Consider the following 72,089-nt stretch of genomic DNA (forward strand, 5'->3'; position numbering starts at 1 on the left):
AGTTTCACCGCTTTTTGTTACTTACGTGTAGAGGGAACAGGAACCGCTAATCATCTATTTATGCATTGTCACTTTTCTAGGTGACAATGCATAAATAGATGATTTAGCGGGTTCGCTCGCTTTTAGAAATTATTGGCTAAGTGTTAAAAGTCAAATTTATAAGGAGCAATCTCCCTTGTTTAGTCGAAATCTTGTTGATTGTTAACTTGCATTATTTTTGGTAATTTATTTGCATGAAGGTGCACTAGGGTATGAATGATCTCCACATTTGTTGATGCATTAGTTGAGAGTATTAGGGAGGTAGGGTTGCTTGGTTAAAGGTTTATCTTTTGGTTTTAAAGTGGTTGTTAAGGTGGAAAGGTTGAGAGTAGGACATTTTGATTTTCCAGATTTGCACACTAGTTGTAGGTGAGTTTTGAATGGGTATTTCTTAGGCCTTAGTAGGCCTGACCTGCACAGAGTTGGGAATTGATATATATTTGAGTCCAGGGGCAATAGATTTAAGAAAACCTTCCATTTACTGAGGTACACAAGCGAAAATGCTAAATATGTCGGAACAGGGGACAGTTTAGGTTTAGTGTAGTTTGGATAGCTTGTTTTTACTCTAGTACTTTTTATTTTTATTCTCTTTTTCATATATTAATAATTTAGCCAAAAAAACATATTTTATGATAATACAATCAATTTTTAACTGTTCTACAACTACAAAGTGTATGTACATGATGTCACATTTGTTATCGGAAGATAGGTTTTATTTATGATAGTAAGATAAAGAAGAACGAAAAATTGTCATTGCTTTTCTTTTCTTGTGAATTTGTTGTAATTTCTATTGGGATAATATAGATATAATATTGGAAATGAATAATTTTTTGGAAGATAATTGAGTAGATTAATTACGAGTTGGAGGACTCGGATCCCAGCGTGTTATTTCTAATGAATAATTAAATCCATAGATTCTTTATTTAGTGTATGTTATGCACCGCGTTGTGCATCAAAGGATTCGTGGTGCATATGAATCTCACCCTTAAAGATGCAATAAAAAATTTTGTGTCCATATTGCAATTCATAGATAATATATACTACTCATTTACATTCTCTAAAGAATAACCTTTTGGTATCACCAATTTATTTTAGTATAGTTAATTACTTGAGAATTTTATCCACGTAATTTTTACATTTTACATAATCATCACACCGGTGGTTGCATCTATAGGGAAACTACAAGGAGGAACTTATCAAAAGATTCAACTACTTTTTGCCTTCTGTAATACAATATCTTCTTTACACTCTTAACGATGTATAGTGTCAGGGCTACAGGATTCCAGTTTTTCAAGAATATCAAGATACATATAGTGAAAAAAAGACTTAGTACTTTGATAATGAATATTTAAGTTTTTCACATAGTTATTCATGTAACCATGTGCAAGTAACATTAGGCAAAAAGTCCTATGTCCTTATTACATACTATTAATAGATGTCGCCGACTGAATTTTGTTGTTGTTAATTGTGATATAGACCTAATTACTGGACATAAGATGGGACCAACCAAAGACATAACCATTAAAATATAGGTGCATTTTGATCATTTCTCCAATCAAAGTTTTAGTTAATTTTGGACAGTTGAAAAATAAAGAGAACGACCTCCTGACCGACCTATCGGAGGTCCGTAGTTTGGTCGAGTTTGAACTTAACAGCCATGCTGAGCAAGATTGAAGCTGAAAGTCAACAATGTTGACTTGGGTTACTCGACATTGAATAAGTACTTGCAAATTATCTATATTCCGCTTCAATCTGTACAAAAAAAGGATTAGGTATATACACATATGGTTGTGATAATTGCAGTATTGAAGTCGTGAATAGAAGTGAATTTCATTAATATGTTCATGCATCAGAGTAATAAGGTTGAATATATTTGAAGTAGTTCTTAGGGTTATTTTGAAGATCTCAAAGGTTCAGATGAAGTTTATTGAATACTATAGAAGACGAAATAATGTATTATGAAGATTATAATACCAAGACCTGAGACCGTAATTGAACAATCAACTGAGATGCATTCTTTAATAATTTGAGCCTCAAATCATTTTTCTTAATTCTTTCACTACAAGAATTCTTACTTATACCAAGGGAAAATGGTAACGAAAACAAACCTGTTGGTAATTACCAACGGATTGTCAACGGAACTTAAAAACTTGAAAAACTAACCGTATACTAATTGATTAGTAACAGATTACTGACGAATATTTAGTAATGGATATTTCCGTTGGTAAAAAAGGCGCCAAAAAATCCCGCCACCCCATAACAACGGAAAGGTAATGACATGCCAACAAAAATTCAACCTTATTTTCCACATATATTCCGTTAATAATCCGTTTTTATACTAGATCGATTAAAAGAAATCGGTTACCATTCCGTTGAAATGTTAAGTGTTTTGTTACTATTCCGTTATTATTCCGTTGGTATATTAACTCCGTATATTTAATGCCAACTACCTGCTACCGTTCAGCTGATACATATTCAATCTCATCTTTAATTATATCCAACCTCTTCTCCATGTTATGATCAGACGTCACGATTCTTTAAAGACATCTTGCCTCAAGATAATTCATTTCTTGACAGTTTCTACAGTACGAAAATATATATGGAAGAATTGGGGCTTCCTTCTGAGCATATTGATTGTTGTGTTAATGGATGCATGATATATTGGGGTGAAGACATCAACATGGAGTCCTGTAAATTTCATTCACATGCAAGATACAAAACCAAGCTTAACAGATCCAAGAAGGAGAAAAAGAAAGTGTCTTTTACGAAGATGGTCTATTTTCCACTATCACCGAGATTGCAAAGGTTGTATGCTTCACCTACAACTGTAACCCATATAAGATGGTATGCCGAACAATATCAAGAAGAAGATGTGATGCGCCATTGTTCAGACTCAGAGGAGTGGAAATAATTTGATAAAGCACATCCCTCATTTTCCTCAGAGGTGAGAAATGTTAAACTTGGACTTTCTGCTGATGGGTTTCAACCATTTGGTGAAACAGGTAGAAAATATTCTTCTTGACCAATTATAGTGACTCCATATAATTTTCCTCCGTGGTTGTGTTCAAAAGAACAATACTTGTTTCTGTCTGTACTTGTTCCTGGGCCAAAAAATCCAAAACAAAAGATAGATGTTTTCCTTCAACCACTGATTGTGAGTTAAAAATGGTGTGGGAAGATGGCGTGGAAACTTGGGATAGTTCTTTGAAACAAAATTTTCGTATGCGAGTTGCGTTGATGTGGACTATTAGTGACTTCCCTGCTTATTCAATGTTATATGGATGGAAAACTGCTAGTCACTTAGCTTGTCCTCATTGTGCTCATGATCATGATGCTTATAATCTTAAAAATGGTGGAAAGACTACATGGTTTGATAATCATCGAAATTTTTTACCTTCCAATCATCCATTTCGAAAGAATAAAAATTGGTTTACCAAGGGAAAGACAGTGACTGAATCTGCCCCACCAGTGCGAATAGGTGAAGATGCATTTCAAGAAATTGAGGCACTTGGTTTGATGAAAGTTACTGAATTAGGAAGCGATGAACACAATGCTAGAATCATCAAGGCTTACAATTGTGGATGGAAGAAATGAAGCATCTTTTGGGATTTACCATATTGGAGGACATTATCAATTAGACACAATCTTGACGTTATGCATGTTGAGAAAAATATCTTTGAAAATATCTTCAACACAATAATGGCCATTGAAGGAAAAACAAAAGATAATTCCAAGACAAGAGATGATATTGCAATAATTTGTCGGAGACCCGAGTTAGCAATTGATGAATTGACACGGAAGTATCCCAAAGCATGTTATAGCTTGGACAAAAAACAAAGCAAAAAGTGTGTGAATGGCTAAAAGATCTAAAATTTCCAGATGGATATGTGTCCAATATGGGGAGGTGTATAAACATGAAGAAATATAAGTTATTTGGAATGAAAAGTCATGATTGTCACGTGTTTATACAACGTCTTCTTCCAATTGCTTTTCGGGAATTTCTTCCGAATAATGTTTGGGAGGCTGTGATAGAATTAAGTCTTTTCTTCAGGGATCTCACATCAACTACTTTGAGGATAAGTGATATGCGTAGACTTGAAGAACAACTTCCCGTTATACTTTGCAAGTTAGAGCGCATATTTCCACCATCATTGTTCGACTCCATGGAATATCTTTTAGTGCACTTGCCGTATGAAGCACGCATTGCAGGTCCTCTACAGTATCGATTGATGTATCCCTTCGAAAGTTTTTTACGTCATTTGAAGAATAATGTGAAAAATAAAGCTCGGGTTGAAGGATCAATATGCAATGCTTTTTTGGTTGAAGAAGCTTCCACTTTTTGCTCACACTACTTTAAACAACATGTTCAGACGAAACATAGAAAAGTTCCGAGGAACGATTCTAGTGGAGGTGGAGAGAGTTTTGATAATTAAAATTTTTAACTATATATGATGAAAAATAAAATAAATTATATATTTTATATTTTTTAAATAATGGTTCTCCACGATTCTCTACATAAGAGGGTACTTCATGGAGTGCTACCCTATATATATATATTATAAAAGACATTTTAATATATATTACAATATTGAAATATTAAGTTACAAAATGTTTTAAAATTATGTATTGATATGTATTGTAAATTACTATATATATCTTATATTGTAAACTACAAATTATTATATAAATCATATTTTGATTTTAAAAGTAAAAAATATAAATACAGGCATAAAGCGGGCTGGGTTTGGAGACACATGTTAATTAGGGTTTACTCCTCTCTGGAGGCAGCACCAAACTGAACTCCAAATTGAGCAGCGCAGGGACGAAGTTCACTGAATCTAAGATGAAAAAGCTAGCATCTCTTGTTAATGTCTATTCAAAGGTATATATATTTACCCTTTCCTGTCTCTGTATTCAAGAATTTTTCATTTCCCCCTTTTTTGTGTATTAGGGTTTATACTATAAGGTATATGAATGATGGTTCGTTTAACCAATTTAGGGTTTTTTTGTTTTAGTGTTGTTCTTATGTGGTTAAAAGCTTACCAGCAAGGAATTTAACCAATTAACAGTTTTCTAGATGGATTGCACTAGTATTTCTGGAGTTTTTCCATCAACATAGGACCTAATTATTTGTAATACGTCATCTTCATGTCTTCTTTTTCTATTTATGATTTATAGGCTTGTCTCAGGATTATCTTTGTTCTATTTGTGATTTATAGGCTTGTCTCAGGGTTATCTTTGTTCTATTTGTGATCATTTAGTTCTTGATGTGGACTGGCTTGTAAAGCCTGGGATATATTTTGGGTTACCTTGTGCTTGCAGCGACAGTCTTAAGATAATTTACAAGATTCTGTTTTTTCTTTTAAAATTTATTTTGATTGTTGTGGTCAGGTTGGAATGTGGGCGAGAATTTTTGTTAGTATTCTTTAATTTTTGTTCTTGTTATTGGATGGTTAATTAGAGCCCTTTATTTATTTACTCTATTTGCAGCCTATGACTCTTGATACAAGTCCCAGTGATGTGGGTATTCGTGACAAGGGTGTTGGCTTTGCTCCTTTTTCGAGTCCTAACAAAGGTAGTGGGGGCGCAAGTGTTGCTTATGATAGCTTTGCTAAGGTGAATAAAAAGAAGCGCTTCCGGAGTGCAAATGTTGGAAAAGAGGATGGCCCTGCTCTTCTCGCTGCAGGTGACAAAGAAGTGAGGCAATCAGGTTTGTCTCTTGTTCATCATACTAGTAGAAGCAGCCATGGACAAGATATAAATGACAGAGGTTTATCTGAGCGGCATAAGAGTCCAGAAGTTAATTATTTAGTAAAGAGAAAAGATGCAAAGGTAGACTTCATTATCAGTTTTTCTGCCACTGTTTTTCCTTTTAAGTGTAGATTAATTTCTCTTCAGGAAGTCATAGTTTGGAAGCAGTTATTTGTGCTAAGCACTGAATTTTCTTTCTCTTGTTTTAGTATTAATTTGAGTTTTATGTTCATGATCCTTGTTAACCTTGTACAAACAGGTTTTGTTAACATGTTTTTTATTTTTTTGTCAGAACATTATTAAATTGAAATCTTAAATAGCTTTATCATATACATGCTTTATGTAATTTATTCTATTATCTTCTGTATTACAGGCACCGATGAAGAGGTTTAAGAATGTTGTTGAAAAGACACCGTCTCAATCTGCAAATGTTGGAAAAAAGGATGATGTTGCTCTTCATAATCAAGTTACCAAAACATTCGTTGAGACATTGGATTACACGGACCAAGTAAGCTAAATCTTTAACTAATTCAGTTGAGTGTTGTGGGAAAATCAATTTTAAATGGACATTATATAGCCTTTAGATCTATCTTAAATGGTCATTAGTTATTATGTTCAACTTATAACTTTGTTTTATAAGGAATTTCGGATCAGTTCTAATCAGGGGATATGTTGTTGTGGGATAATTAAAATATGTGAGTTTTATATCCTTGCAATCAGGACATATGTTGTAGTTTTATATCCTTGCAATCAGGATAATTAATATATTTTTGTCATGAATAAATCCTTGACCATATACTTTAAAAAATTATAAATCCTTCCCCTTAAAGGACATTTTAGATAACGATGTTAAGAATTAACACTTTTTTAGCTCGTGAGACAATTGAAGTTGATTTAGGCTATGTAATGGACAAGTAAACCATGATGTTACACATTTTCTTTTTATGCATATTTGTGACATGTGTTATTTTTTAATTAAAAGCACTTAAATATAATTTCTTATAGGACTTATTGCCGTCACATAATTATTTATGATATATCTAGTTGTTGACTCATCAAAGATTTCAGTATTCATCCATATGTAATGGATTAGTAAACCAACCTGCTAGATTTTATCTGTACCTGTTTGTAAAGAGACGAGCTGAGTTTGTCGCTTAGTTTTCTTCTGTATTACAGGCACCTATGAGGATGTTTAGACACACTGTTGAAAAGGCACCATCTCAATCTGGACGGGGAGTACCAACTAAATCTGGACAACGCGTACAAACTCAACCTGGACAGCGTGCTCCTGCTCAGCTCAATCTGGACAGCGCGCTCCCTCTCAATTAGGACGGGTTCAAGCTCAATCTGGATGTTATGTTTGATCCGTTTTTAAGTATAGGGCTAGAGAGATGTTGTATCTCTTAGCCCCATTTTGAATTAGTTATCGGTATTTAAGGATTTCTATATCTGTTTGCTAGCAGTTACTATAATACAAAAAGACTTTTGTCTTTTGTTATTTTTATTTGTAAAATTGTCCAGGTTTTAAAAATCTTATATATAGAATATGTTATGCATCTGTTGGGAAAATAACATAATAACGGATTTTCTTTGAAAATTTGTCACCAAAATGAACAGATTTAGTGGGTATTTTGTTACTAAATAAAATTCAAATCAACAACGCATTTTCTGTTACGAATTGGTTACTAAAAATTAACCAGAGATTCTCTCTTGTTGCTAATAATACCAACGGATTTTTTGTTGATAATTTGTTATAAAATTTAACAACAAAAATTTCGTTTTCATTTGGTTGCTATAATATTAGCAACGGATTTGTTGTTGCAAATCTACCACTAAATTTAACAACGGATATTAGGTTGCCATAGGGTTGCTAATAATATCAACAGAATAATCCGTTGTTAAGTTGGTCGGGATGTTGTTGTGCACTAGAATAAAAATTCTGTTGTTAGTCCGCTGCTATTCCACTGTTAAATTTAGTAACAAAAATAAATCTGTTGGCAAAGACTTCCCCACAACGTTTCCTCCAATGGAATATTTTAGTTGTCATTCCGTTAGCAAGCAGTTTTACTAACGGATGTCCATAACATACCAACGGAGTTTTCTGTCGTTATAACTAAATATTCTTGTAGTGTTTCTCTCAACACTGCCTTTACTTCTCCAACACATTTAAGCTTGTACTTGAGGTACACATTTTCTTTTTTAACAGACTATTACACTAGGTGTTAGTGATTCATAAAAAAAACTGAATATTATCTCTAGGAAGATTGTTAAGTGAGGATTCACACCGAATTATTATTTCATATGAATTTCAAAGACTAGAAGATCTAAAAATTAGAAGAGGAAATGCATAAAATTAAGATTATAGAGATCAGGGTTAAAGTTTCAAGAACAAGAAGGCTTCAACGGATCACAATTACAAGAACATTTCTACTTTTTCTCGTTGGACCCAAGACGTAAAATCTCAAGTAAACTCTAGCTTATAGATGTGTATACCTCGGTCGCCATCAACTCAAGGAAGTCTAAATACCCAATCACTATAATCAGTTGTTCCCCGTCGCCTTTCTGGCTCCTCAAGTGGCTCTAGTCGACTTCTGGGAGGTTAAAAGCCACAATTCCTTCCAAGTAAAGTCCATCTCGACTTGTAGAGAGTAAAATGTTGAAATGTAGCTTTATTGGGACCCTTATGTCGACTTTTAGCCCTAAACAAATGAAAATTGCTACTCATGTGGCAAACTGCAACTAGTCGATATGAACCTTACATTGGTCGACATCTAGGCTCTAGCACTTATTTTGATTGACATCTAGGCTTCAAGCGAAATCTAGTATGGACATGTAGCTCCATATAAGAGCTAGTGTCGACTTATAGCCTTCCCAATACCATATTGACTTCAATAAAGGTGAGGAATATGGATTTTAATGAGAGATGTCGACATGTAGATTCTAGTGGTCGACTTCTGAGCATAAAATGGTTCGCTTAAGTTCAAATTAATCGATGAAAATCTGCCACCTTACCTATCCCCTTATCCTAACTACAATTCAGATTGGCTATATAATCAATCAAATCAGCAGCTACTTCTCAAACATTCTCCAACAGTTAAAGCAAAGTTGTGATTCAAAATTTTGTTGACTTTACACGAAGAAGTGCTATTCAATATTCTACACAACATTAAAGACTTACATAACTACACTCATATGTTATAGATCTATGTTTTGGTAGATTATTTGATAGGAAAATTTTAGCTTGTTAGAGTGATAAGAAGAAACTTATATAACACAACTGATTGTAATGGTTTCTTTTAGTATTTTTGTTTCGAATACTTAGTATTCGAAGATGTAAGCAAATTCTGAGGATTATTTTCTTAATAAATAAATGAGTAAATCGCACTTTGCACCCCTTTATAGATATTCACTTTTTCGGTTTGATCTTAAACTTTTAATTTTGGCAGAATGCATCCCTCAACTTTAAATTTCGTTTCATATCGCACCTCTTTTAACAATTTTCGAGGGTAAAATTGAAATAAATTTTTTATGTTTATATTATTACAATGTGCACCCCATATTTATAATATTGTAACAGATTACCCCCCATTTTAATTTCGACTCATTCCAAAAAATATATAAATTTGTATGATAATATTAGATAATATTTTTTCACTTAAAAATAATTAAAATATAAATAATCTCTATTAAATCTGAATATAAATCACATAAAGTCTTTTATCCAAATTAATTTAATTTAAATACTTTGTAGATAATTTTAAATTATACTTATTTTTAAATAATAATATCAAAAGATATTTATTTTATCAAATATGTGTATAGGGTGCATATCGTGAAAATATTAAAACTACGGGGTGCATATCGTGATTATATAAACTTTAAAAACAATTCTGACTTTACCCTTGACAATAACGGTTATTTTGTACGAAAATTATTAAAAGGGTGAAGTATGAAGTGAAATTTAAAATTATGGGATGCATTCTACCAAAATTAAAAGTTTGAGATCAAACTGAAAAAGTGAATATTTATAAGGGGTGGAAAGTGTCATTTACTCTAAATAAATTAAACCTCCAAATCTTGTGTTCAATCGTTTTGATTTTAATTCTGGTGTCACTACAAGGAAAAGGCCTAAATACAACATGTCCAAAATTAGTGGTATTTAGCTAAATACGACGGTTTTTGCTTGTATTTAACTAAATAAGACCGGTTTTTGGACCAGTTATGTTCGCTCGAGTTATATTTAGTAAAACGATTATATTTATTACAAAATACGACCAACTAAATACAACCTGTTAAATACAATTGACTAAATACAACCAGTTAAATACAACCGGTTCCATATAAATTATTAATGTGCACCATTATGCTTACAAATTATTAATGGAAAAAATATATTTATGCCCCGATAAATTTAAGAGTGAGTACAAAATAAATAACCAATGAAGATACCAGATAATTTTTTGATTAATTAGGACACGGTATTCTTAAAGTCGAAGTGGTGTGAATTAATATATATTTATAAGAAATGATTAAAGGTTTATTTTTAATATTTTTTAAAAACTTTTTTGATCAAGAAATTTTACCGATTACTATAAGAAGTTTAACACACTAAATTCAATTATTACTAGTGACACAAAATTCATAGAGCTTTTAATTAATTTTAAATGTGTAGACACATTCCTTGATTAAAAATCAAACTTTAGAATTTAGAAATCATATAGAAACATTTTTATTTTCTCATATTAGGTAGTAATTAAGGTCTAACACATTTTCTCATATTAGGTAGTAATTAAGGTCTAACATTTAAAAAAGAAAGGTTAAAAAACAATGTCAAATGGGCTTAAAAAGTTTAGGTATTGTAATTTTTAAATTTAATAACGTGATATGGACCTGGGCTTTATCCATTCTACATTGTGGTCCCCATAACTTAGTGAAAAGCAGCAGCTTTGCGGCAACAACTCCCATTTTGTTATCAGCAAATAGGATGGACGCAGATCAAATTGAACAGGAAGCCAAGGCCAAACATAAGATTTCATCTGCAAGTGGAGAAAATGAATTTTTCTCCACTTCACTGTGTTTTAACTAAATAAATTTACTAATTACTACATCCAATGCATGTAAATTTCTTAACTTTGAAACGATAATTGCATTGGTATTGCTTGTGGAAATATCACTGCTCTTTTCTAATAATGCTCTTAACTTAAAGATGTCAATTAAGTCGGGATTATTTGCCCCATTTATAAAAATTAAATCATTTTTTTGTTACTTTATATCAAATGTTAAATATGTGATTATGTATTTGTTTTGAAAAATTTCTTTTGTTAATGTAGTGTGACAGTGGACACGAACTTTGCACGAGCTGTGCCTGCAGCACTATAATATACAAGAACGCGTGCCATTCATGTCGAGCTATGGAGAAACTTATCGAATCAGTCAATGTTTGGTGCACAAACCAAGAATATGGTTGCAAAGAGATTATCAGTTTCAACTAGCAACAGGAGCATGAGTTCAGTTGTATCTATGAACAATGCTCATGTCCTCATGATGGTTGCGACTTTAAGGCTTCTGATAAGCTGTTGTACTAACATTACTTCAGCAAACATTCAAGCCTTTTGAGTTTCTTCATCTACAATTCAACCTATGATTTTCACATAAAGAAGGGTATGAAATACTTAGTTCTCCATGAAACTTTTGACAAAACAATCTTCCTTCTGAACTGCACTCAAAGTCTTGGAAACATGGTCAGTATTACTTGTATTGCACCAAGATCGATAAAGAGAGGTCTCGTATATCAAATTGTAGAAGAAAGTGAGAGAGAGCTGAAGCTCTTGTAAGAAAAAGGATGAAGCCTAGTGAGAGAAAATCAAGCTAGAGCTTGAAGTTATAAAAGTTATATGATTTGTAACTCTTCTGTGTGAAATAAAAGGGTGTGTCTTTATTATATATCCTGTTTAAGTTAAAATCATATAGTTAAAACTCATTGTATTCTTCCAAGTCCATGAATGTATTCTCACATAAATCACTTGCAGCATGGAAATTCAAGGGTTTCTGATGCTTAAGAAAATTGGGGTTTCCACCGGTAGAGCATGGTTATGATTTTATGATACTTTTGTTTGCTTTACCCATGGTAGATTATAGAAGCATTTATCCATAAAATTAATTCAATATGGCACCTGTATAACAAAATTTTATTCTTCTTGATCTTTATGGGTTTTAAAACCTAGGAATGAAAAAATAATTGGTTATTCAAATTCAGGCTCAAATTTGGATAATACTTGTATGATGAGGATGAACAATTATATTCATAGTTATGATGAAAATGTTATAAACACAAAAATTAAATTAGGAGAAACTTAACCTATGACTTTGGTGAGATTGCCGATTGTAGAACATTTTATGTTATTAGACTTCATTATTTACATTTTATATTATTTTTTGCATTTTCTAAGAAAAACAATAGCAATGGGCTAAAATGTTTTTGACATTTTGAATTAACTATTTGTTTCATGTATGTATTTCTATTGTATGGGAAAACAAGAAAAAATGTTATTTTACCAATCAATATATTAATATTTTCATATTGAACTATAAAATTCTCTTAGTAATTAAACTAAAGAATTGTTTGCAAATTTGTTACTCTATGTATACGAATATGAATAAATTTATTTATTTCTATGTACTCGTGGGTCTTGCATATATTATTTCATTAAAAAGTTGTAATTAAATATGAAATTATATTATAATATTACAATATAGGTAATAGTTAAACTTAATTAGAACAAACATAATTTTCTACATCAGCTCCTCATCTTTTTGCAGAAAAATTAGTTTAGCTCAATATTGATTCTTTGGAAAACTCAGTACTGTTGGTCATGAAACAAAAACAATGTAACGGCAGTCACATCCTAAACTTTACCCCTGCTGGGATTAATTTTAATCTAAACATATTTAGTTCTTTATTTTGTTTTGTTTATTTCATAATAATCAACATGCTTGTTTTGTGAACGTTGAAGCATAGACTTTGTCTGTGGTTGTTTGGTATGTTTAGGAGTATAGGTTAAACCAGAACATAGTCCCTTGTTTTTAGGTCGTTTAGTTGATAACAACTTATTAACTTTCTTTCTGTAGGCCTATCTAATTAATTCGATTGAGAAGATTTTCTTACAAGTGAATTATATTCTCTCCATTTCTTTATTTCACAATTCTCACTCTATATCTGGTATCAGAGCTATTAATCACCTAACAACTCTGTTTACGTTCACAAAGAATATAGGCAAGCAAGTCTAAGGAAGGGTCTATGGGGCTGAGCATTCCAATGCTTACAAAGTCAAACTATGCCTTTTGGGCCATTAAGATGAAAGTATTTATGCAGGCACACGTGGTGTGAGAAGAAATAGAGCTCAAGGACCCGAAAGCAAAATTTGAGGAGAAGACAGATAAGCGGGCAGTGGCCATGGTTTATCAAGGAATATCGGATGATATTTAACTGGAAGTTGCGAAAAAGAAAACATCCTAGGAGGACTTGGGATGCGATGAGAATAATTTTCCTAGATGCGGACAAGATAAAAAAAGCAAAGGCACAGACACTTAAAATAGAGTTTGAGTCATTGAAAATGAAAGACACATAGAAATTGGATGATTTTTGTATGAGACTGAATGGTTTGGTCACAAATATTAGGGCATTAGGAGAAGCAATCAAAGAGGAGTACGTTGTGAAAAAATTGTTGAGGGATGTCCCAACCAAGTTCTTACAAATAGCTTCTGCGATCGAGTAATTTGGGGACGTGGAATCGATGTTTGTGGAAGAAGTGATCGATTCTCTTCGGGCTCACGAAGAACGCTTAAAAGGTCCTGCAGAAAGTAGTAAGGAACAGCAACTGCTATTGACAGCAGATGAGTGGCAAAAGAAGGAGAACGCTGATGGCACGCTACTGCTTACTAGAGAAGAGTGGTTGAAAAGATCGGGCAAATATATCTCATCTAGTGGAGGAGATTATAGAACAAGGGACAATCGAATTATTCGAGATAGAAGCCAGATAAAATGTTACAATTGAGGTGGATACGGCCATTTCGCTGCTGAGTGTCGCAAACCAGGATGTAATAAACAAGAAAAGGGTGAAGCTAATTTGGCACAACTACATGACACTGAACCTGCGTTGTTAATGGTTTTTTGTGAGAACAGTGTGGATGACGAAATTACTTTCTCTGCGGACAGAAAAATAAGTAATGCCAAAGAGATTGAGGAGCACACCTGGTACGTTGATAATGGTGCTAGTAACTGTATGACAGGTTGACGAGACAAGTTTGAGAAATTGGATAGGACAATTAAGGGCGAGGTAAAGTTCGGAGATGGCTCGTTGGTAAAGATTGAAGGGAAAGGATCTATCAGAATTGCGTGCAAAAATGGAGACACCAGAGTGTTAGAAGATATTTACTTTATGCCCACCTTGCATAACAACATTATGAGTTTGGGGCAGCTTTCTGAGAAAGGAAACCGGGTAGTTTTAGACGGTGAGCACCTCTGGGTTTATAAAAGTTGTGGTTAATTGCTCATGAAGGTCTGGAGGTCGAACAATCGGTTGTATAAAATCTATATTTAAGAAGAACAACGAACATGCCTACTAGCAAAAGGCGAGGAGGAAGCCTGGTTGTGGCATCAACGCCTCGGTCACGTGAACTTCAAAGCGCTACACTTGATGTCAAAAAATCAGATGGCACATGGCTTTTCTTCTATCAACTAACCTGGTGAAATCTTCAGTGGATGTCTCATGTCCAAGCAAACACGTAAGCCATTTCCACCTAAAATAACTTTCGTTGCAAAAACTAAACTAGAATTAATTCATCTAGACCTTTGTGGACCTTTGTCTCCACCCACTCCCGCATGAAATTGTTATTTTATGTTGGTAGTGGATGATTATTCTCGTATGATGTGGGTTTATATGCTCAAAATGAAAGATGAGGCCTTAACATACTTTAAGATATTTAAATTACTTGTTGAGAATGGTGAAAAATAAGGTATACAGGTTTTGCGCACCTTTCGTGGTAGTGATTTTTGCTCCAAGTATTTTAAAGCCTTCTGCCAAGGCATTCTCAGACATTTTACAGCGCCATACACACCCTAACAAAACGGTGTAGTAGAGCGTCGTAATCGTACGGTGGATTCTATGGTGAGAAGCATGCTGAGTGAAAGGAAATGCTAGCAAAATATTGGGGGGAGGCTGTCCGTTATAATGTCTACATCCTCAATAAACTGCCAACTCGATCCCTTTCTGATATCACACCGTACGAGGCCTGGATCGAGTGAAAGCCAAGTGTAGATTACCTGAGAATATTTGGTTGTGTGGCCTATATTAAAGTACATGTTGCTCACACAAAGAAAATCGATGACAGAAGTAAAAAGTTAATTCATATTGGTCGAGAACTGGGGACAAAAGCATACAGGATGTTCGATCCAATTTCTGGCAGTGTCCACATAAGCCGGGACGTTTAATTTCGACGAAAGTAAAGGTTGGGACTTTCTACAAGCAACATGATAGAACTGTTTGCTACTCAAGAACACAGTTCTAAACCTGAACCAATATCTCCTACAACCCCTGTGAATACCATTATTTCTCTCAGGGGTGAAAACATCGATACCAATGCTACCAGCGATCACAGTGAACAACCCAGGCATTTCCGATCTCTTGTAGATATTTATGCTAATTCAACGGAGGTAGAACTCGAAGAAGAATTGTTTCTGATGGGGATTGATGAGCCTTTGTGTTTTGAACAAGCTATTACAACGAATGTGTGAAAAGATGCAATGAAAAAGGAGATGAGCTTCATTGAAAAAAACAAGACATGGATACGCACAACATTGTCAAAGGGACATAAAGCCATCGATCTCAAATGGGTTTTTAAAGAAAAGAAAGATCAGAATGGTGAGGTGACTAAGCACAAAGCGCGGCTTTTGGAAAAGGGATACGTACGACGCTAATATGTGGATTTTGACGATATTTTTGCTCCTGTGACGACGCTAGAAACAGTCCGATTGCTACTGACACTAGCAGCTAAAAAAATTTGGAGGTCCATCACCTCGACGTCAAATATGCGTTTCTAAATGGCATTCTCCTTGAAGAGGTTTATATACGACAACCAAAAGGCTTTGTAAAACCAGGGAAGGTAGGCAAAGTATACAGACTTCTTAAAGCATTGTACGGACTCTGTCAAGCCCCTCGGGCATGATACTCCTGTCTTAACTAGTACCTCTTGCAACTGGGTTTTGTCAAGTGTCCCTTCGAACACGTCGTCTACTTAAAGAAATCTATAGCTGATTCACTAGTTGTTGGAGTTTATGGCGATGATTTAATCGTCACTGGTACTAGCCTGCCAGATATTATCAAATTCAAGGGGGATATGAGTAGAGAATTTGATATGTCGAAACTCAGAAAATTGTCTTATTATCTAGGTTTGGAGGTGACTCAAAGTGATGGTTTCATTGAAGTAAAGCAATCAGGCTATGCTAAGAAAGTGCTCGAGAAGGCAGGTCTGGTCGAGTGCAATACAGTCAAGTTCCCCATGGATCCAAATTTACAGATTCATACTGATAAAACTGCAAAGCTGTGAATTCCACTCAATATAAAAGCATGGTTCGTGGGTTGCCATACCTGGTGCACACACGCCCAGACATCACATTTGCAGTTGGGATAGTTAGTCGGTACATGGAGAGACCAATCGAGCTGCACTTGAACGCAGTTAAGCGAATCTATCGCTACGTGAATAGAACGATACACGTGAATAGAACGATACACTACATCTGGGAGTATACAAAAGGACAGGAAAACTACATTTTAACGGGGTTCTAGGACAGTGATTTGGCAGGAAGTTTGGATGACAGGAAGAGTACAGGAGGGATGACATTTTATCTCAATAAAAACCTGGTTACTTGGGTTTCTCAGAAAAATAGCGTTGTGTCTCCTTATCATCGTGCGAGGCAGAGTTCATGGATGCTACCGCCATGATATTAGAATTCAAACCCTGATATGAACAAAAGTTGCACCTAGAAGGTGTAATATGGAAGGAAGAAAAGAAGCATGAAGCAGCTGTTTCCAGAAAATATTGAAAGTCAAAGATGGAGCCTAAGCATGAAGTGAAGCAAACTGAAGAAGTTTATAATAGTTACAGATTAAGTGAGTTTCTTGATTAAAGGTAGGGTATAGAGAATCAAGACACCAGCTGAAAATGAAGTCTTATAGTATTGAATATGTTGCAGTGTTTTTAGGTGGTAAATTTGAAGCCTATAAATGGCTAGCTACTGTGCAGGTAACAAGACACAATACACAAAATTGATAGCTCATACATAGAAACATAGAAGTGAAAATACTAGAATAAAGTGAGAGAGAGCTGAAGCTTTTGTAAGAAAAAGGCTAACGGATTAGGTATAGTATTTCATTAAAATGTTATAATTAAATGTGAAATTATATTATATTTATATTAGAACATTATAAATGTAGGTAGTGTTAAACTTAATTAGAACAAGCATAAATCTCTACACCACCTGGTTGTTAACCTAGCTAACAAATTTTAATGAACAAGACCATACATCCCTACCTCCATAATCTGAACCATAATCTAAGCTCCTCATCTTTTGGCAGAAAATTGGTTTAGCTCAATATTGGTTCTTCAATATTGGTTCTTTGGAGAACCCACTGTTGGTTATCAGGGGGCTTATGTTTTGTAGCCCTCTTTAATAATTAATGCTATCTTCTAGCCTCTTCTTTTTATTCTTTTAATTGAGCTGATTTAGGCTTATTTCTCACTCAAGCTTGGTTGCTTATATATATAAAGTTAGAGGACGGCAAAAAAGTATATTTAAGGGAACTCTTATGGAGTCAGAACATACAAAACAAATTAGAAAACACAAAGTTTGTTGATACTGTTGGGGTTAAACCCAATAGGTAGTATGGGTTTGGTAATATAAAATATAATTGGATTGGTTAATAATTGTATGGCTAGAAAATTATTATCATAATTGAGTTGGGTAATAATTGTATGTGTTGACAATTATTATTATAATGGGAATGGGTAATAATTGTATGGGTAGACAATTATTATTGTAATCAGATTATGTATTTCTTGTTGGCTAAGTTTGTGATGGCTATATATATATAGTCATGTTATTGTTTTGAAGTATGCTTAAGTATTGTTTCACTTAAGATCTCTTGAGTGAATACCGTTTGGTGAGATTGATTGTATAATTGATAATTATTTTAATTAATAATACAAGTTGGGACGTACATTTTTATGCGTCATATATTGAGTGTGTATTTTGCATTATTTATTTGGTTCTATACTTGTGTGTATTCCCCCTAAGAATTGGTATCATAGCCAAGGTTCATGATGGAGAAGGTTGGGGGATTTTAGATTGAACTGTTTAACGGAAGAAATAATTTTAACTTGTGGCAAAGCACGGTAAAAGATCTGTTAATTCAACGAGGGTTATATGCGACTCTCGGAGAGAAGAAGCCTACTAAAGTTGATGATACAAAGTAGGGATACATGAAGTTACGTGCGGCATCAACGATCCGGTTGGCCCTTGCACCGGAAATCAAGTATGATGTTCTTGAAGAGTAAAATCCCAAGAACTTGTGGGAGAAGTTAACGAAGACTTACCACTCAAAGTCCTTGGCCAACAAGCTGTTTCTCAAGAAAGATTTATTCGGGCTCAAGATGGAAGAAGACGGAGATTTAAGAGATCATCTTAATCATTTTCATGGCTTAATCAACCAGTTGAATAATTTGGATGAAAAATTAAAGGATGAGGACAAAGCTGTTGTACTACTAGTGTCTCTACCGAAGAAGTATAATATTGTGATGACTTCTTTATTGGTTGGGAAAACAAAGTTAGATTTGGATGAGACTATTGTTGTTCTTCTGAAAGACGAAACATTATTGAAACAAGAATCGAGTGACACATATGATGGAAGTGCATTCGTGGTACGTGCGCGTGACACAAAAAAGAAGTATGTTAAGAAATATAACCCTAATATCAGGTGTTTTTATTGTGAGAAATTGGGTCATATACAATTTATGTATCCAAAGGCAAGAGAAGACTTGAGAGAGTTGAAGAAATATTGAGGGGGTACTGTTTCGCTTGTAGAAACTGATGAAGTTGTTCTTTTGGTTCAAGAAGAGAAGGAATCAAAAGAAAAATGGGTGCTTGACTCAGGATGTTCTCATCACATATGTGGTAGGAGGGAGTGGTTCTCGTCCTACAAAAAGTGTGAGGGAAAGATGGTACTTTACGGAACGGTAAAATGGTAAAGGTTGTTGGCATTGGTGAGGTAACAATGAAACGTCACAACGTTCGTGTTCAGAAGTTAACTCAAGTAAGATACATACCGGAGTTAAATCGAAATCTAATTTCGTTAGGTAAATTAGTTGATTTGGGATATACTGTTATGATGAAGAATAATACATTGAAAGTCACTAAAGGAGATTTAGAGATAATCGAAGGTCAAAAAGATAAGAAAAATCTTTTTGTACTAGAAGAAGGGGTTATTGTTTGAGGGGAGGTATTGGTGGATAGACGTCGATGGCTTGATGGTGACCGTTAATTCGGTTGTGCATGAAATCATATTGGGTTGAAGGGGAGGATTGTTGGGGTTAAACCCAATAGGTAGTATGGGCTTGGTGATAGAAAACATAATTGGATTGGATGATAATTATATGGTAGACAATTATTATCATAATTGAGTTGGGTAATAATTGTATGTGTTAAAAATTATTTTTATAATGGGAATGGGTAATAATTATATGGGTAGACAATTATTATTGTAATCAGATTAGGTATGTCTTGCTGGCTAAGTTTGTGATGGCTATATATACATAGTCATGTTATTGTTTTGATGTATGTTTAAGTATTGTTTGATTTAAGTATCGCTTGAGTGAATACCGTTTGGTGAGATTGATTGTATTATTGATAATTGTTTTGATTAATAATACAAGTTGGGGCATGCGTTTTTCCGAGTCATATATTGAGTGTGTGTTTTGCATTGTTTATTTGGTTTTATACTTGTGTGTATTCCCCCTAACAGATACGTTTCAGAAAATTGTCTCCGGATATGGTTGGTGGATGTTTGTGGGAAAATGATCATTCACTAGGAAAAGTCAGTTATACTTCTAATTAAATAATTAATTTCATGTTTATGATTGAGTTGTATTGTTCACATGTATATATGCTTTTCTGATTCAAAATATACAACATGTCAATAACCAAAGGTAAAAAAAATTGGAAAAAATTAAACAAGTTCAAAATAAGTGTTTATAAATTTTATAATGGCATTTTAATCTTGCAAATTATGTTTTCATAGATAATTTTGTGTTATGTTAAGTAAATCTGCCGATAACAAACCATAATATACAAAATAACCATTAGAGATAGTGCAAACACAATACATTTTCCATCTAAAATGACACTAAAAAATAAACCTACATATATATTAACGGTTGAATGAACTAATCGATCGTTGTACAATTCTATGTTCTTTATTCAATATTATTCCCTCTCTATATAGAAGGAAAAGGTACACGCTAATAAAAAGAGATAAGCAAGTGCTTTCTACAAATTAGGAGCTACCTGATAAGATAATGTTAACAACCTTAGAGATAAACTAAATATCTCTAAATATTAAAAATGAAATTACTCCTAGATTATCTTCTCTTATAAAAGAGTTTTGAACTTATTTAAATAAATACTGGATGCTTTTTAAATCTAGTTCCCTCCTTTAGTCCTGTTATATTTCTTTCCAACAAAAACATCTATAACATTACTCCCTTCCTGCAGAATGAGCTTGTCCTCAAGCTCAAATTCAGGATAATCTTCCTGGAAAGCAGTTGCTACTTCCCATGTCGCGTCCACAGCAGCCTGGCCCTTCCAGTGCACTAAGAACGCCAGAATGCCTCGATTAAGTCTTGATCGGAAGATGGACAACGGTTGAGGAAGTATCTTCACATCAAGCATTAAAGGTAAACTGGGCGGAGAAACAGGAGGTTCCCCACGAAAAACTTTAAGCTGAGAAATGTGAAAAACATTATGAATTCTGCAATTTGGTGGAAGCTCCAAAGCATATGCAACTTGTCCCACTCGTTGCAAAATTTTGAATGGCCCGTAGAATTTGGGAGAGAGCTTACCACCTGCCTTTTTTCCCAATGTGCGGTGGCGATAGGGATGTAGTTTGAGCCATACAAACTGCTCTACTTCAAACCTTAAATCCCGATGAGTTGCATCATATGAGGCTTTCATATTCACCTGAGCTTGGAGTAAGCGTTGTCGTGTTGCTGACAAAATCTCATCTCTAGTTCGTAAAGCCTCATCAACAGCATCAACTTTAGTTATTCCTGGCTCATAAGTTAGGAGTGTAGGAGGTGCACGACCATAAACTAGATGAAATGGAGTGTTGCCCAGGGAGGTGTGGAAAGATGTATTATAACAGTATTCTGCCCATGGTAGCCACTCGACCCATTTACGAGGCTGATTCCCCACAAAACAACGCAGATACATTTCGATGGTACGATTAACAACCTCCGTTTGTCCGTCCGTCTGAGGGTGATAGGCAGAAGAAAATTTGAGTTTAGTAGCACATAAACGAAATAATTCACGCCAGAAAGTTCTTGTAAAAATAGGATCACGATCACTAACTATAGACTCTAGAAGGCCATGTAATCGATAGATGTTGGAGAAGAAAACTTGAGCTATAGAGACAGCGGTGAAAGGATGCACGAGTGGAATAAAATGTGCATATTTTGAAAGCCGGTCGACCACTACAAACATAGCAAATTTTCCACCTACTTTGGGCAATCCTTCAACAAAATCCATTGATATTTCAACCCAGATCTTTCCTGGAATTTGAAGTGGTTGTAAGAGCCCCGCGGGATGCAAGTTTTCCCATTTATGTTGTTGGCAGACTATACAATGGCGAACGAAATCCTCTATTGTGGCTTTCATGCCCTTCCAATAAAAATCAGCCTTCATACGATAGATAGTCTTTTGAATTCCTTCATGAGTTGAGTCATGTACGGACTGAATGATGGTTGGAATTAATGGCGATGTGGGCAATAAATAAGCACGACCTTTATTTAACAAAATACCTTTACTGGTAAACCAATCCTTACCTGCCTCGCCCGTAGAAATTTGGTGAATGATGCCTTGCAGAACATCACTATGAGAAATCTCTTCACGAATATCATCCATTAGACAAATTTGAGGCTGAGATATGGCACACAGGCTGTTACATTCAATGTCGCGACGTGACAAGGCATCAACAGCCTTGTTTAGTGCACCAGCTTTGTACTCTACCTTGAAATCAAACCCCAATAGTTTGCTGGCCCAATGCTCTTGTGGAGAGGTCGTCAATCGCTGCTCCAACAGAAATTTAAGACTGTAATGATCGATTTTAATTATAAACGGACGTCCCCAAATGTATGGACGCCAATGTTGGACAGCTTGAGCTAAACCAATTAGTTCACGCTCATAAGCAGGGAGTTTAAGATGTCGTTCAGTCAACTTACGACTAAAATAAGCAATTGGATGACCTTTTTGTTGTAATACTGCCCCTATACCAGCACCAGATGCATCACATTCAATCACAAAATTCTCATCAAAATTTGGTAATTGTAAAACTGGAGCAGAAGAGAGGGCTTGTTTCAAGGATTGAAAAGCTTGTTTAGCATCATTTGTCCACTGGAAAGGATTATTTTTTAATAAACTCGTGAGAGGTGCAGCTAAAATACCATATTCTTTCACAAATTTACGGTAGTAACCGGACAAACCTAGAAGTCCCCTTAAAGCCTTAGCTGATCCCGGTAAAGGCCATTCTGTAACAGTTGCAACTTTACTTACATCCGCTGAGACTCCTTTTTCATGAATAACATAGCCCAAGTATGTGACTTGAGTCTCACCAAATGAACATTTGGATCGTTTCAAACCTTGGGACCTATATTGTGGGATTTTTCATCATTAACAATGCAGTTAACTTTGCAAAAATAGCTTATTACTTGGCAGGGGAAATTGGTTGAAAAGGCAGCAACATATATGTCCTTCAAGGAGAGGTGACTCAACAATCTTCACTGGAAAAATTGTTGGCTGAATTTATAGACCTTTTTCAGGAACCTCAAGGACTTCCACCATCGCGGGGTTGTGATCATCGCATCACATTATTAACAGGCACCGAGCCAATTGTGGTGCGGCCTTATCGTTATCCATACCGACAAAAGGATGAGATTGAAAGGCAATGTTCAACCATGCTCTCTCAAGGTACTATTAGACCAAGTCGTTCACCATTTTCTTCTCCAGTGTTGTTAGTTCAAAAGCATGATGGATCATGGCGACTTTGTGTGGACTATCGTGAATTAAATGCACGAACGATCAAAGACAAATTTCCAATTCCAATGGTCGATGAGTTGTTGGATGAATTGCATGGAGCTCGTTTCTTTACAAAGTTGGATCTCTGGTCCGGATAACATCAAGTTCGCATGGATTCAGGAGATATTGAGAAAACCGCTTTCAAAACCCACCACGGGCACTTTGATTTCCTTGTTGTTCCATTTGGGCTTACAAATGGACCATCGACGTTTCAGTCACTTATGAATGAGGTATTCCAACCTTATTTAAGAAAATTTGTACTTGTCTTTTTCGATGATATACTAATATATAGCAGGACTTGGATTGAACACATTCAACACCTGCGATTAGTATTTGTTGTGCTAGTAAATAACAGGCCTTTTACGTCGGTTAAATATGTCATATACGTCGGCAAAATGACGACGTATAGAGGGGGGACGTATATAGGGACTAGTTGTTACGTCTGTTAAAAAGATGACGTATTATGTCAAATATACGTCACTTTTATCATCGACGAAGAAGAGAAAAAAACCGATGTATATTTTTATAAATTGCCGACGTATAAAAGCCAAAAAGTCGACGTATAAGGTCTAAAGCCGACGTATATTTTATGCAAAATTACGTCGGTTGTTTTACTAAGAAACGTATTTGTGCATTTTATACGCCGCTTGCATTTTTAAGAACCGACGTATTTTATCAATAAAAATAAAAATAGATGCTTGTTCATATATTAAATGGCGAAATTTTGCTATTGCAAGCCATAATATTAGTCTGATGTAAAAGAACTTGCACTCCTATGTTCTAAACAAAATGATTTAATAAATTAAAATAAGTGTTATCCTACAATTGAAAATCATCCACAATATTTATAAAATCTTAATACAATATTTAACCATATCATTTATTGCAGCATGTTTATTTCCAAATCATCCACTGGCTTTGTTTGCTTTTTTTGTGATCCAAAAACCCTCTGATTTTTGCTCTTCCTCCAACCCTTTTAACGCATCCGTGATGCTTTTTATTCCCAAGTGCACGAGTTAATACGTCATCGTGACCACATGGAGTCCATGAACCGATATTTTCCCTTAACACTCTCCCTGTGCACAACATAGAATAATTTATGAAAAGTGGATATTTACTACAAAGATCAGTGTAATATAAAGCACCGGATTATCAATGCTTACAAAAACAAGTAATTATAAGGAGTATGTAAAAATTAGAGTTATTCAGCAACAAATGTAATAACAATTTTACCATAAATGATTAAAAAATCACATGCCATGGAGAACCAGTAGTAGCAGAGATTGCACTTGACTATTCCCCCTTGTTTCACCGAAAAAATAAATTCAATTTGTTAAATCAACAAATCTATATAGGAAATATACAAGCTCAAAATAAATAAAAAAAGGTATCACAGCAAAATAAAAGAACATCAGCTTATTTGCAATTGATTTGACTGCATTAGTTATTTTAAATGTGATATATTTACAGTAATATATAATTTTTGGGATTAATAAATTATTAAGACATTGGAGCTTATAAGACCCAGGCTGGTAACATGTAGGATTCTAAGAGAACGGCTTTCCTTTGTTGTTGCATTCCAATTAGAATGCAATCCAATTACGATTCTTAGAGCACGGTTTTCCTTTAAGTAACCTACTCTTCTCCTGGTCCTAATCCAACTCGCCACTTTTTTACAGCAGCAGCAAACACTTGGTAAAACCTGAAAAGCGGATTCCCACATGTTATATCATGTTATATCTGGAGTCACATTGTTTTGGTCGTAATTTCTCTATATACTTACTCAAATTCATTTTCTCAAATACTCTAACCATAAAGATCTGCATCATATCCAAATTTTATAGATAGTCATGTAATCCATATTTCAAAATCAATTTCAATAGTATCCTGTTTTCTGCACAAAACAATTTGAATCAGCCATATTAGAATAGCTATATCTCAAAATCGACATGTCCAGTACACAAGAAATCTTACAGAGATATTCTCTACACATGAACCTACAACTTCCGTTCTTTGACTATCAAGTAATTATGTTTTTAAACTTTCAAAATATCTGTTCAAAACATAGCAGAATTTAACGAGACCAGAATTACTTCAATAGCACTCCATATATACTATATAGTGTTCTCTACACATCTTCGACCTCAATGAAATCTTGCAGAATCATATTTCAAATGCAGGGCCACAACTTTTGCTCATTGATGGTCAATAATTAAGCGTCTAAGGCTTTCAAAATATGCATCCAAAATAGGAAAAATATCTGAAATTTAAAGACTTGTAATAGTTTGTCAGGTTTTTTAGCCTTTAACTTTCACAATTTAATTCTAAAAATTCATATATTTGGTAGATAAATATATTAGAGGGATTTTGAATAAACTTATTTCTTTAGTAATCTCCAGTTTTCATTTCTAAGTTATCTGAAATATGTCTATAAAACAGGGTATCTTCACTGGAATAGAAAATGGTCCACAAATTGCTATCAGAACATAAACCTCATAAACCTACATAAACCTATATAAACCTTATAATCACTCCGCCATGGTTCACAATAACTACCAAAAACAGGAAAATTCGTAGTATTTCACTAACATCAGAATAGATTATTAAATTAAAGACACAGCAAAGAAAGAATCAAATTAACTAAAACAAACCTTATCTACGTGAAAAAAAATAAAAAATTCGAAGATTAATCATCAGTCTGTACCTTATGTCAACACAATTGGGGGAGGTATGAGTAGATACATTCTTTGCAACCCAATTTTCAGCAACAAACACATTACTAGCCAGTTCATTAGTAATTCTACTCTGATTAGGTTCACCAAAGAAAATAAAATTAAAAATATTAAGTAGCAAAATATAACCAACACTATAATTCAGTTAGGGAAATTTTAAAGAAAAACTAAAAGATGAGAGAGGGAGAGAGAGAGAGAGAGAGAGAGAGAGAGAGAGAGAGAGTACTTCATATATACCTGAACTGTTAGGTTGAGAATTGCTTGAAGATGAAATAGGCATTGTCTAAATTATAGCAATTAAGATTTCAATTTCTCTAACCTGAAATCTCTCACATATGAATGGTGTAATGGTTTCTAAGCCCAATGTTACAGTTCAGAGATTTGTTAATTATAGTCGATATAGGGGTTGTTTTTGTCACAGAAAATCCACTGAATTTGATTTGGGGAAGAATAAATGGTCAGTAGAGATGTCAATATGGATAATTTGATTTGAAATCTCTGAATTAAATCTCCAAGAGAGTACTAGAGCCCTGGGGAGGAGGTTACAGTCGGGAGTGTGATGGGGGAAAAATAATAGAAATTGACCGAGAACTACTCTTACTTCCAAATTAAAATGTTTTGCTTTTATCCTCTTATTCAATATAGTTTAATATATGTCGGACAAGAAAAAACCGTCATATATGTTATTCTTTTATACGTCGGGTATCTAGAAAACTGACGTATATGTCAATCATGTGTAATAATTTTATACGTCAGTTTATGTAAATTCGACGTAAAATAAATAATTATACGTCGACATTAATTGAACCGACGTATATATCAATTATATACATCGTGTTTTTTTGTGAACCGACGTAAAAAGTAGTTTCAAAAGAATTAATATACGTCATCATCTTATAAATCCGATGTATAAAATGTAATTTATGCCGGGTTATTGTATGTACGACATAAAATGTACGACGTAAAAGTTTAATTTTGTATAATATCAAAAAGAATAGGATTTGACAACAACTGCCCAGGACTTATTATATTATCCGAATGTTTGGAATATAATATATATCATTAGGGGTGAAAACCTATTCATTCTTGCAGAAAAATGACCCATATCATTTCCTTTTATTTTCAGAGTTGAACCATCCTAAAACTCACCAATCCAGAAATTTACTTATTCAATTCTGTGAATTTTGATTTGACGCATGTGATGTGACTGCTTGCTCCGTTATCTAGATACCACACGTTCAATTCAACTTGCAACTAATTAGTCATAATTTATGGTACTACGTGCCTTTCACTCAGAGTAATACTTTATTCTTCTTTGTTACACTTTGCTAGAAGTAACTTACACTTTGATAGAAGTAAAGCTAGATCATCTCCTTCGAGCTTGTCCATGTTAACTTCTTCCTTTTGTTCTCTAGCTCGCCTAGGCCTTCGACAATCAACAACAAACATTCATATGAAGAACAATTGTAACATTTCGTGTTGGTCTTAACACGTCATCCACGATTGGTCTTAACACGTCATCCACGACTCTTAAAATTTGATGATGAACAATCTGAGTTTCTCCTGTTTGATCTTTTTACCTAATCTTCACATGTAAGTAACAATTTACCCTCATCATTTTTACATTTCTTCCGCTCTACTCTGGTAAGCATAAGTTGTCCTTCATTAGGTTCACCTTTTCCACTTCTCTTTCATTTTTCTTCATGTGCCTTTAAAGATCCCTCAACTTTTTTCCTGAAAAAGTCTCAAAGTTTCTAAATTGTTCTAAAGTCAAAACAATCTGAAGATATTTTTTATTAAGAAATTCTATTCCAACGGATGATCAAAGTCGATGGATAATGAGCATCCATCGAGATGTAAATTTTGACTTAGCCAAAATTTCATCTAATCAGAAAAATCAATTAAGTTTCTGGATGCAACATAACTTGCAAGAAAATATTTGAAATGATTTAAGAATAATTAAGCTTACCTAACTCACTACCAACCTATAAATGGTGGATTCATCAAGTGGCTTGGTAAAGATATCTGCAAGCTGCTTTTCTCTAAGAACAAAATGAAGTTCCACAGTACAATTCATCACATGTTCCCTAATGAAGTGGTACTTGATATCTATGTGCTTTGTTCTTGAATGTTGTACTGGATTTTCAGTGATGGCAATTGCACTTGTTTTATCACAGAAAATAGGGATTCTGTCCACTTATAGACCATAATCCAATAATTGATTTTTCATCCATAAAATCTGTGCACAACAACTATTTTTTGACCACATAGGATTCCTTCATCTCTTCTCCGAGAGCTCTTATATTCGTCAGTAGTCTATTTACCTTTACAATATTGTTCATTATCTTTCATGCTCAACAATTTAAACTCAACTTTCAATTTTTGAACCTTCACCTTTTTCACATGTACTGCCCCTTGACACATTGTTTTCAATGCTTCTTATACTTCTTTTGACATTCCTTTCTCTGAAATTGAGAGCAACATATTACAACACATCCAACACAACCATTTCTATTTTTTCTTCCACAGCCACTCTCGGATCACTTTGCTCTATCGCCACCGACACTCATTGTGCATGCATATATTTTTCTTTGCTAATGTCAGATAGCTTAAGCCTATTGAATCTCCTCTATTAGATTTGTTAATGTCCATCGCAGTTTGGCAAGAAATTCCAAGTTCTGATAACAAATATTGTCAAACAAAATTATATACTGAACATATATTAAATGTATAATATGAAAACTGAGAAAAATATAAGACTTTCTTGCCACAAGGCTTGGTTTCTTATTAATAATAACTGGGACATATAAAAGTGAAAAACAAAAACTTAACAGCTAAAAATAAGGATACAATCAAAGGAACACTTTCTACACGAACTTTACTACCATGCCTCATACAAACTCCTAAAATAAAGGGACTTTCATCGACATATTTCATGACTAAGTCCCATATAAAAAACTAATAAACAACGTTTAACATTAACCAATAGCTTAATGAGGTTTTCAGTTGATGTATTTAACGAGGCTATATTGTTATTACGATTGTTCTTGTTCTTCCGTATTTTTTAATATATGATCCTTGTTTAAATTGGTCAATGGTGCACTACTTCAAATCATTTTATGTTTTGACCTTGTTTTTGCGATGAGCGAGATAAACTTAATATTGTATACTAAACTGTAGATGAGACCCGAGTTGAGTAGTATGTTACTGTTAATTTTAGTTATTTATTATTTGTTAAATTTTATTCTCCTCGATTAGTGGATTTCCTGGCATATGTACCAATACAGTAGAATCTATTTGTAGAGAGAGACTTGAAGAACAACTTTTTTCTTTTCTATATGGTATAAAATATTTTTAAGGAGACCCAAGTAATATATCTTATATTCTTCTAACTGTATTATAAAATTGTTAGTTTTAATCTTAAACTTAGATGTTATTTTACTTAATGTTTATTTGATTGTTTCTAGGGAATAAGTCTGTCAAACATTAGTTGATTTAGTCGTATATTTCTTTGTGGAGAGTTTGTAGGACTAGTTGAATAAACTTAGTGCTGGAGTATTTGTAGGAGTTTAGTTGATAACAGGTTCCTGTTTTATAGCCAACTCTATTTTGGCAAGTCTTTATATCTGGTATTGCTGTATGGAATGAAAACAGGTCGTTGGGCAATTGTTCTTTGTGCATTTTTCTCTGAGTTTTTTGTTAAACAACTATATTCATATATATATATATATATATATATATTTGATTAACGATTAGCAGACTCAAGAATTGGTATCAGAGCATCAGGCGTACTGTATGTTACCTGTGGAAAGCAGCGACTATGGATGTGAACAAGATGAAAGGTGGATCGATGGGACTCAGCTATCCCATGTTGACAAAGACTAATTACATGACGTGGGCTCTTAAGATGAAGGTCATCATGCAAGCTTACTCAGTTTGGCGGGAGGCAATAGAGCCGAGTGATCCAAAGGTGTCGTGTGATGATAGGGTGGACAAAATTGCGTTGGCAATGATCTACCAGGCGATATCAGAAGAGATTTTGTTGAGTCTTGCAGATAAGATGAAGGCTCAGGATGCGTGGCAGGCCATCAAAACACTTTGTCAAGGAGCTGATAAAGTTAAAAACGGGAAGATATAGACTCTTAAGACCGAGTTTGAATCAATGGTGATGAAAGACAATGAGCAGATCGATGATTTTTGCATGAAGGTTACAGGATTGGTGACTAATATTAGAGCATTGGGGCAGTGTTTGAGTGAATTATATGTAGTCAAGAAAATATTACGAGCAGCCCCCACAAAATTTCTGCAGATAGTATCAACTATGGAGCAATTCAGTGATATGGAGACATTGACTGTGGAAGAGACTGTGGGTGCTCTTAAGGCTCACGAAGAAAGATTGAGGGGTCAATCTGACAGTACAAATGGTCAACTAATGATGACACAAGAGGAGTGGTCCAGGCGTGAACGAGACGAGGGAAAGCTCTTGTTAACCAGAGAAGAGTGGTTGAGACGAACAGAAAAAGCTGGAGGTGATTCCTCGACAAATTGGAAGGGACGTGTCAATCGAGACAAAAGCAAAATTCGATGCTTCAACTATCAACTTTACGGACACTATGCAGCAGATTGTAGACGACCCAAAAAAGTGAGAGAGTTTAAACAAGAAGCTAACATGGCACAAGTTGAGGATGAGGAATCAGCACTCTTATTGGCTAATCATGTTGAAGAAAAGGGAAACATGATGCTCCTAAATGAAATGGCAATAGCTCCTAAGTTGGCCAAGAATGAAAGTGCAAGGAACACTAGCTCGAGCTTGTGGTATCTCGATAATGGGGCAAGCAATCACATGACGAGATACAAGTCAAAGTTTAGAGAGCTAAATGAGGACATAACTGGTAAAGTTCGATTTGGTGATGGATCAACGGTAAAAATCGAAGGAAAGGGCATGGTGATTCTCAAGTGCAAAAATGGAGAAGATAAGGCTCTAACTGAGGTATACTATATTCCCACTCTTTGTAGCAATATTATAAGCATTGGTCAATTATCTGAGGAGGGTAATCGAGTAATTATTAAGGGGAGTTTTCTGTGGATATATGATAATTAAGATAAGTTGCTTTTCAAAGTTCAGAGGTATCAGAATAGGTTGTATAAATTGTTGGTCGAAACAAGTAATGCTAATTGTTTTCTTTCGAGAACTAGTGATAAGACCAGGTTGTGGCACGTCCATATGGGACATGTAAACTTTCAATCACTGGTATTGATGGACAAACGACAGATGGTGTATGGATTACCGAGAATTACATAACCTAATAGTATGCATCAACCTCAATTCCATTTTTATTCTTCAAGGGCGCGTCCTTCTTTTAAGGAGCATCCACCTTGAAGTTATTTCCGAGACCTTGCAAAATCTCACTTCTTCCTTCCAATTTTTCCCCGTTAACCTCCTTCTATATGATCTCCTCTGCATGGTTCACCACCACTTCTTCCACGCTTCGGATCTTCGAAACATTCCCCAGCGTCCAACCAGAGTTCCCAGTGACATAGGTTTCTTCCTCTTCGGGGCCCTCTACGAAATAGTCGGCATGAACCTCTCCGCTTGGTTTTGTATGAATATCCTTTACATCCTCAAATGGAAGACCCTTTCCTTCGTACCTTCTCCTGCGGAATTATTTAACAGCCTTATGATAGCAGTCGCGTGACTCATATTGCGACCCTATCAGACTGCCCACTCCGTTTGGTGTTGGGAACTTTATCATCAAGTGATGTATCGAGGTAATCACCCTGAACGCTCATAACCAAGGTCTGCCGACCAACACATTGTGCGCGGAATCCTGATCCAGCACTTTGAAGTCTATCATTTGAGTGACTGACAAAGCTCCTTCCCCGAACGTGACGGGAAGCCTGACCGAACCCATAACTCTCAATGCTTCCCCTGTAAAGCCATGGACGTGCGCATCTTCAAAATACATGTCACTATCCAGGAAACCTAGCATTTTGTAAGTGTTATAGTACAAGATGTTCGTAGAACTCCCATTGTCCAAGAAGACTCGATGTACATTCATTGCCCCAATAAGCATGGTTATCACCAGCGCATCATTGTGGGGATGATGCACCCACCTTGATTCTTTTTCCTTGAACGTAATGTCAGCGGACTCTCCCTTAAAGACCTTCGGAGGTCTGTCTTCCAAGTTGTGAATGTTGGTGAGCGGTGGATGTCGCGCTTCTCTCGCGTTTCTTTCCAGTGCTCGATTACTATCACCAATAAAAGGGTGTCCTCTAAAAATTGCCCTGATGCTGCCAGCCCTCTGAAATTTAACTTCTGCAATTTTTTCAACATATCCCGCCCGCGGGGGCTGTCTTTCATCCTTACCCTTGTCATTGATTCCCCTGCGTTGCTTCACCTTGTTAATCCACTCTCCTAGTTATCCAGCCTTGATCAATTCCTCAATTTCATCTCTCAGGTGACGACACTCATGGGTATCATGGCCGGTAGACTCATGGTAGTCACAATACTTCTTTTTATCTCTGCTCTGCCATGAAGTTAGACGGTCAGGCTTCTTGAAGATTCCTCTATCCTTATTTACCTCAAAGATATGATCAACGGATGCCGCTAGCGGCGTATAATTGCTGACCCTCATCTCGTAATTCGATGGCGGGCTTCATCATCTCTGCGTGTTCACGGTGTTCACTCTATTGGGGCTTCTGGCATTCCGCCGATAATCTGGGCTCAAGGATCTATCTCTTCTCTTGGACCGCCCCTTGGAGTTATGGGTGTTGTCATTCTTTTTTGTTTCTGTAAGCGACTGTTCAATTTCTTTGAATGACTCCGCCTGCGCAAGCACATCAGCTAGTGATACAGGGTCTTTCCCTTGCAGGTACTTCCAGAAATCCGTTCCCACACGCAATCCATCTATAAGAAGTATTTTCAGCGTCTCATCAGTTACACCCCTCACCAAAGTGGATTCTGCATTGAAACCTCTTGAAGTATGAAGTCAAACTTTCTCCTTCCTTCTGTTTCACATTAGCCAGTGTGGTAACAGGTGGTGTGTACTTCACTGCGGCTTGAAATTGTGTCAAAAAAAAGTTTTCATCTGTTCCCAAGATGTAATCACACCTGGACCAAGTTTTTGGAACCACTACTGGGCGCCTTCTCTAAAAGTGGTCGCCAGGAGACGGCATCGAGCCAAATCAGGTACTTGATATACGTCCATTTCAATGTTAAAACGCCCCAGAAATTCCACAGGATCAGAGTTCCCATGGAAACGCAAGTCATTGGTTGTGTTTCTGTATCCTGCAGGCAATTGCGCCTCCCTCACCACAGCAGCAAAAGGAGAAGGAGCTTGCACAGTCGCTGTTACTCTTCCTCCCTCAAGATGGTTGAGCAACCTCTTGAGATCGTTCACATTGAACATCCTTACTCCTGGAATAGTTTGAACATTAGCCTGTTGGGGTTGCTCTGCGACTTGCTGTAATTCCCCTTGATTACCCCCGGGTACGGCGGTGGATCTTGCCGCCCCTCGCCCTGAGGCTGCGGCTGTGGCATGTTACCACCTTGGTTTTGAATATTTTCCCGCACGCGAGGTTCCTCTTGACCGCGTCGCGGGATTTCATCATTATTTTGCATTCTCACTTGAATTCGTCCGCCATCCTGGTCCTGAGGACGCGCCTTAGATCCATCGTCTGTAGCACTGTGGGAAGCTACGGGAATAACAGCAGGGGCTTCTTCAGCGGAGGGTGCTCCATCTCTCCTACCATTGTAGGGAGCTCTTCCCTATTGATATCCCATCCTTCCTCGTCCATTCCTCTGATATCCCCGATAGTAATTCCCGAGCCTTCCTCGCGGAGGGGCATTCTCGTGCTCGCGGTGCCGCACCCTGTCATTCCTTTGGAATGCAGGGGGCACACACGTTGTGTCACGGGGCCTCGCTTTTCCGGCATTTCCTTCCTTTTGCCATTCTACCAGCAACATCCTCAAATTGTCGTCTTCCAACCTTATGTCAAGCCTCCTTTTCAAGGTTGAAAGATCCCTTCCTTCCTCATCTTGACTTTGAGTGTTCTCCGCTCGACGACGCTCATCCATCGTACTCTCAAACCTATGTGGGTGTGGCACCACCTGGTTACCAAGGCGAGGCCTTTCTCTACCATCAGTGTCCTCATCAACAAGCTCCACAATAGGCTCTACATCATCTGAATATTCCAAGTGCCGCAGAGTGATTCGCGGGTTTTCCCCGCTGCCCTGGGTATCTCCTTCAACTACTGGCGCTTTCCCCACGGCATGACCGTGACGGGGAAAACGACGACCTATCCTCGTCCTCCGACGCTCCACCGTATTCAGTCTTGAGTGAAAACTGTTAAGGATATCCCCCATGAGGTACAACTGCTCCAAGATATCAGCGTTGCTGATGAGAACTAAAGGTGTCCCCCCCACATCTGGAGCTCTTGGTGGATCCGCCATGTTTCTGGGAACGTAGGGTTTATGGCGAGTGTAGCCTCCCCCGCCTTCTCCTTCAGATCTGCTGTCACTCCCATCATAAGAACTTCCATCACGATTATAAGACATCTTTTCCTCCTAAGATTACGACCTTAATTAGCACCCCTCCTTCTAGCGCCAATTTTGTTGATGGAGGAATCTGGTAACAACAAAGATTGAGGTTTCTCGCCAGAACTAAGATCTGTGACGGTGGTTCTTTATCGAAAAATTAAGCGGTGTATGGTGATTTGTGGTTGTTTTAGGCTGAGATTGATCGGAGTAAGTGGTGGCTCTCTTATCAGCTCTCAACTTCTTACCCTCTCAATGTGCCTACGTACCCTTTATATAGGGATTCAAGCCTGACGTAGTTCTTGTGGAACAAGAAACCTAATGGGCTTAGACTTCTTATCCCTAGGCCCGATAGAAGCCCATCCAAAGTCCGTCTTCCGCTAGCTTTAGGAATGTCCAACTATGAGGCCCAACCGCAAAGGCCTAAGGCTCGTCCGTAATCGCAGGACTTCACGGATAGTGCATCTCCCTGCGCAAGGATAACACTCCACTACAGCTATCTCCCTTGATTTACGGACGCAGGTATAGCCACGGTTCACCCCAAGTGCCAGACGCGTCCTTGTCCCCCGAATGAGGATAACCCACCACATAGCAGGACAGGAGATCCCAAGCTCATGGGTGCAAAGTGTAGGATGACTCCAAAGTTCTCCAACGAGGACACCCGTTGAATACAAGAACAGAGCTCCCAAAGCACACACCAAAGTTAACCCCGCATCCCCAACGAGGACACCCGTTGAATACAGGAGGAGGCCTTCAATCATCAGGCATACCCCTGGAGGCCTTCTATCTTTTCACGGACATCCCCCTCCTTGACCGTCTCAAGGAGGGAATTCTTCAAAGATTACCTGCAACAAATATGTTAGTAAAAATAACCTCCATTTCTCCTCTACATGCAAGCTTTGTCCTGAAATCACCAGTGAGAACACATAAACCAATCACAGGACGCGTCCTAACACATTGGGCGCGCCCTCACCCTCATGAGACTTGCACCGCCTCCTCAAAAACCATCATGCACAGCATTCCACTTCCTATGGTGTGTCATGGTAAATATAGGCGCGTCCTACAGCGTCCATCGCCACAAGATCTCATGTGTCAAGCACTTTCATAATCATTGACGCGTCCACATAGCTTGGGCGCGTTCTTACTTGACCATGCACTCTCCACACTCCATAACACATCCCTTCTCAAGCAGGCGCTTCCTGTAGGCTTGGACGCATCCTCACTTCCACAATGCAATCGTAACTAGCCCGCGTTTGACCCGAGTCAATTCAACGCCAAATTTTGGGTATAATGGTTCCGAAAATAGTTTATGAAAATTATCTTGTTTGACGGAAGTTATTCAGTGATAATTAAATAAAAATTATATATTTAAGTTGCTTATATAAAATTATAAGTCTAAATTACTTAAGTTTATTTGTTTCTCAATTAAGAACTTCCAAAACCTTCTGCATACAAGGTACAAGGAATTTGTTTGTATTTAAAGGAGAACCACAGGGATTAAATTTAGAAATCACAACATTATGGAAGATGGAAGTGAAGCTTTTGAGGACATGGTCAGGCCGATATAGTTTGAAGGTAGTATGGGCACTGAAGCTTAAAGGCATAGAATTCGAAACCATATTTGAAGATCTTCTTGCCAACAAAAGCTAGCCCTTTGCTCCTCCAGTATAATCCGGTTTGTGCACAATAGCAGACCTGTCTGCGAATCATTGGTGATTCTTAAGTACATTGATGAAACAAGGAATGAAGCTCATCAGTCATCCCCTTCTCCCTTAAGATCCGTTCTGGACAAAATTCAGCGATGCAAAGGAAAATTTATTTGGTAATTTTGTTTGCTACTGCTGACCTGAAATCTGGAACATCACTCATACTATAGGTCTTTGGTCCTATTGCTTCATCATGGTCTAAGACACTATTTTCTAATTCTTTCACATGTAGTCCTAAACAATATAAATACATAACATAGATACCTACAGACATCAGGATGTCTACAATGGTAATAAGAAATGCCTGGCTGTCCACGAACTACTTTACCAGGACATTTTTTCATTTTTCTCGAAAAACAGTTGCTTGTCAAAATTTCACAAAATAAGGGCATTTAGTCCTACCCCGGCCGCCTAGCCTACTTTTTAGAACATTGTTGTAGGGAAAGGAATTTACGTACACTATTATCAAGATAACTAGTTACCAAGTAAAAGATAAATCAGAAAAAATAAGAAATGAAACTTGAAATGCTGGTAACGTAATTCTTCCATTAAACCTTGACTAATTTTTTTCTCGAAAACATGTTGCTTTTGCCATCATAACGAAGGCATCTCGTGGACACGGTACACAGAAAGGGAAGCGAGAGTTCCGGCTACAGAGTAATCAGATTCGAGGACCACCGTTTGCCTCCTCTGCAATCCAGCTCAAATTTTCCTCGACTCCAATTGCCTCTGCAATTTCCTCCAGCTTGGTGCCTGATGCAATCACTGAACCGTTATAGTCTCGAGTAACCTTATCAATTCCATAAACTCCTAAGAAGAGAAGTACCCTCTGCTATCTAAATGGATCGAAAATTTTATTAAGTTCCAGTATTCAAGGAAAGCTGGCCAGATCGAGATCACAAGCTCATCACCAAGTTCCAAAACTATTAGCGAGAGTTGATATAGTGCTATAAATGCATCGAAATGAACTTCAGTCTGAAACTTCGGAACCAAATATATTTTGATCTGCCAGTGTTTTTTAGTTGATAGTAATAGTATGGGTAGACAAAAGTCACAGAACAACAAACTAGATGAGTTTAGAAATGATTCTGATAGTTTTTCGGAAATATACATAGAAAACATTATTTGCTTAAGTTCCACAGATCCAAAGAAGAATCCTCGGTTAAAATTTGATTCTGAACAGAAATTTGATCTCACTTGAAGGAAATACTAGTTGAGTAACAAATTTTACCAAATGACAGTGTAAGTTTCTGATTACAAACAAGGAAGGATGCTTCTCATTAATTGATTTTATCAACCGTTAAATATTTAGCTAAACGAAATAGTCTACATTGTAACTCTACAAAATACTTCTCAAATTCAACATCATTCTTTGGCTCACCATTGCATGTGAGTGTCAAGCCTTTCAATTTAGCCAATCCTTCTAAACAAGCACAAAGGAATGAGAGATTATCACTGCATAATTCCGGTAAATCCCACAAAGACTTGACCCATTTCTTTCTCAAGTATTTGGTATATATATAACAGCCACCACCACTATGAATGGCAGGGCCTTTTTCAACATTTAAGCCTTTGACGCTCAATGTTACAATCAATATCCAACTATACAATTATTATAAACACGTTAGGAGAGTTTACTAGTTATGTACTTTACAATACTCATTCACCACATCCGTCATGATAATACCAGTCCCATGGCCTAGGTCTCTTGTTTTGGGTAGAACAGGTGCTCTTTCCATAAGTCTTTAATTGAAAGTTTTCTAAAGCCTCAGCAACTAATTCAACCTATAACACAATATATATTATTTTGTTAGATAAGATAATAGTGTAAACACAAAGGATGATCTAAACATCTAACCAGTTTAGGCTTTTTGGAGTACACTCTCACTATCTTTCCTTTGCAACACTCGGGCAACAAACTTTCATCTGGAATAGGGGATTTTATATGACCCTTGTAGTCCTGGTAAGAATGAAGTTGTAATTGGCAGACAATAACATGCAGGTATGACACAATGGAAAGCAAAGAAACTCATGCTCAGTAGAAACAAGTACCTTGAAAATATTGATGCTGCAATATACAAAGAAGATTAAAACACTTAATCAAATCTGCAAGGTTTAGTGGCAATTTTATATGTGCAGATAAATCATCATGACATTTATTATGCACCTTTCCAGAGGATTTGTCCTTCCACGTGTCATGTCCATCTTTATATTGCACACCACAATATCTTCTTCATCAAATGAATGATCGCCTCCCTGTCCAAAAGCAACTCAATGCATAATAAGAAGGAAAGAAAGGAAAAGGTATTATACAAACCTGCGATTCTGAACAGATAATATCTTGTGCGGTGACATCTTTGAAGTATTCCAGCTCATCCTTTCGAACGGTAAATTCATTGCAGAACTGCAGCCGCAAAAACAGAATTCATCAATTCTGTCAGAAGCAGCTAAGCTCATCAAGTTTCACTTGATTTATTCCAGACTAATCTTCTCATTATCTAGTTAATATCTTTATTACCTGATAAAGATCTCTTCTACGGATGCGCAAGATCAGATCTCTCGACTCCTTAAGTCTTTCACTTTTAGAAGTTTCAATTTTTTTCATAATTGAATCATCTAACTGCATTTTATTTATATCAAATGCAGCGTGAGGACAGTATAATATCAGAACCAAATTGGTATTGAGAACTCATAAACTCGACAACCTTCCAGTATTCAGCTGGGTCATCAATGCGAGAAGAAATTCGAAGTTTATTATTTGCCTTCACGAGTGCATCACAGAACATGAGTTCTATTGCCTGGAATGAAAAACCAAACCTATCATTTGTAACATATTCTGATTATATATGGACCAAACAGATGTAAAGAGGCACCAAGATGCCAAGTTCTCCGCCACAAAACAAATTACGAACTTGAAAGAATAGAAATTAATAATGTAAACACCTTCACTTTTGCATGTGTATAGACAGTTCTATGCAAATCAGCATGGGAGGAGAATAGTCTAGGCATTGTAGGTTCTGGACATAAACCAAACAAAATCTTAAGAATGCAGACACTATGGACATTATTAGGAAACAAAGTTTTAACTGTACTAACTTTCTTTTTCATGATAACATATCTCATCACCTATAACTCGCATGGTGTCCAGAAGTCTGCAAGTTGATGAATTGAAAGATTTAAATGAGTTAGCAGTTCTAGATAAGTAGATAATCAAATACAAAATAAGAGAAATTGATTAAAATATGGGCAGTACCAGAAATTAAGGTAAAACATATCATTAAAAGTTTTTAAGACAATCATCTGGAGAGTACTATTAACAAAATTTAAACTAAACATTGTGCTTAGGAGTTGCAAGATAACTGAATGGAGGGTTCCATTTCCGTAAATGTCTATATAAAGGAATTCGTAGAACTTCACAAACCTGTCAAACTCGAAACTGCATTTCAGACGACAAGCCTGAGAGTCTCGAACAATGTAATCGAATCTGTAAATATTAGAGTTATTTAAAATTTATCAGTACAAGATATGTGACTAAGTAAATTATCTAGTTGTACGTGGATATGATTATTGAATATAAGCATACTTGTCAACATCTAGTCCATTCCGACCATTAGTAACAATGTCATACAGAAAGCGTTTCTCTTTCAAATTCTGCACAAGGAACATCATGAATAAAAGAATATTGACAATGATGGTTTTCAGGACATCTGTATTATTCACACTTACAGTTAATGAGGTATCTTCGGCACTCGCACCAATCATCTCTTGAAAGTAGAATAAAAGTTTTCTCAGCTCAAAGAAGAAACAAATAAAAACAGTGGCTAATATTTTTCAAATCATGCTCAGCAGTCAGCCCTATTCGAATTCTTTTATCAGTTTTGATAGCCCATTCTGGCTTCTATGGACAACTTCTGCTTCACATTTTGAGAAAATTACAATCTTAATATGTTTAAGAACCACAAATACACAAAGTAAACGTACAGATCAGCGAAAAACAATGGCTGCAATAGTTTTCTTAAGAATGTTGAGATCTTTAAATTAAGCATTGTAGAATTAAGTTTCAATCTGATCAATATCCTCACATAAGTGCAGATATCCTCCAATAGTTGGTCTAAAAAATCATGTTTTAAAGCTGATATAAAAAATGTTAATTGTTAGGAGAAGGGGGATCTGGAATCTGGAGTATATTAGAAAATCCAAAAAATGTAAGAAAATCTTCATCAGACACAGGAAAGTTAACCTTCACTTTCTTCTGAACATCAGATTCAATTTCGATATTGTGCTCATCAACAATGTAGTCAATCATTTTTGAAGACATTTGCTCATGAGACCTACAAATATCATTCGGATTGATAGTGTTCTAAATAAAACTGTCAAGATGAAGGCAACATTAATATGACAGAACTGATACAAAACACGAGAGATTTGGAATGAACAAAGTTAATTCTTATGTGATCTGAATCTTAACCACATTAAGACAACTAAAGCACAAGGTCAGGCAAACTATTGATATCACAAAAACCAAACACTCCATCCCCCTCATGCATACAAAGATATAATTAATCTAAATACTTAATTTTTTAATCCAATTAATTGTCAATGATTCCAAAAAACCTATATATGAAAAGAAAAACCTGTGCCCGTACATGAGGAGGTCACTGTTTTGTATAGCTCTAAACAGTTAAGACTAATTTGCTATTGAAGCGGCAGCTAGGCATACAACCCAAAATGTCCAATACCAGCAAGTGAGTTGAGTCAATTGACCAAGGGTGAAGAGCAGTTCCTTTGAAAGTTCCTTGTACAAATTTCCTTAGAGTACCTAATATTTAATAAGTAATATTATTTCACATACTTAAGAGGTACAGACCTCTTTTCTCTTACAGGCACAAGTTCAACCCAGAACTACATCCAACATTTTACTGACTAGATGATGCTGGTGCAACTTTTAGTAATATGAAAGCTTTGTCTACCAATAGCAGAGCATACGAGTTGCAATTGTCTGATCTTAGCAATCAACTCTCTGTTATAGAGTTGAGTAAACCAATTCTTCTGAACAATGAATTTAGATCCCTTGATCTATCAACAGATGATTACAGAAAAAACAACTGAATTACTCGTACAGGATTAGACATGTGTTAACCACCATTTAAAGTTGAGGTACAAAAAAGAAACAAATAAACGTGTTTAAGGAAGTTCAGTCATTTAAGGAAAATCTCATTTGTGCCCTAATATTTTCATCTTCAAAATTCAAATTACTTCTCATTTTGTGATCAAGTGAAGTGCACTGAAGACAAATGATTACCATTTCTGCTCAGGTAGGACCATGGGAAGAAACTCTTTCTCAAACATGCTAAACGGTCCATGGCCCACAGCATGTAGCAGCCCTAGGTAAAGAATTGACGAAAGTATGTTATAAGGATCTTTCCACAGTCCACACCAAGTAACGGCACAATAAGCAATTATAAATTACCAGCAAGTTTTACAGTCTTTATATCAAACTTATCAATGCCAAGTTCGAAGCCCTGCAAAAGTAGTGTGTACATGATGGTTATACCACAAAATAAACTATGCCATTAACAACGAAAGTGATCACATCAGACAAATAGCTCTCGTACCTGGTCATTCTTGATGTTGTGAATAGTTTTAGCAGCCAGCGAATACACTCCTAATGAATGCTCAAACCTAGAATGCACTGCTCCTGGATAAACCAGGTACGTGAGACCTGTAACAGAAGCAACATGATTCACTGACTGACTTCAAAAACTTCAACAGTGCATATAAGACCTACAAATAAGACCTTCTGTTCGTGGAAACAAGTGGAGTGCAGACTAAGCATATAAGGCTGTATCCAAATGCGCAAAAGTATAATTCGAGCATCAATTAAGCAAATGAGGCAGTCTATTACAAAACTAAACACAATTAGACATACAAAACACGAAATTAAACCTGTAGAAGTACAAATTCGACCTTTGGTTCATGGAAACAAGTGGAGTGAATACTACGCCGAGGCTGTATCTAAATGTGAAAAGTACAATTCGAGCATCAACTAAGCAAATAAGCAAATAAGGCAGTCAATTACAAAAGTAAACACAATTACACATACAAAACACGAAATGAAACGCGTAAAAATACAAATTCACATACATACAAAATTACGTGTTGTAACATATATCAACAAACGTAAATTTACATTACCTAGTTGTTTCAGGTCACGAAGTCTGCAATAACAAAAAAAATCACATCAAACAGAAGTAAATATTAGAGAAAATGAAAGTACCGCAACAGAATTTAGTTTTACAAATAACGAACTTGCCTCTGGAACTGTTCAATGTCAACAAACTTCAAAGAGAGCTGTAAACGTTCTACAATAAGAGATGCGAACGATACAATGGAGAGATGAAAACGATATAATAGACAGATGAGGAGACATACAGGATCGAGGTATATGTTTCCGTGAATCGTGTCGGTAAAAAGCTTCGAGACGCCGCGGTCCGCCATGAATTGCTCGCTCCGAGAGAGAGAGAGAGAGAGAGAGAGAGAGAGTTGGACTTGGAGGGCTGAGTATGTTTTAAATAGAAATAGAAACAGAGGGAACATTTGTTCTATTATTTTTTAAATTTTTACGTTATTGGACCTATTGTTCATTTACTCTGTGGGATAAGTTACTTCAAATTATTTGTATTTTCTTTAGTTTTCAATTACTTAAAATTATTTAATAAAATTATTGTTATAAAAATCGAATATCGATTATTTTCTACTACTAATTGTTTTTAACAACTGAATACCACAATGTATAGATTTTAACATCTTGGTACTTGACGGTAGGGGTGTTTATTGGTCTGGTTGGCCGGAGTCAGAGGTATTTTTACGATCCAACTCAATTAAATTAGTTTTAAATTTTTTAATTCAAATCGTAAAATATAAAATCATAACTCAACCTTACCCGTTTTACATCGGTTTGGGTCAGGTTGTTTCGATTTGAATGGGTTAAATGATTATACATAAAAATATCAATAATATATATTATTGCTAAATTCAAATATTTAAATAGAATAAAATATGTATAACTTATTATTATAGTACTACTATTTAAATTTGATTAACTTTGAAATTTTAGTAAAGTATATTATGTCGTAAACAATATGCACATAGAAGTAATGTAACTATTAATATAAATATATTATATTTTGTATAACATATATTTGCTTATAATATATAGATTATATTTAAATTATTGAATAAGATTTAAATTAAATCAAGTTGCGTTACATGGTCCGAAATTCTATTAAATTCGATATAAGGCAACATCGTAATATAATGTTGCAGTTTCTCTCTCCCTTTACTGCTCTCATCATCTTCTACATCTCTTTCTTTAAAAAAAACTTAATTAGTAACAAATTGAGGCGACTTCTACGACAGGTAAAAAAACCTCCCTCTCTATCCCCTTTCTCTATCTTTATCTGACAATATCTGTTTTATTTTTGCAGGTACTAACAATTTGAAATGAGTATTCAAACAAGTAACTAAACCCCCTTCTAATTGTTAGAAAATGGAAAGTTTGAGACATATTTTATATATGTTCTTGATATGATTTCCGGAAACTAACACTTGGAGTTTGTTCCTTGACATGAGCACTTAAACTTTTATATTTGGATTTAAGATATTTTCTTAATGGAATCCATGAATATATTGAGACAAAGTTGCTTGTTTGAAATGGATTATGGAGATTTTGTCCCAAATTGGTATTGTAAAAAAAAGATATTGAGTTTATATAGCATCTTGTGTTACTGTTGTTTACAACTACTAATATAAGTGAAATACTTGTGTGGCCTAGGGGTGCTAGTGGTAACTCTTATATTTTTCTTTTCTATTACAAGTTTAATTATTTATATTGATTATTTAATTATTAATATAAAATATATTTAGTAAGGATTATTTTAATCATACTCTGAATATATTTTGTAATATTAATATTAATTAATCAGGATATAATATAAATAATAAGGAAAACCTATTTTGTTTACTTTTTCTGTTTTGTTACTTGGTGTACCACATCGAGTAAAATAGAAGAAGAGCAACTTGAGATGCCTATATATTGAAAGGTATACTTGAGATTAAAATGATACAAGTCTCGGTGCCTACCTCGCAAACATATATAAGTTGCATAGATTTTTTGGGCAAACTGAGGTGCGAGTCGCCGTTGATCATTGTTGGTTCTGTGGTCAGATTGATTTGTTGTTGTTTTATCCTGAAAGCGATATTACTGCATTCTATCACAGCTTAAGTGGGGGGCAATAATCTCTTCAAGAACAGTCAAGTCCTCTTGAAGGGTTTGGCGACTCAGCTGTAGTGTTCTCCTTTTTATCAGAATTTGGAAAGCGATAAGAGATAAGTTTTCTTTACTTTCTTTGTCAATTACAATCTTTATAGTTTGTTATTGCCTTCGTGTTTTGTTTCGTTAGTTGGTTATTTGTCTTGTTCTTGTTATTATATATATAATTGCTCATTGTTGCTGTGTAGTTAGAATTATACCCAACAATCTTGAAGAGATTATAGTTATATATAATTAATTAGCAAGATGGTTAACGAAACTGCTGATGTTCCTAAAATTGTTGAGACTGGTTCTGGTTCTGGTGGTATTACTACCATTGACTTGACCACGTATCGTTTTCCCCATCCAATTGATTTATCGGGTATGCCTAATAAATTTAGTGGTGGAGCTTCTTTTTCTCTTTGAAAAAGACGAAGCTCTAGTTAACGGTTAAGGGTCTATTGTTACAGTATGATCCTCCTAGGTTGGATCAAGAGAAAGCTGAATCTCTTAAGGTTTATGCTTTATGGGCTGAGAAGGATGGGGTGGCTAGGGCAACCAATTTTGGCATCCTTGGAGAACACCTTGTTCGATGTTTATTCATCAGATGCCCATATTGCTAAAGTCTTATGGGATTTGAGAAGTATTATGTGGCTAAGTTTCTTGAATTTAAGCTGGTGGATGGAAAATCCATGACTGAACAGGTTCATGAGTTTGAGATGTTAGTTCATGATTTGGGTGAGTCCGATATGGTCTTGCTTGAGAAGTTTCGAGTGATGTCTGTGATTGAAAAGCTCCCTAATTCTTGGGAAGAGTTTGCTCTCTCCCTGAAAAGACAGAAAGGAGAGATCACATAGACTAACTTGATGTTGGACATCTCAGTACGGGAGCACCACAAGTCCAAATAGGGACATGTGTTGCCTGTGGAACATGGGAGCTCGAAGGTGAATGTAGTGACTGTAGGACAGAAAAGAAAGGTAGTCACTAAGAAGGCTAACACTAAACCTGACAAGAACAAGGCTAAAAAAAACCAAAGGCGAACAAACCATGTTGGTCTTGTGGACGGGTTGGTCATTGGAGCAAGGACTATCCAAGTAAGAAAGCTGGAGTGGTAGCTCAAGCAAATACTGTGCTTGAACTTGGAACCATGAGTGGGCCAGTAGCTAACATGGTCATTGGTGAGGTTGTTGCCTCTGGAACCGATGACGGGTATGTTACTTACAACCCTGTACTACTTTTCACTTATCTCTCACATGAGTGGTTGATTGATACTAGAGCTAATGTACATATTTATGCTGATATTAGCTTGTTTGTATCTTATCAACAGAGTCATGGAGTGACAGTGACGATCGGGAATGCTAGTGCTGCACAAGTGTTTAGAATAGGAAACGTGGACCTGAAGTTTGCTTCTGGGCGGATTCTATCTCTCACTAGAGTGTATCATGTTCCCTCTATTCTTAGAAATATTATAAGTGGAAGTTGTTTAGTTAAAAACGGCTTTGAACTTTCTTTGAAGTGTAATAAAGTAGTTATTACTCATACTGGTACATTCTTTGGCAAGGGTTACTTGTCTGATAGTTTGTTTTTAATAAATGTTGAACCCGTTTTGGGTGGTTTTATTAATGATAGTGTTACACCTTCTGTTAATTGTGTAGAATCATCTGATTTGTGGCACTTACGACTTGGTCATTTAATATCTTGGTGCTCTAACGAATATGTTGAATTTAGAGTTGATTCTAAAGTACGCCATTGATAAGAAATCTAAGTGTCAAGTGTGTGTAACTGCTAAACAAACAAGGAAACCTTTTCATAATGTTGTTAGGGATTCAGACTTGTTAGATTTAGTACACTCAGACATATGTGAATTTGGTGGTGTGTTGACTAAGGATCACTGTAGATATTTCATTAACTTTATAGATGATTGTAGTAGACAGTGTTATGTTTATTTGCTTAAACATAAGGATGAAGCACTAGATAAATTCATTATGTATAAAAATGAAGCTGAAACACAAATTGGCAAAGTACTTAAACGTTTGAGGTTTGATAGAGGTGGTGAGTATACGAGTACCTTGTTTAATGAATTTTGCGCAAGCAATGGTATAGTTCATGAGGTTACTCCACCATACACACCTGAGTCTAATGGGGTGGCAGAACGAAAGAACGGAACTTTTAAAGACATGAATAACAGTATACTAATTATTTCTGGGTTGCCTAAGTACATGTGGGGAGAGGCTCTGAATACGGCTTGCCATATTCTGAATAGAGTCCCTCTGAAACATATGGACAAGACACCATATGAATTATGAAGAAAGCGTAGGACAAGTTTGAGTTATCTTCGTGTGTGGGGTTGCCTTACTAAGGTGCTTGTCCCTGAACACAAGAGAAAGAAACTGGGTCCGAAAACTGTTGATTGTATCTTTCTGGGCTATCTTAAAACCACAACTGCTATGAGATTTTTAGTATTAAAATCTAACATAGATGGTATTGTGGCGAATACGATAGTTGAGTTTCGTGATGCAACTTTCTTTGAGGAAGTATTCCTTATGAAGACTAGTATACCTTTGGGTAGTTCTGAGGATGATCCCACTCACACGTCGACTTATATTCCTGATCATGTGGAAAAGATGACAAATGTGGGGTGGATCCTGGTAATAGCTCTAGTCCTAACGAAGTAGGGGAACCTAGAAGGAGTAAGCGTGCAAAGGTAGTCAAGGACTTTGGAAGTGACTTTATCACTTACAATGTCGAGGATGAGCCTTTAACTTTCCGTCAAGCCAAGGATTCTTCAGAGTCAAAGCATTGGAAAGGCACTATAAAGAGTGAAATTGACTCAATTGTTCCAAACGGAACATGGGAGTTAGTTGATCTCCCTCTAGGGTGTTCTACTATTGGATGTAAATGGATCTTCAAGAGGAAGCTAAACCCTGATGGCTTAATAGATAAGTACAAGGCTAGGCTAGTTGCTAAGGGCTTTAGGCAAAGGGAAGGCATTGATTATTTTGATACATATTCTCTAGTTGCCCGAATGACAACAATCAGAATGCTTATTGCATTGGCTTCTATACATGGTCTTATCATCCATCAAATGGATGTAAAGACAGTTTTTCTTCATGGTGACCTTGAAGAAGAGATTTACATGGATCAGCCTGAGGGATTTGTTGCTTCTGGTAATGAGAGGAAAGTATGTAGACTAGTCAAGTCCATATATGGCCTTAAACAAGCACCTACAGACTGGCATAAAAAGTTTGATGAAACTGTTTTTAAACTTCGAATTTTTTAGTTAATGAAAGTGACAAGTGTGTCTACTATAAGGTTAGATGTAATGATTGTGTGACCGTGTGCTTGTATGTAGATGATATCTTGTTGTTTGGAACCAATATTGAGATTATTAACGAGACAAAGAGTTTCTTGAAGATGCACTTTGAGATGAAGGATATGGGTGAAGCTAGTGTGATTCTTAGGATCAAGTTGACTCAGTCAACTGATGGAATAACTTTGTCACAGTCTCATTATATAGAGAAATCTATACTTGAGAAGTATGGTTATTCAAATTGTAGAATCGCTAGTACACCATATGATTCAAAAGATGCCTTAGTCAAGAATAGTTCAGGAGTTCTTGTGTCTCAGTTAAGGTATTCTTAGATTATTGGGAGTTTGCAATATCTTGCTAATGTGACTAAGCCAGATATTTCTTATTATGTGTCTAAGTTGGCTAGATATACAAGTTGTCCAAACAAGACTCATTGGGAGGCACTGGATAGAGTTATTAGATATCTGAAGGGAACTATTTCCCTTGGCTTGCATTACCGGAGATTTCTGGGGTACTCGAAGGGTACAGTGATGCAAGTTGGATAGCTAATAAATCTGGTTCCAATGGAGTGACTGGATATGTGTTTACCCTTGCGGGTGGAGCAGTGTCCTGAAAGTCTTCTAGACAGACTTTGATTACTCGGTCTACTTTTGAGGCTGAGTTGTGTGCACTTGATGCCACGGGGACGGAGTCTGAATGGTTACATGGACTCATGAGTATGTTACCTGTAGTAAGCAAGCCGCTTCCTGCCATTTCTGTTCATTGTGATAGCCGTACAACTATCGACAAAGTCAGAAGTGTAAAGTATAATGCTAAAACAAAGAGACACATCCAAGTTAGACTAAAGTCTATAAGGGGTCTTGTGTCTGATAGGATTATTGCTATAGAGTTCATAGGAACTCAGGATAATATAGCTGATCCGCTGACTAAAGGGCTTGAGCATGCTATAGTCCTTAAGTCGAGGTTGGGGATAGGACTGGTAACCCATCATAATTCATCAACAGCGGGAACCCAATACACCTGAGAGGAGATCCCTCGAAGTGTATTCAATGTGGTAATAACAAGTTGTAAGGATGAATTAGTAGTACCTCTACCATATACATTTAGATACTTATGTATCTGAGTCTATCCCCTATAAATCTTAATAGGTACTTGAACTGCTGGTTAGTAAGAGTTATTTAAACTCTGAATGGGGTCAAGTTGTTTGACGAGATGATAGCAGTACATCTCTAGAGATGCCCAGCTATGCGAATGTAATTGTGTGGTCGCAATTAGAGGAAAGGGTTATTCCTCGAAACATTCGACGAACAGGATCGAGACATGACCATTAACGTCTCAAAGCCGTAGATTGACACCATAGCCTTTGACTTGTCATCGTCTATGGAGTGTGGTTACACCCAACGGATAAAGATTCAAGGTGAAACATTCCATTTGTATCTGGTAGCCATCGAAGTAGAGAACTTAGGAGGGTTCAAATCCGGGAGGGTACCGACTCTGAAAAGCAAGTCATGATAAAATCCGGTATGCAATTTAATTATGGATTTGTGGGGGATTGTTAGAAAATGGAAAGTTTGAGGCATATTTTATATATGTTCTTGATATGATTTCCGGAAACTAACACTTGGAGGTTGTTCCTTGACATGAGGACTTAAACTTTCATATTTGGATCTAAGATATTTTCTTAGTGGAATCCATGAATATATTGAGACAAAGTTGCTTGTTTGAAATGGGTTATGGGGATTTTGTCCCAAATTGATATTGTAAAAGAAAGATATTGAGTTTATATAGCATCTTGTGTTAGTGTTGTTTACAACTACTAGCATAAGTGGAATACTTGTGTGGCCTAGTGCTAGTGGGAACTCTTATATTTTTCTTTTCTATTACAAGTTTAATTATTTATATTGATTATTTAATTATTAATATAAAATATATTGAGTAAGGATTATTTTAATCATATTCTGAATATATTTTGTAATATTAATATTAATTAATCAGGATATAATATAAATAATAAGAAAAACCCATTTTGTTTACTTTTTCTGTTTTGTTACTTGGTGTACCACATCGAGTAAAATAGAAGAAGAGCAACTTGAGATGCCTATATATTGAAAGGTATGCTTGAGATTAAAATGATATAAGTCTCGGTGCCTACCTCGTAAACATATATGAGTTGCATAGGTTTTTTGGGCAAACTGAGGTGTGAGTCGCCGTTGATCATTGTTGGTTCTGTGGCCAGATTGATCTGTTGTTATTTTATTCTGAAAGCGATATTGCTGCATTCCATCACAGCTTAAGTGGGGGGCAATAATCTCTTTAAGAATAGTCAAGTCCTCTTGAAGGGTTTGGCGACTCAGCTGTAGTGTTCTCCTTTTTATCAGAATTTGGAAAGCGATAAGAGATAAGTTTTTTTTACTTTATTTGCCAATTACAGTCTTTATAGTTTGTTATTGCCTTCGTGTTTTGTTTCGTTAGTTGGTTATTTGTCTTGTTCTTGTTATTATATATATATAACTGCCCATTGATGCTGTGTAGTTATAATTATACCCAACACTAATATCTCTCTTAATAGCTACTGACACTCTGGCAAAAACAAAAGACAATTAGTAGTTCGATTCTTATTAAAACAATTAGTAGTTAGATTTTATTTGTAGCTATTAAATCAATATTTGCAAACCCTAAAATTTGGGGATTTTTACTTTATCTTAATAGTTTTACAAACCCTATATTTGTATAGTTGTTATTTTTATATTTAAGTATTCGTTGGTAATTTATATTGATTTTTTATGTCTTTATGTTATTTTAATTTTTAATTTTTTATGTTAATGAGTACACTGTTAGATATTTGCAAGTTCCTTTATTGCGTACACTGTGCTTAATTTTTTAAATTCTAAAATGAAGTAACATGGGATTTAAATTACTGAGAGTACAAATACCCTAAAGTCGAATGTCTTTTTAAGGATGTGTTACGCGCTCTTTTTTGCCTAAAGGGTGTGATGCAGGTGCTAAAATGGCATGGCAAATTTTTCATGTGCTTTTTGGGATCCTTACTTGCAATTTTCTGTATTGTTGTAATTAATAATACAAGTTGGACGCGGGTTTTTCCCGTGAAATATATTGTTGTTTGTGTACTTTTTATTGATAGAATTGAATCACGAATATGTGTTTTCTCTTAACAGATGTGTTTATGCACCGGCCAGCTGAAACTAACTATGAATATATTTAAGAAGTTGTGTCGATGTATCCAACTAGGGCTGAGCAAAACCGAACCGAAACCGAAAAACCGAACCGAACCGTGCTAATTCGGTTCGGTTCGGTCCTAAATTTTTCAGAAATTCGGTCTATTCGGTCCGGAGCGAATAGACCGAATTAAAATTCGGTTCGGTTCGGTTCTTTTCACAAATATTTCGGTCCGGACCGAATAGACCGAATAGACCAAATCATAAATACTATAATTTTGTATTATATATATTTTACATATATCTTAAAAATTATAATCAAAATTTTTAATTTGTAATTATATTTATGGAGTATTAGAACTCTACATATCACATTACTTTAATTACATTTTAAATTTTATAATTTGTGATTTAATTTATAATGCAATTTTATTTTTGAAAAAAAAATCGGTCTATTCGGTCCAAAACCGGACCGAACCGAATTATTTCGGTTCGGTTCGGTCCGGTCCATAATATAACTTCGGTCCGGTTTGGTCCAAGAAAAAATGACTATTCGGTTTTTCGGTGTATTCGGTTCGGTCCGGTTTTGGACCGAACCGACCGAATGCTCAGCCCTATATCCAACTTTCCAAATGCACAAATGCAGTAATACCGCTTGTTGAGTGATTATTGTTACCAACTATAATTTTATTTATTTTTAATATATATTATATTTATTAAATATATTTTATATTATATAAATATATTTTATATGAATTTAAATCGAATTATTAATGGATTAGATCATATGAAATTAATATCATATGCTTACCGGATCGAATTTATTTTTTGGTAATTCATATCCGCTTCATAAGTTTTCAAATCTGATCCATAGTTAATAATTGAGAATATTTGAATGTAATATAAAAAAATATTTTTTTGTTTTGGTATCTAAACCTCTCTCTTTCTCTTTCTCTCGTAATTTAAGATATTATTTCACTTCGTATTCTAAAGTACTCATTGGTTGAGGCAGAAAAAATTATATTAATTAATAATAAATATATAAATAAAAATAGCCCGGCCCGACCTGATCCGGCCCAGCCTGTGAGCCTAAAACGGGTGTAATATTTTACAAGAAGATCTGCCTGACCCGATCTGTTTTTAAAAAGCGGATTTCTTAATGCTGGAATAATGTCCGCCCCAATTGAATTTTTATGCATCCCATAAGTTACACATTTATCATATTATGTAATATTTAGCTTTATATTTTATAAAATGACTTTAAATTAAACAATTATATATTTTTTAATTTTAGTTGGTTTTTAAACTTTAACTATTTGTCATGTTATATTTCTCAGTGTTACCTCGTGGCGACCCCTCGACATATTTCTATTAATAATTATAATAAATTAGTTTTAAAATAAGTTTTATTATATTAGTAGAATTCTTATATTATTATATAAATCATTCACACACTTCGACTATAAAAATTTTTATATTTCACTTTTATATGTTAAATCATTGATAATAAATCCATAATTTAATAAGTTAATTAAAAATTTTAATATTTATTAATCCAAAAAATTGATAAAATTAGAAAAATAGAATAAGGTGATACGAGAGACGCCGCATTGTTGTGCAAAACATGCATGTACATAAAAAGACTAAGTCACTATGGCATTCCTAAGATTTAGTTGTATGATAATTTTTTGTATTTTGTAATTATACCTCTTGAGTCTGTAAAAGTGTTAAGGAGATTAGACTGAAAGATTTTTCTATAGACAGCCATCAAGTTAAAGAATAAACTCTGAAAGAGGATCAATTATGATCATGCCTTAGAGAGAAATGTAGAAACTTGGAATTGAATAATGTTGTTTCTGAAAAAATATTCTAAGTCTCATATCGACAAGTCACAGATCGAGATGTATCGAGATGTCCGTCGAGAAGTCAAAAATAACTTGTAGATAAGTCCAAAGAGATATCGACAAGTCAATCTGCTTGTAGAGAACTGAAGATATCGACAAGTCAAAATTATATGTAGAGAAGTGGAGATATCGACAAGTCAAAAGTCTATGTAGAGAACTGGAGATATCGACAAACCAAACTGCATATAGAGAACTAGAGACAAGTCAATCCACTTGTAGAGAACTGGAGATCTCGACAAGTTATAATACTTATAGAGAAGTAGAGATATCAATAAGTCATTCTACATATCGATATGTGACTTCTCTATATAGTAAAATAGATCTTGACAACAGCTTAAAAATTCAGAATACAGACAACTTGAAGATCCAAAATTATTAGTCAACAAACTATTCTATCATTAAATTGAAAAGTCTAGAAATGCAGCTTGAAGAGTGCAAGATCAAGGGCCATATAACTCTTTTCCTTGAACTATTTATAGCCCAATGGTAGTGTTTAGGGACTGGTACCTTCGATCAGGAGCCCTTTTTGTTAGAAGCGGAAAACATCTGGCGCTCGTGGATGCTTTACATATGACCATGCAAGGATTGTGCAAGAGTGCGCTGGCATGTGCCTTGATTTTGTTAATCATTGGTCATCAACAGTTGTCATTGTCATGTGGGGACTTTGGTCATGACTCGTGCTCCACATGTCATGCCATATTAGGCTTTTTTCACTACACCATAAATGCTCATATGAAATGTTTTTTTCCCATAATAATAGGTCAAAAAAGCATTGCATTAAGCAAGTTTTTCACATATGTCACACTTAATGGGTGTTGTACGTGCGAACGTTGCATTTGACCTATAAGGCAACACTTATTGCCCTATAGTGCAACACTAATAAAGACATTTTTCCTACCAAAATTGGTAGGTTTTGAGTGAGTATTTCCTACCATAACCGGTAGGTTTTGATTGATGAATGGTAGGTTTTATGTCAGAAGACATGAATATCAGTATTTCCTACCAACCATTTCCTACCACTGTTTAGCTTGAATGTGGTAGGAAATACCTTGAATGTGATAGGAAATGGCTTGAATGTGGTGGGAAATATTGGACAGTTTTTTTATAAAAAAATTTATTTCATTGATAACAATGTAGAACAAGTTGTACATAAATTAATATCTAAATCATAAGCATACAACAATAACCAAAATTTGAAAAATTCATCATAAATCACAATCCGGACATATCACCATTATAACATTAAAAAAAATTACATATCCGTGGTAATTGCATATTAGAAATAATAATTCATTACAACAATTAATAGATGTTTCAAAAGTTAAGACTAATCATCTTCAAGTTCTCATCATTGTTGAATCATTTGCCTTCATTTTTTGTAATTTCTTCATTATCGTTGTTGAATAATTTGTCTACATTCTTTGTGAGTTTTCCATTTTCTTCTTTGTTTGTTTCATTTCCTTGGTCTTGAGTGAATAAAATCTACATAAGAAGAGATTATAAATGTTAGTAGTCATTAACTACATGAACAATTAATACATGTAGTAAAAACAAAGAAGCAATTATATAAACGAATCAAGATAAAAAATATGTTAACAATATTGAAATGCATACATATATATGAGATGGTTTAAATGAAGAGGATGAAGATATTTACCAAAAGATAAGAAGAGGATGGAGAAATTATGAAATGAAATTTTTGTGGAGTAGATGAAATTGAAAGTGAAAAGAGGAAGATAGTGTTTTATAGGTTCAAGTCACCTATTTCCTACCAATATTGGTAGGTTATGGGTTTAGGCGGAATTTTCAAATTTTTGAGTTTAATTTTGGCTCCGTATTTGAAATTTTCATTTTTGATTTTGGCTCCACATTTTAATTTTTTGTGAAATTAAGGTTCATTTCCTACCAATACTGGTAGGTTTTGAATTTGACGAAAATTTTGAATTTTTGATTTTGGCTCCATATTTAAAACTTTTAGTTTTTGCTCCATATTTGAATTTTCGTGAAACTAAAGTTCATTTCCTACCAATATTGGTAGGTTTTGAGTTGGACTTTGTTTTTGAATTTTTGGATTTCGCTCCAATTTTAAAAATTTTGAATTTACTTTCATGTTTAAAATTTTCGTGAAACTACAACCAATATAGGTAGGTAATGGGGTTTAACGATTTTTTTTTAATTTTTAGTGGGAGTGCAATTATTAAAAAGTAAATTAAATATTTAAAAAATTTTAAATATCAATATAGGACTAAATACTAGTAAACCAAATATATTTATTTTTTTCTAAAAATTTTATCATATCCCTAAAATATATAGTGAAACAAACAAATATATATTAGTTAAAAAATTGGATAATATTTATTAAAAATCGAATATTATACGAAATTATTAAAATAACAATTTAATTACTATTTTCAGGTGATGCCTTTTCCTACCAATTTTAGGTCTATTTCATACGTAGGAAATACTCAACTAGGAAAAGGACAAACAACTTTTTTGGGCAAAACCTACCAATTCCGGTAGGAATTAAAAGTTTGTTTTATGGATCTATTATTAAAATATAATAGCTTAATTTTTAAAAATTCAATATTTCGACTACATGTATAAAATTCATGTATCTAATCATCCTAAGGTTGGATTATTAAAAAATAAAAATAAAAAAATCCAAGTGTGTAATCCTAAACATCCCCGACACTTTGAGTTGAAAACCTAACTCAATTTTTGAACAATCTCGGCGTTCTATTTTCTAAACGATTTTTTTAGTCACTTGAAAAGTTTTAATTTATTGAATCATTTTCATATTTAATATTTTTTTCGTAATAATTATAATTATCCAAAAAACAAATGGAAACACGGGACTGTTAGTGTAATCAACTAACTTTTAGAGTTTCACTATTAAAATGAATAGATATATATATATATATATATATGTTTTTCGAGTATGATCAACAGAAATGCGACAAATAATGAGCGAAAAGTGGAAAAAAACACATTTTTCTTAGTTTTCTCCCATTTCCTACCAATATTGGTAGGAAACGACCTGAATTATTGATATTTATTTATACTTCAGAAAAATGTTATATATTCTTAACAATACGTGGCCTGCTGATGTGGTTGGTGGGGTTATTTTCACATTAAGATTCTACCAAAACCTACCAACCTTGGTAGGAAAAACTTTCCCACCAAACTTGGTAGGAAATGGTCTCAGATTGATGATATTATTTCTTTTTTCATAAAAAAAGTTTAATCAAGAAAATAAGTGAGGGCTGATGACGTGGTTGGTGGAACCATTTCGGTATCAAATTTTGGTCAAAACCTACCAAAATTGGTAGGTTTTGAGTTTCCCCACCAATATTGGTAGGTTTTGGTGTTTGCGTATACAAAATCTGGGCCCCACCTAGAGCAATTCCTACTAGTTTACGGGTTGGTAGGAAATGGTAGAGCAATTCCTACTAAATTTTTCTCGTTTGATTTGCTTGGTAGGAAAAAACCGTTTTTCTTGTAGTGATATAAACTTTTGAAATATTTTAGCCAAAATGTTGCCAATACATGACTAGGACAATAATACAGAACTTCTGAAGATCCAATACCTTGCAAGTAGTAGGAATGTTCTCGTAAATCACTACCAAGAAGAAGAACCAAATTATTAGCTCCATTACTAACCAGCGGGTCCTGCATTCATATTAAAATTTAGCAATTACGTTAGCAAACTTAAAAAAACATATACAATATCATAAACTCCAACCTTCAATTCGGGGTGCAGAGTGAGCCTCACTTTGATGAGTCATGTGACCTAACTTACTAGGATCCATAAGGCCTTCGCACCTCATTGTGCCTAACAATTATACTATATATAACTTGCAATTTACATTATATGTGTTGATTTTTCTCTAGTGTGCAATATTATACCAATTTATACTTCTAAGTGTGACAGTGACATAAAATAACAATAAATACAATCTCCATTAAATCTAGGTCAAGCAATAGTAAACAAATATGAAGTAAGCAAGGAGTAAATAACTAAATCTTGATTTTAATTCTTAAAAAAAATTGTTCTCCATTAAAATATATCCAGCTGCACATAGCTTATTTATACTTCGATTCTCATTTATAATTCTTAGTCCTTTTTGTAGTTTGATAGATTTTCTTGAAGATAATTAGATTTAAATATCTATATAACAGTCGTTAACACATATCACTTCTATCATATATGGTTTTATTGTTTTTGAACACGAGAGACACTCTTTCGTATTTTAGCTTGTAGGATCTCGTAGTCCTGCTTTCACTTGGGCAGAATTGCAAAAGATAGGATGTTGATGTTAAGAAGCCGATCCTACTTAGTTTTATTTAAATAGGATTAGATCTTGTTATCACATACGATACATCATTTGCAGTGGTTTCTTCAACCAGTCTTCTCAGTTCTTTGTCCAAACCAAGCTCTTGTTAAGCACATAAGTGTCAAGGAAATACACTAGTATTTACTTAGTATTTTACTTATTATTGTGATTATCCTAGTCAGCTATGTGGACCATTTGTCTGTAGAGGTTGTTATTCCTTATTTTGTCTGTAGTGCAACTATATAGCCTGCAATTAGTCATTGGATCAGTAGAGCTGTTACTCCAAAAACTAGATCTGGATAATCATTTGCTCTCATTTTAAATATACACCAAGAATATCTCTGCATTCATTGTTTCTTCAAACTTGTTTATTGCTTGTTTTCATGGTATCAGAGCTTGAGTGCTAAAGAGATATTCATTCCTTTTAAAGATTTGTGTTCTCTGAGCTTTCATGGCGGCCAGGGTTACTTATCAAGATATGATGACACCATTATTTCTTCATCCTTCAGACAATGCCAACTCTATTAAAGTCGATAAGCTTCAAGGCTCATCTGATTATCGAGCATGGCGGCGTTCGATGGAGATCAATCTTTCTTCCAAAAGGAAGCTCGGTTTCGTCACAGGTACGGTTACGATCCCTACTAATGATGATGCTAAGGCAGAGATGTGGGAAACTTGCAATAATATGGTGATAGCTTGGCTCACCAGCAATGTTTCACCCACTATTAAAAAATCAATCATGTATATGTCTAGTGCTAAGGACATCTGGACACATCTTGAAAAGCGATTCTCGCTCACTAATGGTAGTAAAAAGTATAAGTTGTGTCGTGATTTGTATGCCTTGAAACAAAATAGCTCTTCTATTACTGAATATTACATCTCCATGAAGACTGTTTGGGAAGAGTTGGATACTTTAAATATTCTACCTGTGGTTGTTACTCCTGCTGCTGATGTGGTTAAGTTGTTGGAAGCTATTGAACTTCAAAAGGAGGAGATGCGTCTATTTCAGTTCTTAAATGGGTTTGATGACCAATACAATGCTCAACGCAGTCAACTATTGCTCAACACTCCTTTACCCTATGTAGAAATTGCTTATTCTGATTTGGAACAAGAGGAAGCACAAAGAAATCTACTGGGTTTAAATAAAGAAGGGGGTGAGATAATGGCTATGAACATCATAAGAGTTAATCCTGATAGAAATGCAGTATGCACAACTTGTGGAGTAAAAGGCCGTGTTTCAGAAAGATGTTAGCAGAATATTGGTTATCCAAGGTGGCACCCAAAACATGGCTCAAACAAACTAAGCTCTCCTGGTAAGAAAATTTTCATAGCCATTATCTCACCCAAAACATGGCTCAAACAAAGTAAGCTCTCCTCACATGTTAAGGAGGAGGAAGAAGGTGGAGAGAATTGGATTTTCCAAACTTTTTGGGTTTTCGGGTTAGATGTGGGTTAAAATAAAATAGGGTCTACAATAGTGTATTTATAGGCAAAATTTTCAGCTGAAATTTTCCCATAAATAATATTATTATTATCCCATTTATTATTCTCATTAATAATTAAAACACCTTTTAATTATTAATCCTTTTTCTAAACACTTTACAAATAATTCTCTCTCTTGATTTAATTTTCAAAAATTAAATCCTTTAATTAATAATATTAAGAACTTTTCTTAATTAATTTATAATCAATTAAATCTCATTTAATCAATTATTAAATTTGCCAATTAATTATTTATTTCATAAATAAATAATTATTAGCCATTATTAATTAATTCCTCCACCATTAAATCATTCTCTTTTTATGGTGTGACCCTGTAGGTTCAATATTAAGCCGGTAGTAGAAATAAATAATAATAAAACTATTTTATCATTATTTATATAAATTCTCTAATTTATTAAATATGATTAATTAATTAATCACATTTATTCTACATCGTGAGTGATGCTTCTCAACATATCGTGACTATCCGGATAATATGAATTCACTGCTTAGAATACCAAGAACCTGTCAGTGAATAGTTACCGTACAATAACTCCTTCTACCCTACAATGTCCCGATTAAATACAAGGCATGGATCTCGTGTCAAGCCTATCTAATTCAATCACTTGCTTACCATTCACTATGCGTAGTTTTATGCAAATTAGAAACTCCTTTCTAATTTCATTTACTCTGGCCAGAGATTCCTGAACTAGCATAAGTGGATCAGCCTTGAACATTCGCTTCCTTCACTGGAAGGGGTAGATCCTTTATTGATCATACACTATCTTCGTGTACAAATTCCTATACCCAGAAGAGCCCTAATAATTGTCCCTGGAGACTAAGAACTAAACCAAAGCATAGTTCAGTGTACACAAGATGACTATGATGACCTCAAGTCTAAGGATACTTGTACAACTATCACTAAGCGAACAACTGCTGACACGTGAGTGAACTCCATCAGTTGTTCAGCTAGGCGAGTCATGTTCAGTGAACTTATTCTATAATAAGCACCTACATACTAGCTATAGTGTCACCACACAAATGTCTATGAGAACAAACATCCTTCACAATGAAGCAAGCATAGTATGTACCGATCTTTGCGGATTATTAATTACCAGTTAGTAATCCTATGATCAGAAACTATTTAAGTTTAGAGTTATCATCTTTTTAGGTCTCACTATTATGATCTCATCATAATCCATAAAAAGCTTTACTCTAAACTATGGTATATCTTATTTAAACACTTAAATAGATAAAGCTCGTAATAAAAACAAAACAAGTCTTTTATTAAAATCAATGAAATCAAAACAGATTACATAAAGAGTTATTCCTAAATCCTAATACCTTATTGGACTTAGGACATATTCCTTTCAATCTCCCACTTGTACTAAAGCCAATCACTCTGGTAACTAATACCCATCTCATCTTTATGACGATCAAAGTGACTTTCAAAAAGTAGCTTTGTGAGTGGGTCTGCTATGTTGTTATGTGTGTCAACTCTATTTCAATACAATATAAGAAATGTTACCGCGCTCCCACTAACCCTTTTGTAGACGCATGGTTCATCTACATTTTTGATAAAATCAAACTCTTTGATTGTCTCATCAAAACGAATGTTCCATCTACGAGAAGCTTGCTTTAAACCATATATGGTTCGCAGTAGCTTACACACTAGGTTTTTATTTCCCTTGGAAAGAAAATCATCTGGCTATATGCCAGATCACATAGTCGTAGTAAGCAGCAATCGCAAGCAAAATCCGAACTGATTTTAACAGGGCTACAGGTAAAATACTTCATCAAAGTCAATCCATTGCCTTTGTTTGAATTTTTTTGCCACAAGCCTGGCCTTATAGGTCTCCACCTGGCCATCTACTATAATCTATCTTTTGTATACCGTATACATAGATTCCATTCTGGATTTCATGACACTATGCCAATTCTCTGAGTCAACACTACTCATAGCCTCATTATAGGTCACAGGGTCGTCATCATCAAATGATTGACAACTCATTGTCATTCTCAATGACAAGGCCATATTACCTCTCAGGTTGGCGAGACACTCTTCTTGACCTACGAATGGGCTGTTCCACAAAAGGTTGTTCAGTCAGAACAGGTGTTTCCATTTGATCCGTAGTAGTTTGTGCTTCTTGAACTTCATCAAGTTTAATTTTGCTCCCACTGTTTCCTTCAAGGATAAACTCCTTTTCCAATAAGGTAGCATGTCTGGAGACAAACACCCGATGATCGGTGCAAAAGTAATACCCTAAAGTCTCTTTAGGATATCCCACAAAACTACATTTTACGGATCGATATTTCAGCTTATCTGGGTCAACTTACTTGACATAAGCTGGACATCCCCAAATCTTAACGTGTTTAAGACTCGGTTTCCTTTCTTTCCATATCTCATACGGAGTTTGAGGAACAGATTTGGAAGGCACCATATTCAGTAAATATGCTGAGGTTTCCAATGCATAACCCCATAAGAATACTGGAAGATTTGCATAGCTCATCATGGACCGAACTATGTCTAATAAAGTTCGATTTCTCCTTTCAGATACCAATCTGGAGGCGTCCACTGGGAGACTATACCATTTTCTTTGAGATAATCTAGAAACACTCCATTAAAGTATTCACCACCTCGATCTGATCGAAGAGTTATAATACTATGTTTGGTTGTTTCTCCACTTCATACTTATACTCTTTGAACTTTTCAAAGGCTTCAGACTTGTGTTTCATCAAACACATATCCGAATCTAGATCTATCATCTATGAAAGTAATGAAGTATGAAAATCCACCCATGGTTTGCGTAGACATTGGTCCGCATACAACTGCGTGTACCATTCCTAGCAAATCTGCAGCCCTCTCTCCATGTCCACTAAATGGAGACTGCAGTGCCACTATAAAGTGAGATTTTCATCATTCCTTTTCTTTTATTAGTTTGTTCAATCTGAAGTAAATTATGTCACATATATACAGACCATTATTTAAAGTACCACGTCCATAAAGAATATTATCTCTAAGAATAGAACATTCATTATTCTCAATAATAAATGAAAATCCAGCCAAGTCTAACATGGGAATAATATTCCTCACAATCGAGGGAACAAAATAACAATTATTTCAAATAATAGTCTTGCCTGTAGGCATATGTAAATGAAATGATTCTACATCTTCAGCAGCAACTCTTGCTCCATTTCCATCAGTAGAATCACCTCCTCTTCCTCAAGAGTCCTACTTCTCCTTGGTCCCTACAACAAATTGCAGATATGAGAACCACAGGCGGTATCTAATACCCAAGTAGAAATGACATATTCACTTCTATCATGAACATACCTGAATCAGAAGCGGTAGTCTCACTACCCTTCTTCTTCAATTCTGCAAGGTAAACCTTGTAGTTCCTCTTCCAGTGCCCCACCTTGTTACAGTGAAAGCAAACAACTTTGCTCTCGGGGTCTTCACCTTTTGGTGGAACCGGCGTTTTCTCACCTACTTTCTTCTTCTTGGAAGAGTTCCTCTTCCTTTTCTTAGGATTGGAACCTTCACCAATTAGAAGAACAGAACTCTTCTTAGGGGGGAAATTCGATTCCGCAGTCTTCAACATGTTGTGGAGTTCAGGCAGGCTGACACCCAACTTATTCATGTGAAAGTTCACAACAAACTGCGAGAACGAACTCGGAAGCGATTGCAAGACCAAGTCTTGGCTCAGCTCCCCATCCATGGCAAAACCAAGTTGTCCAAGACGTTCAATCAAATTGATCATCTTAAGTACATGGTCATTCACAGATGATCCCTCAGACATCCTACACCCGAACAGCTCCTTCGATATCGCATATCGAGCTGTCCTCCCTACCACATCATACAACTCTTGTAGATGCATGAGGATAGTGTGAGCATCCATATGCTCATGTTGCTTCTGTAGCTCAATGTTCATGGAAGCTAGCATGATGCATTGAGCAACATTTGCATCATCTATCCACTTACGATACACAACATGTTCATCATTATGTGCATCACTAGCAGGTTCAGTAGGCTTAGGTGAGTCAATCACGTATTCCAGCTTCTCAATCCTGAGAACAATTCTCAAGTTTCGAAGCCAGTCAGCATAATTAGGACCAGTCAATTTGTGAGCATCTAGTATGCTCCTGAGTGATAGTGCAGAAGACATAACGTACAAAGTAAATCTGTAAATCATAAACACATAACAACACTTAGCAAATATTCGATTTCATTTCAAAACACTATATGAATCGGGTCTTTATTCATAAGTGGCTCCCACTAGTTTTCCTAATTTATTCAACCCCCTACGTGAAAAATTAAGCATTCATAATCCTAGTCAGAATAGGGATCCTACATTCCATTACACGACCCCGGCTGTAGCACGAACCGCCATGTAATGTTCAATAGGCAGACAACTCTTGTCAATTACATCTCATGATATTCCCTAATCAAACTTTAGCCTCTTGAATAATTGAGTCTCGGCTGTAGCACGACAAACTCAATATTCTAAGTCAAGTCTAACCCAACATTCCGTACAGTTGAATCAGTCCCCAAAGGCCCACGGCTGTAGCACATACCGACCTTTAGATTCTTATTCAATGTACACATCTCTATGTAATAGACAAGTATTTCTTATTTCGAAATCAAAGCCCTCGACTGTAGCACGAACCGACAATGATTCAAAATTAAGAACTACTTTTCTATCATGTTGGAAGGCTATGACCGACACAAGCCCGTTGTGTCATTGGCCAATTACTACTTGATATTATTTAATTTTAGAGGGATTATATTACGTTACAATCATAATCATATTATAAAGAAATTCTTCCTTTTAAATTAAATATTTCAAATCAATAATCAATAATCAGATGATTCCCAGATCGGGTGGAGCATTGTCAAGAGGCGTCACTTAATAACCCTTTCTTACAGATAGAAATCTATTGTTGACAGAATCATCCTTTCTCTCATATCAAAAATTCATATTCAATTACGTGTTTCACAAACACAAGAATCTCATGATTTTATTCATAATATTGTTATTAAGGTTATGAAACTATTTCACTATACTAGGTAGTCTAACAAGCGCCTTATGTTCATTTAAGTTCACCTAAATCTATCATCGCATGATAAACTAAGCATATATCACATATATAAACATGAATAAACATCAAGGTAGGCATGTTACATCATCTAGCACATAGAACTAAGCATTATACATCTCTATGTATCACATGAAGCATTTAAAAGCAATTAAAACAGTCAAAAACAACTTTAAAATACTTCATGGAAATATAAACAGTTTAAAACTTTTATATAAACTAAAATTGATCACTCCATTAGATCCGTCTCGAAAAAACGAATCCAACGGTATATTGCACGCCTAAAACGGAGTTACGAAACTCCCAGAAAACCAATTTTAAAATCAACAGAAGGGCTGTAACGCATTACAGGAACGCGTTACAAGCCCTGTAACGCATTCCGGTGATGCGTTACACCCCTTTTAAGCCATTAAAGGGTGTAACGCATTCCGTGAATGCGCCACAGGTGTGTAACGCATTCCCGGAATGCGTTACACCCCTATATTTTTTTATTTTTTTTGTTTTTACAGCTGCCGACAGAATTTTTTCTCGCATCGATTTCCGCGCCTGTCAGTCCTGTTCTTGTCTGCTTCTCCACCTCTTTCCGTGCAGCATTCAACAGGTAGTAGCAGTATAGATATATATATACTTACAAATAATATATATATAAGATTTATTTAATTACGAAGTTAATTGCAAGAACTTCAAAAATTCATAATAAAAATCTATACATCCTAAAATTATGAAAAAAATACCCAGACGATCTACAACACTTGTAGAACCCAGATCAACACTCAAAATTATTCTGAGAAACGATTTCTCATCAGACAAAATTAATCCATGATATAACTTGTAAAAATCATAATTAATTCATACAAGCACATAAAATTCTGAAATTTTAACCACAGATCTATATGCATACAACCTATGCTCTAATACCGTTGTTGGATTTTTAACGCAGCGAGGGCATGGCAAAACACTTTTACACATACAAAATCCAAATAAAAGCATATAAATCGTGAATAAAAATTCGAGGGATCGAATCTAACCTTTTAAAATAATTCGGAGACAACGATCAGAGATCCTTAGCAGTTGCTCCTCAAGTGTGAAGCACTCCACCGGTATCCACCAAGAAAACGATGTTAAGGAGGAGGAAGGAGGTGGCGAGAATTGAGTTTTCCAAACTTTTTGGGTTTTCGGGTTAGATGTGGGTTAGAATAAAATAGGGTCTATAATAGTGTATTTATAGGCAAAAGTTTCAGCTGAAATTTTCCCATAAATAATAATATTATTATCCCATTTATTATTCTCATTAATAATTAAAACACCTTTTAATTATTAATCCTTTTTCTAAACACTTTAGAAATAATTCTCTCTCTTGATTTAATTTTCAAAAATTAAATCCTTCAATTAATAATATTAAGAACTTTTCTTAATTAATTTATAATCAATTAAATCTCATTTAATCAATTATTAAATTTGCCAATTAATTATTTATTTCATAAATAAATAATTATTAGCCATTATTAATTAATTCCTCCACCATTAAATCATTCTCTTTTTATGGTGTGACCCTGTAGGTTCAATATTAAGCCGGTAGTAGAAATAAATAATAATAAAACTATTTTATCTTTATTTATATAAATTCTCTAATTTATTAAATATTATTAATTAATTAATCACATTTATTCTACATCGTGAGTGATGCTTCTCAACATATCGCGACTATCCGGATAATATGAATTCACTGCTTAGAATACCAAGAACCTATCAGTGAATAGTTACCGTACAATAAACTCCTTCTACCCTACAATGTCCCGATTAAATACAAGGCATGGATCTCGTGTCAAGCCTATCTAATTCAATCACTTGCTTACCATTTACTATGCGTAGTTCTATGCAAATTAGAAACTCCTTTCTAATTTCATTTACTCTGGCCAGAGATTCCTGAACTAGCATAAGTGGATCAGCCTTGAACATTCGCTTCCTTCACTGGAAGGGGTAGATCCTTTATTGATTATACACTATCTTCGTGTACAAATTCCTATACCCAGAAGAGCCCTAATAATTGTCCCTGGAGACTAAGAACTAAACCGAAGCATAGTTCAGTATACACAAGATGACTATGATGACCTCAAGTCTAAGAATACTTGTACAACTATCACTAAGCGAACAACTGGTGACACGTGAGTGAACTCCATCAGTTGTTCAGCTAGGCGAGTCATGTTCAGTGAACTTATTCTATAATAAGCACCTACATACTAGCTATAGTGTCACCACACAAATGTCTATGAGAACAAACATCCTTCATATTGAAGCAAGCATAGTATGTACCGATCTTTGCGGATTATTAATTACCAGTTAGTAATCCTATAATCAGGAACTATTTAAGTTTAGAGTTATCATCTTTTTAGGTCTCACTATTATGATCTCATCATAATCCATAAAAAGCTTTACTCTAAACTATGGTATATCTTATTTAAACACTTAAATAGATAAAACCCGTAATAAAAACAAAACAAGTCTTTTATTAATATCAATGAAATCAAAACAGATTACATAAAGAGTTATTCCTAAATCCTAATACCTGATTGGACTTAGGACATATTCCTTTCAATCTCCCACTTGTACTAAAGCCAATCACTCTGGTAACTAATACCCATCTCATCTTTATGACGATCAAAGTGACTTTCAAAAAGTAGCTTTGTGAGTGGGTCTGCTATGTTGTTATGTGTGTCAACTCTATTTCAATACAATATAAGAAATGTTACCGCGCTTCCACTAACCCTTTTGTAGACGCATGGTTCATCTACATTTTTGATAAAATCAAACTCTTTGATTGTCTCATCAAAACGAATGTTCCATCTACGAGAAGCTTGCTTTAAACCACATATGGTTCGCAGTAGCTTGTACACTAGGTTTTCATTTCCCTTGGAAAGAAAACCATCTGGCTATATGCCAGATCACATAGTCGTAGTAAGCAGAAATCGCAAGCAAAATCCGAACTGATTTTAACAGGGCTACAGGTAAAAGACTTCATCAAAGTCAATCCATTGTCTTTGTTTGAATTCTTTTGCCACAAGCCTGGCCTTATAGGTCTCCACCTGGCCATCTGCTATAATCTATCTTTTGTATATCGTATACATAGATTCCATTCTGGATTTCATGGCACTATGTCATTTCTCTGAGTCAACACTACTCATAGCCTCATTATAGGTCACAGGGTCGTTATCATCAAATGATTGACAACTCATTGTCATTCTCAATGACAAGGCCATATTACCTCTCAGGTTGGCGAGACACTCTTCCTGACCTACGAATGGGCTGTTCCACAAAAGGTTGTTCAGTCAGAACAGGTGTTTCCATTTGATCCGTAGTAGTTTGTGCTTCTTGAACTTCATCAAGTTCAATTTTACTCCCACTGTTTCCTTCAAGGATAAACTCCTTTTCCAATAAGGTAGCATGTCTGGAGACAAACACCCGATGATCGGTGCAAAAGTAATACCCTAAAGTCTCTTTAGGATATCCCACAAAACTACATTTTACGGATCGATATTCCAGCTTATATGGGTCAACTTACTTGACATAAGCTGGACATCCCCAAATCTTAACGTGTTTAAGACTCGGTTTCCTTTCTTTCCATATCTCATACGGAGTTTGAGGAACAGATTTGGAAGGCACCATATTCAGTAAATATGCTGAGGTTTCCAATGCATAACCCCATAGGAATACTGGAAGATTTGCATAGCTCATCATGGACCGAACTATGTCTAACAAAGTTCGATTTCTCCTTTCAGATACCAATCTGGAGGCGTCCACTGGGAGACTATACCATTTTCTTTGAGATAATCTAGAAACACTCCATTAAAGTATTCACCACCTCGATCTGATCGAAGAGTTATAATACTATGTTTGGTTATTTCTCCACCTAATACTTATACTCTTTGAACTTTTCAAAGGCTTCAGACTTGTGTTTCATCAAACACATATCCGAATCTAGATCTATCATGTATGAAAGTAATGAAGTATGAAAATCCACCCATGGTTTGCGTAGACATTGGTCCACATACAACTGTGTGTACCATTCCTAGCAAATCTGCAGCCCTCTCTCCATGTCCACTAAATGGAGACTGCAGTGCCACTATAAAGTGAGATTTTCATCATCCCTTTTTCTTTTATTAGTTTGTTCAATCTGAAGTAAATTATGTCACATATATACAGACCATTATTTAAAGTACCACGTCCATAAAGAATATTATCTCTAAGAATAGAACATTCATTATTCTCAATAATAAATGAAAATCCAGCCAAGTCTAACATGGGAATAATATTCCTCACAATCGAGGGAACAAAATAACAATTATTTCAAACAATAGTCTTGCCCGTAGGCATATGTAAATGAAATGATTCTACATCTTCAGCAGCAACTCTTGCTCCATTTCTATCAGTAGAATCACCTCCTCTTCCTCAAGAGTCCTACTTCTCCTTGGTCCCTACAACAAATTGCAGATATGAGAACCACAGGCGGTATCTAATACCCAAGTAGAAATGACATATTCACTTCTATCATGAACATACCTGAATCAGAAGCGGCAGTCTAACTACCCTTCTTCTACAATTCTACAAGGTAAACCTTGTAATTCCTCTTCCAGTGCCCCACCTTGTTACAGTAAAAGCAAACAACTTTGCTCTCGGGGTCTTCAGCTTTTGGTGGAACCGGCATTTTCTCACCTACTTTCTTCTTCTTGGAAGAGTTCCTCTTCCTTTTCTTAGGATTGGAACCTTCACCAATTAGAAGAACAGAACTCTTCTTAGGGGGAAAATTCGATTCCGCAGTCTTCAACATGTTGTGGAGTTCAGGCAGGCTGACACCCAACTTATTCATGTGAAAGTTCACAACAAACTGCGAGAACGAACTCGGAAGCGATTGCAAGACCAAGTCTTGGCTCAGCTCCCCATCCATGGCAAAACCAAGTTGTCCAAGACGTTCAATCAAATTGATCATCTTATGTACATGGTCATTCACAGATGATCCCTCAGACATTTTACACCCGAACAGCTTCTTCGATATCTCATATCGAGCTGTCCTCCCTGCCACATCATACAACTCTTCTAGATGCATGAGGATAGTGTGAGCATCCATATGCTCATGTTGCTTCTGTAGCTCAATGTTCATGGAAGCTAGCATGATGCATTGACCAACATTTGCATCATCTATCCACTTACGATACACAACATGTTCATCATTATGTGCATCACTAGCAGGTTCAGTAGGCTTAGGTGAGTCAATCACGTATTCCAGCTTCTCAATCCTGAGAACAATTCTCAAGTTTCGAAGCCAGTCAGCATAATTAGGACCAGTCAATTTGTGAGCATCTAGTATGCTCCTGAGTGATAGTGCAGAAGACATAACGTACAAAGTAAATCTGTAAATCATAAACACATAACAACACTTAGCAAATATTCGATTTCATTTCAAAACACTATATGAATCGGGTCTTTATTCATAAGTGGCTCCCACTAGTTTTCCTAATTTATTCAACCCCCTACGTGAAAAATTAAGCATTCATAATGCTAGTGGGATTAGGGATCCTACATTCCATTACACGACCCCGGCTGTAGCACGAACCACCATGTAATGTTCAATAGGCAGACAACTCTTGTCAATTACATCTCATGATATTCCCTAATCAAACTTTAGCCTCTTGAATAATTGAGTCTCGGCTGTAGCACGACAAACTCAATATTCTAAGTCAAGTCTAACCCAACATTCCGTACAGTTGAATCAGTCCCCAAAGGCCCACGGCTGTAGCACGTACCGACCTTTAGATTCTTATTCAATGTACACATCTCTATGTAATAGATAAGTATTTCTTATTTCGAAATCAAAGCCCTCGGCTGTAGCACGAACCGACAATGATTCAAAAATAAGAACTACTTTTCTATCATATTGGAAGGCTATGACCGACACAAGCCCGTTGTGTCATTGGCCAATTACTACTTGATATTATTTAATTTTAGAGGGATTATATTACGTTACAATCATAATCATATTATAAAGAAATTCTTCCTTTTAAATTAAATATTTCAAATCAATAATCAATAATCAGATGATTCCCAGATCGGGTGGAGCATTATCAAGAGGCGTCACTTAATAACCCTTTCTTACAGATAGAAATCTGTTGTTGACAGAATCATCCTTTCTCTCATATCGAAAATTCATATTCAATTACGTGTTTCACAAACACAAGAATCTCATGATTGTATTCATAATATTGTTATTAAGGTTATGAAACTATTTCACTATACTAGGTTGTCTAACAAGCGCCTTATGTTCATTTAAGTTCACCTAAATCTATCATCGCATGATAAACTAAGCATATATCACATATATAAACATGAATAAACATCAAGGTAGGCATGTTACATCATCTAGCACATAGAACTAAGCATTATACATCTCTATGTATCACATGAAGCATTTAAAAGCAATTAAAACAGTCAAAAACAACTTTAAAACACTTCATGGAAATATAAACAGTTCAAAACTTTTATATAAACTAAAATTGATCACTCCATTAGATCCGTCTCGAAAAAATGAATCCAACGGTATATTGCACGCCTAAAACGGAGTTACGAAACTCCCAGAAAACCAATTTTAAAATCAACAGAAGGGCTGTAACGCATTACAGGAACGCGTTACAAGCCCTGTAACGCATTCCGGTGATGCGTTACACCCCTTTTAAGCCATTAAAGGGTGTAACGCATTCCGTGAATGCGCCACAGGTGTGTAACGCATTCCCGGAATGCGTTACACCCCTATATTATTTTATTTTTTTTGTTTTTGCAGCAGCCGACAGAATTTTTTCTCGCATCGATTTCCGCGCCTGTCAGTCCTGTTCCTGTCTGCTTCTCCACCTCTTTCCGTGCAGCATTCAACAGGTAGTAGCAGTATAGATATATATATATATATACTTACAAATAATATATATATATATGATTTATTTAATTACGAATTTAATTGCAAGAACTTCAAAAATTCATAATAAAAATCTATACATCCTAAAATTATGAAAAAAATACCCAGACGATCTACAACACTTGTAGAACCCAGATCAACACTCAAAATTATTCTGGGAAACGATTTGTCATCAGACAAAATTAATCCATGATATAACTTGTAAAAATCATAATTAATTCATACAAGCACATAAAATTCTGAAATTTTTACCACAGATCTATATGCATACAACCTATGCTCTGATACCATTGTTGGATTTTTAACGCAGCGGGGGCATGGCAAAACACTTTTACACATACAAAATCCAAATAAAAGCATATAAATCGTGAATAAAAATTTGAGGGATCGAATCTAACCTTTTAAAATAATTCGGAGACAACGATCAGAGATCCTTAGCAGTTGCTCCTCAAGTGTGAAGCACTCCACCGGTATCCACCAAGAAAACGATGTTAAGGAGGAGGAAGGAGGTGGAGAGAATTGGGTTTTCCAAATTTTTTGGGTTTTCGGGTTAGATGTGGGTTAGAATAAAATAGGGTTTATAATAGTGTATTTATAGGCAAAATTTTCAGCTGAAATTTTCCCATAAATAATATTATTATTATCCCATTTATTATTCTCATTAATAATTAAAACACCTTTTAATTATTAATCCTTTTTCTAAACACTTTAGAAATAATTCTCTCTCTTGATTTAATTTTCAAAAATTAAATCCTTTAATTAATAATATTAAGAACTTTTCTTAATTAATTTATAATCAATTAAATCTCATTTAATCAATTATTAAATTTGCCAATTAATTATTTATTTCATAAATAAATAATTATTAGCCATTATTAATTAATTCCTCCACCATTAAATCATTCTCTTTTAATGGTGTGACCCTGTAGGTTCAATATTAAGCAGGTAGTAGAAATAAATAATAATAAAACTATTTTTATCATTATTTATATAAATTATCTAATTTATTAAATATGATTAATTAATTAATCACATTTATTCTACATCGTGAGTGATGCTTCTCAACATATCGCGACTATCCGGATAATATGAATTCACTGCTTAGAATACCAAGAACCTGTCAGTGAATAGTTACCGTACAATAAACTCCTTCTACCCTACAATGTCCCGATTAAATACAAGGCATGGATCTCGTGTCAAGCCTATCTAATTCAATCACTTGCTTACCATTCACTATGCGTAGTTCAATGCAAATTAGAAACTCCTTTCTAATTTCATTTACTCTGGCCAGAGATTCCTGAACTAGCATAAGTGGATCAGCCTTGAACATTCGCTTCCTTCACTGGAAGGGG

The 72,089-nt window shown here is 35.2% G+C and overlaps 3 protein-coding genes and 1 long non-coding RNA gene across 5 annotated transcripts; 2 read left to right on the forward strand and 2 right to left on the reverse strand.

Moving 5' to 3' along the window:
• Positions 1-23,967: 23,967 nt before the first annotated feature.
• On the reverse strand, positions 23,968-26,525 carry LOC141717622 (uncharacterized). 2 transcript variants are annotated; one of them, XR_012573713.1, is made up of 5 exons: positions 26,161-26,525; positions 25,896-25,996; positions 24,975-25,085; positions 24,425-24,893; positions 23,968-24,267 (listed from the first exon to the last, which is right to left on the reverse strand). It is a non-coding gene; the product is annotated as an uncharacterized LOC141717622 (long non-coding RNA). The 2 variants fall into 2 exon arrangements; XR_012573714.1 differs by lacking the exon at positions 24,975-25,085.
• Positions 26,526-30,085: 3,560 nt separating this feature from the next.
• Positions 30,086-31,024, forward strand: LOC141718249 (uncharacterized). The gene has a single exon (XM_074520629.1). The coding sequence runs from the start codon at positions 30,086-30,088 to the stop codon at positions 31,022-31,024; it is 939 nt and encodes a 312-aa protein (XP_074376730.1).
• Positions 31,025-37,459: 6,435 nt separating this feature from the next.
• LOC141716627 (uncharacterized) lies at positions 37,460-42,714 on the reverse strand. The gene is made up of 19 exons (XM_074518819.1): positions 42,598-42,714; positions 42,479-42,516; positions 42,361-42,383; positions 41,781-41,887; positions 41,636-41,687; positions 41,468-41,549; positions 40,405-40,496; positions 39,892-39,929; positions 39,749-39,816; positions 39,587-39,649; positions 39,262-39,317; positions 39,109-39,182; positions 38,871-38,963; positions 38,684-38,785; positions 38,483-38,569; positions 38,333-38,421; positions 38,218-38,233; positions 38,024-38,125; positions 37,460-37,950 (listed from the first exon to the last, which is right to left on the reverse strand). The coding sequence occupies exons 1-19, from the start codon at positions 42,661-42,663 to the stop codon at positions 37,825-37,827; spliced, it is 1,374 nt and encodes a 457-aa protein (XP_074374920.1). The 5' UTR covers positions 42,664-42,714; the 3' UTR covers positions 37,460-37,824.
• Positions 42,715-57,651: 14,937 nt separating this feature from the next.
• LOC141718251 (uncharacterized) lies at positions 57,652-58,452 on the forward strand. The gene has a single exon (XM_074520634.1). The coding sequence runs from the start codon at positions 57,652-57,654 to the stop codon at positions 58,450-58,452; it is 801 nt and encodes a 266-aa protein (XP_074376735.1).
• The last annotated feature ends 13,637 nt before the right edge of the window (positions 58,453-72,089 follow it).

The sequence above is a fragment of the Apium graveolens genome, chromosome 4, assembly GCF_009905375.1.
Source record: "Apium graveolens cultivar Ventura chromosome 4, ASM990537v1, whole genome shotgun sequence".
In the NCBI taxonomy this organism is placed as follows: Eukaryota; Viridiplantae; Streptophyta; class Magnoliopsida; order Apiales; family Apiaceae; genus Apium; species Apium graveolens.

What these genes read in the sequence shown, in the direction of transcription:
- LOC141716627 (XM_074518819.1), bottom strand. Translation starts at nt 42,663, where the DNA reads ATGGCGGACCGCGGCGTCTCGAAGCTTTTTACCGACACGATTCACGGA. An exon ending in GAAACATATACCTCGATCCT is followed by an intron (nt 42,517 to 42,597) that starts GTATGTCTCCTC and finishes GAACGTTTACAG; the next exon opens with CTCTCTTTGAAGTTTGTTGA. An exon ending in AATGGACTAGATGTTGACAA is followed by an intron (nt 39,650 to 39,748) that starts GTATGCTTATAT and finishes TAATATTTACAG; the next exon opens with ATTCGATTACATTGTTCGAG.
- LOC141718251 (XM_074520634.1), top strand. Translation starts at nt 57,652, where the DNA reads ATGGCGGCCAGGGTTACTTATCAAGATATGATGACACCATTATTTCTT.
- LOC141718249 (XM_074520629.1), top strand. Translation starts at nt 30,086, where the DNA reads ATGGTGATGAAAGACAATGAGCAGATCGATGATTTTTGCATGAAGGTT.